A 72,089-nucleotide genomic window follows, 5' to 3' on the forward strand; every position below is an offset into this window, starting at 1 on the left:
ACAAAGAAATTTTGAAGTTTTGTAGTGATGTTGGCATTAAGGTTAAGCAATATCTTCCCAACCACAACACACAGGAAGATTGGAAAAACCATTTTGGTGGTAAATGGAAGAGTTTCTTAGAAAGAAAACTTCAGTTTGATCCTAGAATGATTCTATCGCCTGGACAAAAAATCTTCAACAACAATTATTACCAAGTGTTTTAAATATTATTAACCTTTGAGAAAAAAGAAAGTTTGCGTTGAAATATTATTGGAATTGATATTATTAATATAATATCAAATATAATCCAAGTTGTGTAAGCTAAAGTCCAATCAGAGTTGTATATAAATAGTCAGTTTGTATTATTATTTGTACAATTCAATAATATAATCCTTATTTTCTTTATTCTCTCTATTCTCTCCTCAATAAAACTGTCTCACACATTAGCAAATTGGTATCCAGAGTTTCCGATTATTATTCTTAAGAACTTCACGTCAGAGATCGTGTTTTCAAAGAACGTGAATCAATCGCTGCAAAGATGAACGGTACTAACGACATTCCGTTAGTGTTAAAACTCATTTTCAAAATAAAACTCGATTCATGCTTAATATTATTAAGTTGAAGCAAGAATGGGGTCACTACGCCGTACAAGGGCTACGACAGCGCTTTTTATAGCCTTTAAAAGCGCTTAAAAGCGCTGTGAAAGGTGGCGCTAGCGTAGCTAACAAAAGCGCTTCTTAAAGCGCTCTGGTAGGCCCCCCCTATAAGAGCGCTTTTCTGGAAAAAGCGCTCTTGTAGGCCCCCCTTTAAGAGCGCTTTTCTGGAAAAAGCGCTCTGGTAGGCCCCCCTTTAAGTGCGCTTTTTCCAGAAAAGCGCTGTGATAGGCCCCCCTGTGAGAGTAAAAAATAAAAAAAAAAAACGCAACTTTCCAAAAGCGCTTTTGGATGTTGCGTTTTTTTTATTTTTTTTGCTTTTTTATTAAACTTTGGCAGCGCTTTTACAAAGAAGCGCTTTAGTAGGTGGGCCTTTAAGAGCGCTTTTTAAAAGCGCTTTCGTTGCTAAATGAGGTATTTTAATGTGCAGCCTGTAATTTAATCCTCCCAGTCGACCTGTAATATTTTCGACCTGTAATATGTTTTCAACCTGTAATATTTTCGACCTGTAATTTATTTTCCACGATATTATTTCAGCCATCAGTAAGACAATATATATATATATATATACTAATATAATACCATTATAATATCCAAAATTATATATATACATCATTACAACATCAATAATATTATAGTTCAAATCGACACAAATCCTACATGAAAAAGCGCTTAATATAAAATTGACACAAATCTTCTTTGATTTCTTCCAACTTAAGCTTCGGGTACGCAGCAGCACGAAATTCGTCAAGGTACTACAAAACAAAAACATAATATGAATGATATATTTAGTTAAATGTAACAAATTATATGAAATTATCTTATAAGTTATAAATTCATACCGTGAGCGGAATCTCTAATTGATTCGCCTGAAGGATTTCTTTCATATACCTCAATACAAAGTATCCGCAATCGTAACTGTTTCGCTGTTGCGGACACTACATAGAAAAACAAATAAGATTCTATAGTTGTCTTGTTTTATCAAGTAGCATAAATATATTATAAGCAACATTGTGAAAAATAATGTACCTGCACTTGGATCCAAGTAATGTTGTTAGATTTAGTTCGGGATACCTGTGCGTCCCGTTGACTTCGGAACACTTGTATTGATCTAATTAACAAATATATAAAAGCATATGTTTAGATCAATCCCACAAATAAGTAAATATACAAATATACACGAATATATATTTAGAACGATCCCACTTACAAATCAACGATGTCCTTCATGGCCGGATAATTGGTCCATTCACCATTTACCGAATTCAGATAATACACGACTTCCCTTATAGGGTTGATAGCAAGCAGCAACCAGTGTGCTCTATAAATTAAAACAATAGGTTATATGAAAATTTTGCTATACACAAAAGAAACAGAGATTAGATGAACAAAGAATGAGAAACTAACCCTATTGGTCGGGTATTATACGCCCAAAGATGCAGACTTTCTGTATTGCCGGTGGACATGAATCTATCTACTAAGCGCTGTCTAACTGATTCCGGTTCCGAAGCAATTGCCATTCCGCTGCAGTGGGCAGAAGACACGAAACGGAATCTGTTAGACAACGGAGTCCCGCGCAACACTCTGTCATACAACAACCTTAAATAAAAACATAATAAACATTAGATTATTTTCATTGAAATGTGTAAATAAATTATATTGTGGGACTAATTAAATAATATATCGGATGAGTGAATATTACCGGATGTATGAGTGCATGTTAGTGACGCCTACACTACGCCGTACAAGGGCTTTCACAGCGCTTTTTTTGGCCTTTAACAGCGCTTTAAAGCGCTGCCAAAGCCAGCGCTGGCGTAGGCTACGAAAGCGCTTTTAAAAGCGCTCTGGTAGACCCCCCCTTTAAGAGCGCTTTCCTGGAAAAAGCGCTCTGGTAGGACCCCCTATAAGAGCGCTTTCCTGGAAAAAGCGCTATGGTAGACCCCCCTTTAAGAGCGCTTCTTAGTAAAAGCGCTGGCAAAGACCAGTAAAAAAGCAAAAAAAATTAAAAAATTACGCAGCATACAAAAGCGCTTTTGGAAAAGCGCTCTGGTAGGCCCCCCTATGAGAGCGCTTTTTCCAGACAAAGCGCTCTCATAGGGGGGCCTACCAGAGCGCTTTTCCAAAAGCGCTTTTGTATGCTGCGTAATTTTTTAATTTTTTTTGCTTTTTTACTGGTCTTTGCCAGCGCTTTTACTAAGAAGCGCTCTAGTATGTGGACATTTAAGAGCGCTTTTTAGAAGCGCTGTAGTTGCTAAATGAGGTATTTTTATGTGCAGCCTATAATTTAATCCTCCCAGTCGACCTGTAATGTTTTCGACCTGTAATATTTTCGACCTGTAATATATTTTCGACCTGTAATATATTTTCGACTATATTATTTCAGCCATCAGTAAGACAATATATATACTAATATATACCATTATAATATCCAAAATTATATATATACATCATTACAAAATTATATATATACATCATTACAAAATCAACAATATTATAGTTCAAATTTGCATGAAAAATTGCTTAATATAAAATTGACACAATTCCTCTTTGATTTCTTCTAACTTTAGCTTCGAGTACCCAGCAGCACGGAATTCGTCAAGGTACTATAAAACAAAAACATAATATGAATAATATATTTAGGTAAATGTAATAAATTATATGAAATTATCTTAAGTTATAACTTTATACCGTGGGAGGAATCTCTAATTGATTCGCCTGAATGATTTCTTTGATAAACCTCAATACAAAGTATCCGCAGTCTGAACTGTTACGCTGTAGCGGACACTACATAGAAAAACAAATAAGATTCTATATAAGTTGTCTTGTTTTACCAAGTAGCATAAATATTATAAGCAAATTTGTGAAAAGTAATGTACCTGCACTTCGATCCAGGTGATGTTGTTTGATTTAGTCCGGGATACCTGTGCGTCCCGTTGACTACGGAATACTTGTATTGATCTAATTAACAAATATATAAAAGCATATGTTTAGATCAATCCCACAAATAAGTAAATATATAAATATACACGAATATATATTTAGAACGATCCCACTTACAAATCAACGATTTCCTTCATGGCCGGATAATTGGTCCATTCACCCTTTACCGAATTCAGATAATACACGACTTCCCTTATCGGGTTGATAGCAAGCAGCAACCAGTGTGCTCTATAAATTAAAACAATAGGTTATATGAAAATATTGCTATACACTAAAGAAACAGAGATTAGATGAATAAAGAATGAGAAACTAACCCTACTGGTCGGGTATTATACGCCCAAAGATGCAGACATTCTGTATTGCCGGTGGACATGAATCTATCGACTAAGCGCTGTCTAACAGATTCCGGATCCGAAACAATTTCCATTCCGCTGCAATGGGCGGAAGACACGAACCGGAATCTGTTAGACAATGCAGTCCCGCGCAACACTCTGTCATACAACAACCTTAAATAAAAACATAATAAACATTAGATTCTTTTCATTGAAAAGTGTAAATAAATTATATTGTGGGACTAATTAAATAATATATCGGATGAGTGAATATTACCGGATGTATGATTGCATATTACTGACGCCTAGTTGATCCTGGTTAAAAATCTCTTGCAAGTCGTCAATTGTAATATGTGACTTGAACTCAATACCGAAGACACTTTCATCCATATCGATTTCCCGTAAAGCACCATCCTTCATATCGGACATATCAACCATTGTTGCGAGTGTCGCCCGGTATCGAGGCACAAAAGCACCGCCTTTTCTTGCCGCTTGCTTCGGAGGACCACTGGGTGGTACGCTACGAACCTGCTGCGTCACTTGTTGTGACTCCCGAGCGGATGCCTAAAAATCATATAAGTTAGGTAAAATATAAAATCATGCATATTTTGATTCAGATTATATATTAACACTTTAAATGTACCTCTTTTAGCGATGCAACAGACTCCTCCTCCTGTAAAATCCCTTTACCCTTAATTGCGGGTTTTATAGGAGCAGTCTAAAAATAAAATGTAAAACATAATTAATAAACGGTTTAGAATTGACATTCGAAAACTAAATGATTCATAATCGTTTTCAATTTACCTCATCACTAATGGTAATGAGCTCCGAGGGCCATGCAACAAACGATCCTATTGCATCTCGCAGCAATGTCGTCTCTGAGACCATGTCAGGTACCGGTAGAATCGCATCACGATCTAATACAACATCCACCGATACTTTCAGGTGTCCATCCGGGAGCGGTCTGTGGTGAAGTAAATCTCCCGAAGTGTTGTGCACTTTTCCCTTGCCAACTAGTCGATAATTCGGTTCCGATAAGTATAGTTGGCAAGATGAAATGCCCTAAACCAAAAGTAAATATAAAGTCATTATCATTAATAAAATAGAACAGTTTGTAAGGAAAAAAACTTATAATTACCTCGGGAAATTTCTTTTGATAGTTGATACTAGCCTTATCACTAGTTTCTCTCACCGATGAAGTGTTGCACTTTTCTCTCATATACATATCTTTATCTCTTTGCAATTCAGAGACCTGTGCTTGCAATTCCTGCAACTTTTGCAACACTTCTTCATTGGTAAGATTTGATCTTCTCCTAGAACTCTTATAAAAAGAGGTTGGAGTCACACCATGACCCTTACCCCTCACCCGACCGGGATACTCGGGAGCATCTAGTACTCTACTAAGTACGCTCTCCTCACCGGTGGATGCCGATTGCGACAAGGTCTCCTGTAATTCATTTACATTTAAATAATTATTAGTGGAGATAAAAAGTCATTTATATATTAAAAAACATTTGATTTAATTAAAGACACAGTATTATACTTACACATTCAGTATAAACTCTCTGAACATCGGGATCGACAGCGTGATTCTTGCCCACACGAGCTTCCTTCCACAACACATGTACAGGAAGTGAAGCTTCCTCACTTTTAGTCTCCTCCAACTATGCATTGACACAAACGATAAAATCGTCAATTAAAACATGCACATGTAGACAATTAATTAAATCGAATTTCTATTTACTTACAATTTTATCCTCTAAGCGTGCATATCCCAAACGCCCTTTTTTGTATGGATACGCGGGTTTGGATGCTCTCTCCCTATTCGTGGCACTCTTTTTCTGAAAAGCTTCATCTCTTTGCTTTACAAACTCAGCCCAATCTGCTTCATCAATGAAGGTCGCATACTTTGTTGGCCGTCCCGGTGCATCTTCAAGAAATTTTCCATCTTTATCCTTAAGATAGGTGTTTGTCAAAAAACTTTTCCACCCTCTATATCTCTTGCCGGCCAAACTAAGTATGTAGCTTTTACGTTCATCTGGTATCTCAAAAGTCCTCTGCAAAAAAACGTACGCATAGTGTGTTAGTATAAATAATTTAAACAATTTATCGTCAAGATAATAACAACAATTAACCATATATGATATATACCTGAAGCTCTTCCCAAATCGCTTGTTTTTTCTCCTCCAATTCTAAATTTTTCGTCTTCGATTTCCAGGTAGCTATGGAGACTGGAATATGCATACGGACAAGTGTACCAATATAACTTGTCAACTTTGCAGAATTAGGACCAATTGGTTGTTTATCAGAATTCCATTCCAATCGGTATACTAATCCTTGGTCTCTATGTCGTATGATATCCCTCATAATAGTGATGCCTCGTGCAACCTCTTTTGCTTCAGTATCAGGTGGAGCATTTGTATCCGAAGCAACTCTTTCTTGTGAGTTTTCTTGTAAGTTTTCAGGTGGGTTTTCAGGTGGAGCATCTCTATCTGAAGCCATTGAACCTGTATCAAACAAACTAAAGCACATTAGTACACTATTAATAAGCTAACAATCTATACAAGTCAAATGGAAGTCAAACCATGCATGTACAAGTAAATCGGAAACGAAATCGGTACAAATCAAAATAAGCGTAAAAAAAGAAAGTTATCGGAATTGAACGAAATTTACATGGCTATGGTAAAACGTCGCCACGGACTCAAAAACAAAGTCGGTTTTCCGAAATTCAGACCCTAAGCCCGACTTTTGATTACGGGCAGAAGCAAAACCGATAAAAAAATAGTCCCGAAATGTAAAGATAAGTGCATGAGCAGCTCCGGAATCGTCAAAATAGTATAGTTACATGTAAAGAAGTCAACAAGCGGATACATGGTTCAAAAGTTATGTACAAAACGAGAATATGCACCAAATTGAATAAAACAAATTAGTCGGACTATGTATACTATTACCTTTATCACTAACGTCTCTTTCTTTTCTTGGTAGGTTTGTGTACTACGCGTCTCTTAACAATGCGGACGGTTGGATTGATCCAAATACCCTCATTATGATCATTTCTAATACAAGATTCATTCTCATTTTGATCGTTTCTTGTACAAGATTCAATGCCAACACCAATATCACCTTGATCTTCAATTTTTTCATCAACTATTTTGTTAGATAAAAGCACTATAGACCATTTCGTACTTGTCGGATCATTGACATAGAACACTTGTTTAGCTTGAGAGGCTAGAATGAAAGGCTCATCTTTGTACCCTACCCTATTGAGATCCACTTGCAAAAATCCTGACTTATCCATTCGTACGCCACTATTATTTTCAACCCACTTGCAACCAAATACAGGAATCTGAAACTTCGCGTAATCAAACACCAAAATGCGCTCGATAACCCCAAAATATGACAAATTTGCAAATTTCGGATTTAAGTCATTCGCACTTGATATGTGCATAGCTTCAGCTACCAAGGTAACACCACTATTTTGCATAGTACTTTTATCATCCTGTTCTTTGGTATAAAATGTGTATCCATTAATTGCGTATGCGCTATAAGAAAGTACAATTACAGATGGACCATAGGCTAAACATCTCAACCTTTCTGTTACTGAAGCAGGATCTGAACGATACTTTGAATAAATATGATCTCTAAACCACGGTATGAAACTTCGATTGTGCTCTCGTACTATCCAGTTCTCATTTCTATTTGGATTTAAATCTCGGAGAACAACTTTGTGCATTTCAACAAACGGCTCAACCTCAATCTCATTGTGCAGAACATACAAGTGCACTTGATCCCGTTCGACCATTGATACTGTCACAACTTTATTTCCAATTAGCCTTTTTCCTTCTTTTTTTTCGACAATATGAGATTTGGGGAGTCCAATTGATTGAACATTTGACAGATATTCAGTACAAAACTCAACCGCTTCTTCAGCAACGTATCGCTCGGCAATACAACCCTCCGGTCGACTTCTGTTTTTCACGTACCCTTTTAATATTTTCATATAACGTTCAGCAGGGTACATCCATCTCATATAAGCTGGTCCGCACAGTTGTGTCTCTTTCACAAGATGAACGACTAGATGAACCATTATGTCAAAAAACGAGGGAGGAAAATACATTTCAAGATCACATAAAGTAACAACTATCTCATTTTGCAATGTTGGTAAGATCGCGGGATCGACCACCTTACTGCAAATAGACCTGAAGAAGAAACACAGCTTAGTTATTGCGCTTCTTACTTTTTCTGGCAGAATAGAACGTATACCTATTGGTAAAAAATGTTCCATTATAACATGGCAATCATGCGTCTTCAAACTCTTTAACTTGAGGTCTTTCATGGACACAAGTCTTCTAATATCTGAAGAGTAGCCTTCTGGAACTTTTACTTCACTGAGGAACTTACACAATGTTTTCTTCTCCTTTCTAGATAGAGTGTAAACAGCAGGTGGCAGATATGTTCGTCTTCCTTTCGTCACGGGCCCCAATTCAGTTCTCATCCCCATGTTTACCATGTCATTCCTTATGTTAACGCCATCCTTAGACTTTCCTTGTATATTGAGTAGCGTACCTATAACGCTGTCAAATACATTTTTTTCAATATGCATAACATCCAGGAAATGTCTTACGTACAACGACTTCAAATATGGAAGTTCAAAGAAAATTGACTTCTTCTTCCACCCACCCTTGACAATTGAATGTGCAAAAGGCTTGCCAAACTGAGTGCTCACATCTTTCACCTTTTCAAAAATTTGATCACCTGACAAAAAAGGCGGGGCTGTACGATGTTCGGCCTCTCCATTGAATGCTTTTCTCCACCCACGGTAGTGATGATTAGAATTTAAGAATCTACGATGGCCGAGAAAGACATTCTTCTGACAAAGCGCCAATCGTGTCGTATCGGTTTCATCTTCACAAACAGGACACGCCTTTTGACCCTTGTTGCTGTACCCGGATAGATTTCCGTATGCTGGAAAATCATTAATTGTTCCAAACAACATCGCCCTCAAGTTGAAACTTTCTTTCCTATACCCATCGTAAACCTCCACACCTCTCTCCCACAAAAACTTTAAATCTTCGATTAAGGGTGCCAAGTATACGTCTATGTCATTCCCTGGTTGTTTAGGCCCAGAAATTAGCATAGATAACATCATGTACTTACGCTTCATACATAGCCACGGAGGTAAGTTATAAATCATAAGAATCACAGGCCATGTGCTATGCGAGATACTTTGAATACCATGCGGGTTCATTCCATCAGTAGACAATGACAACCGAAGGTTTCTTGCTTCTTTTCCAAATTCAGGATATTCAGTATCAACTTTACTCCATTGTGGTGAGTCTGCCGGATGTCGCAACTTTCCATCAATAATTCTTTCATCTGCATGCCAAGTCAAGTGTCTTGAATCGGTCTCACTACGATACATGCGTCTAAATCTCGGAATTATAGGAAAATACCATAAGACTTTAGCAGGAGACAACTTTTTCTTATATCGAGGGGCACCACATTTAGGACACTCATTCAACGCTGCATACTCGTTTCGAAACAAAACGCAATCGTTTGGACATGCGTGTATCTTATCATAGCTCATTCCAATAGAAGACAACATCTTTTTGGCTTCATACGTTCGATTGGGAAGAACATTATCCTCTGGTAGCATATCTTTCATAAGGGCTAATAACTCTGTGAAACTTTTATCCGACCATCCATTGTCCGCCTTTAAGTTGTACAACTTTAACACCGCAGACAATCTTGTGAATTTTGAACAACCATCATACAACGGTTTCTCTGCATCGCTTACCAACCTCTCAAACATTTTGGGACAATCCGCTAGATCTTCTTCCAGCGCTTCTGCAATCTCTTCGACACGATCACAATCGTATGTGTCTGTGCAATCGTCGTTTGAAGCATACTTCCTATTACACCTCGACCCAGCATTCCCGGTACTTTTCTCACCATGCATTGTCCAACATGTATAACTTCTATCAATTCCAAACCGTAGTAAATGAGATCCCAACTGATTCCCGTTAACCTTACCCCCGGCATAACAGCAACCCAAGCAAGGACACGGCATTCGAAGCGGGTCTTTGGAGTTCGCAACCGCAAACTCAACAAATTCCCATACCCCTTTCTCGTACTCTTTCGACAATCGGTTTGAATTCATCCATGTCTTATCCATGTCTTAATTAAGCTAAACAACAACGGTCAAACTTCCACTCTTCACAAGTAACCCCTATGGCGAATTCAATTCACAAAGTTAGTAAGTACCTCCTATATTAACTCTCTAAACACATAAAACTAATGTGTTTCTGTCAAAACGCAAAGTATAAACGGAATGAATCCGAAGCAATAAAACGTAACATATATAATCACACAATTTCAGACAAATTCATCATAATACCAGTAATTTGAGAAAGAAATTTACCTCGGATGTTACCGAACTCAAGAAAACGCCAAACGTCGAACTAGGCTGGGAAACGATCAAACTTTCACTATACACAAGTTACCCCTATAGCAAATTCACAAAGTTAGTAACCACCAAGACAAAATCGATTGAACAAAGGAAATCAACAATAGTTTGATGTGTGTACATACTCCTAAATATGTAGTACCAGAGTCAATGATACGAGCTCCAAAGAGATCCAAAGTTATCAATCCAGTCAGACCTATACAAGAAATTCAATTCAATGTATGATTATAATAAGAATGGGTGAATAGCTCATGATGCAGTTAAATAAAAGTATATAATATATATTTTATCAAATTCCAAAATCTATATAGCTATGTATGTACTAGCTAGGGTTATTGTTGTTGTTATTATATATAAATAAAAGTATATAATATATAATATATATTATATATTATATAGTTTATATATATGCATAATACTGTTTGGTGCAGTATTGTCCATCTCAAACTTCCAGATATGTATTCATCAAATAGTTCGTAGTAACAGTTAGAAACTGCGCTATTTCTTAGAAACTTCGTAGTAACTACCTTTTCACTAAATTAAGAAATATTGTAGGATAACTTCATGTGAATTCTAATGAATGAAAAACTGTCTGTAATGTGAGTTTTATGGCATATGGAGGGAATGGTATGATTTTAGTGCTGGTCTCTGTTTCATGAGATGTTTCATTTTTAATTATGTTCATACTGATACTATTATATATTCATTTTTATATCATTTAATTTATATTCAGTTTTATGCCCAAATATATGATGGGCATCGGTTATGCCACTAGCTAGTTATATAACTTTACACGTATGTATATACCGACATGCCTCAAAATCCACTACATATATCATCATTGGTAGAGAAATATTGCACCTCCTCCACTATCTTATACAACAGTCAAGAAACTTTACTCACAATTTCAATTCTACTAAGATAACAAGAGACTCACAATTTCAATTGTACTAAGATAAGAAGAGGCTAAGGACATAAATGGAGACCACAAATTAAGAATAAGAGCCTCTCTATGGAACAGAACTCAAAAGATAAGAAGAGGTTAAATTTATATTTTGTGAAAACCATACAAGCAGACCCCAAACAATCCAACAGCCACCATTTCACAGTTCAACAGAACTCAAAACCCTATCACTTAGAAGTTTCTGGAACAAACCCTATCACCTAAAATCACACGTTTCTGGAACTAGGCAATTGCTAACAGAAATATTATGTATATATATATATATATCAAAGGCCTTAAGAAAAGAGCATTCCATCAAATTCAGAATCACAAGGATACATTGATACATCTAGGGTTTTGTTAAAAGCTATGAGAAGTGTGATACCTGGGTGGCGCAAAGCAAGTTGCTACCAGAGGAGAAGAGACGGAGACGAAACGATGGTGGTGGACGGAGGAGAAGAAGTTCGCGCGATGGTGGTGGACGGAGGACCGATAAGGTTGACGGAGGACCGATAAGGTTGACGGAGGACCGACGACGGTGAGGGGTGGGGTTTCTGGTTCGCGTGCAGAGAGAAAAAGAAAGAGAGAAAGTGAGAAACAGTAGAAGCGTGTTTTTGGTTTTAATTTTAGTAATAAGGCTACTAAAGCGCTTCTGGAAAGCGCTCTCATAGCCTGGGCTATACCAGCGCTTTTGACAAAAAGCGCTCTCATTAAACACCCCTACCAGAGCGCTTTTGAAAAGCGCTTTCGTTCCCCCCACGTTCCCCCCACCTACCAGAGCGCTTTTGTAAAGCGCTTTCGTACCCCCCCCTACCAGAGCGCTTTTGAAAAGCGCTCTCATAACCCCCCCTACCAGAGCGCTTCTTAAAAGCGCTTTCATACCCCCCCACTATTAGAGCGCTTTTTTAGCGTGTTTTTTAATTTTGTCTTTAGCGAAGCCTATGCCAGCGCTTTTCCTAAAAGCGCTTTCGTAGGGGTGCTGCTAAAAGCCAAATTTGGCGTAGTGCTAGTTGATCATGCCTAAAAATCTCCTCCAAGTCATCAATTGTAATAAGTGACTTGAATTCAACACCGAAGACATTTTCATCCATATCGATTTCACGTAATGCACCATCCTTCATATCGGACATATCAACCATTGTTGCGAGCGTCGCCCGGTACCGAGGCACAAAAGCACCGCCTTTTTTTCCCGCTGGCTTCGGAGGACCAGTGGGTGGTACGGTACGAACTTGCTGCGTCACTTGTTGTGACTCCCGAGCGGATGCCTAAAAATCATATAAGTTAGGTAAAATATAAAATCATGCAGATTTAGATTCAGATTAATTATTAACACATTAAATGTACCTCTTTTAGTGATGCAACGGACTCCTCCTCCTGTAAAATCCCTTTACCCTTAACTGTGGGTTTTATAGGAGCAGTTTAAAATTAAAATGTAAAAAATAATTAATAAACGGTTTAGAATTGACATTCGAAAACTAAATGATTCATAATCGTTTTCAATATACCTCATCACTAATGGTAATGAGCTCCGAGGGCCATGCGACAAATGATCCTATTGCATCTCGCAGCAATGTCGTCTCTGAGACCATGTCAGGTACCGGTAGCATCGCATCATGATCTACTACAACATCCACCGATACTTTCAGGTGTCCATCCGGGAGCGGTCTATGGTGAAGTAAATCTCCCAAAGTGTTGTGCACTTTTCCCTTGCCAACTAGTCGATAATTCGGTTCCGATAAGTATAGTTGGCAAGATGAAATGCCCTAAACCAATAGTAAATATAAAGTCATTATCATTAATAAAACAGAACAATTTAAAAGGAAAAAAAATTATAATTACCTCGGGAAATTTCCTTTGATAGTTGATACTAGCCTTATCACTAGTTTCTTTCACCGATGAAGTGTTGCACTTTTCTCTCATATACACTTCTTTATCTCTTTGCAATTCAGAGACTTGTGCTTGCAATTCCGCCAACTTTTGCAACACTTCTTCATTTGAAGGATTTCTTCTCTTAGGACTCTTGTAAAAAGAGGTCGGAGTCACACCATGACCCTTACCCCTCACCCGACCGGGATACTCAGGAGCATCTAGTGCTCTACTAAGTACGCTCCCCTCACCGGTGTCATACCCCAAATTTGTCCTACCCTTATTCATCTGGCTTATAATTCACATGCATACACCATTTAGGTCATAATACAACTCATGCATTCATATCATTGGTATTAATCAGAGACTAGCAAGGGATATCTCTTATGGCAGAGGATTTCCTACCAAATGTGTGGATCGGAGGTGTAATCATGTGGTTCTATGTTCATTGAAGTCCACCTGGATTAGGATTCTCTCATTCTCAACTCAACGCATTGGTTGAAAAGTACAAGCTTGATGTTCATCTGATTATCCGGAATTAGGGTTTCTTGACCAAAGTCAACGCAATTGACTTTTTGGTCAAATACATTGATCGAGAGTCGATTTTATGGAGAGAAGTGGCACGATGCTTGTGTGGAAGTGTTCAGTTGATTTCTATGGGTCAGAAGCGGGTTAATCGGGAATTTCATTAAAATCGGAGGAAAATCAGAACAGTTGACTTTTGGGTCAAAATCGGAAGAATTGTTCGAATATTGACTTGTGGTAAAAAATCGGTCAAGAAAAGTCGAAGAATGGATAAAATCAGGGGTTGACAAAAAGTTGCCAAAAATAGAAAAATGACAAAAATGGAACGTTTCAACACTTAGAAAATACTATGACATTTTAAAACTTGATGAGCAGCCCACTTCAGGTCCAGATTTTGCATGGTTCGAGGCATCATTTCAAGTCGAGTTCAAAAGCAAAAATACTCAGATCATGGCATACTACAATTCTCTAGTTGAAGGCTTTCTCATTCAAGGCTTGGTTAGGGAGATAAAAGGATGGAAAGTTTGAAGAAACATATTGAACTTATGTTCAATACTTAGAAATTTTTTTGAAGTTTTAAGATTGATTGATCAGCTGACTTTGGGACAATTTTACACGTGGCAAAAGTCTTTATTTCAAGACAAGGTCAACATCAATTTTGTTCATCTCATGGCCCTTTACAATTTTGAAGTTGGGAAGTTTTTCATTTGAATCATGGTTTGAAAATTATGGGAGGTCAAAGATGGAAAATTCTCACTTACTCAAGTCAGATTGTTGGGCATAAGTTTCTTGGCACACGCAAGCATTTTTACAAACATGTGATGTGCCATATCTCAAGCCAATTTTAGAGTTCTATAAAAATTCCATGGAAGCAAACTTGGTATGCTCTCATTCTTTGCCATGTCCTCTATGTAACAAAACCAAAATTGAGTCAATCGAGCGAATATTGAATCAAGTGTAAGTGCTCAAAGTCACACTCTCATAATAGGCAAAATTGAGCATCCGGCTGGGCAAGATGTTAAGTCATGCGTGGGCATTTTGCCAAACACTTGGCGTGCCATCTCTAATGTCAATTTTAAGGCCCTATGAGTCTCCATATGGATCTAGCTTGATGTTAAATCATTCTTTACCATGTCCTCTATCAGGTGAACCCAGGATTACCAAGTTTGAACATGTATGGACCACGACGGAGACACCTAAAGTCGTGCTCTAGCTAAGTCATGTCTTTGCCATGAACGTGAGACTGGGCATGTCACGTACGCAGGGGGATGCAGTGTTGACATAACATGTTCATGATCATTTTTATTGCACTTATAGGCATTTGCTCAAGACAATTCCAACACCACTCTTGCCCCATTACATGTCATCTTTATGACGAAATCAAGAACTTATCATTGGGACAAGTGGTTGGCATTTTAAAGAGGTACAAAATTGGCCACTCGGATATACTAGCTAGAGCATGTATGTGTTCTTGGTGTAAGCAGCATGCATGAGTGAATGTGAGCCTCCATGTGAAAACGTGAACAAGACATACCATAGAACCACCAACTGCTTTTGGTAAGTTTGAAATGAGGGATGATCCAATGCTTTGCACTATACCATACACCATACATCCCCATATATAAGGTCCAACGCTTTCACAAAGAGGGAGGACACGCTTTCACAATGACACTTTTCTTTTTTCAGTTTCACACACTCTCAGTCTCTCTTTTTTTCTGAAAATCTCTCTCCTCTCAATCTCTTCTTCTCTCTCTCGGTTCCTTCTCACTCTTCATACACTCTTCAAGAGTTTGTTACAAGTTGTAACAAACTCTTCCACCTTCAACAAGCATCATCACCACAGCTTTCAATCCTCACCTACCATAACAACCTCCCTCCGCCACCACTACCAAGACCTGCAACCTCTAGTCTTCTTCCCCACCGTTGCACCACCGTCACCTACCTTTAATCAACACCACGCTTCGAAGTCAATTACACCGTCCATTTTCAACGCCGTGGATAGGAAGCTCAAGGAAGATTCGCCGCATACACGTCTCGCCTCTGAGTTTATTTCTCAGAGGCTCTGAATTGCGCCATCACGAGCCATTATCACGTCCAAGGAACAAGAGGAGGATTGCACCGTTCGTGAAGCTCTCTCTCTTCGCTTTTCTCCAAGACTCTTCAGGTAAGCCTCAAATCCATCTAACTTCCAGAAAGCATGAATCATTAGCACCTGTTTATGGAACTTGCGTGTTACGGTGTATGTGCATATGAATGATTCTTGTAGACCTTCGCCTTGCTCCATATACGTGATGTTAATCTAGATTTGCTTGCGTTTTGTTACGATATTCTTGCTCCGCGTTTGAAAATGGTCTGATTCGTGTGTATGGCGTGCGTTTTGGTGGATATCGCTTATGTGTGGACTTGCGTTTTACCTCAGTTCATGTGATAGGGTTAGTTTTAGAGAAAATCATTGCTAGATCCGCGTTCAGGAGTGGAAAACGAGTTGATTGGTATAATTCTTGTAAATTTCTGGAAAAAATGATGAATCTCCGCCGTACTCCTCACCGGAGAAGACGGCCGGAGCGGTGCTCCGGCGTCTGAGACCCCTTTGCATGTTCCTCCCTCAGGTGCATACGTGGCAGGCTGGCATTGGCTGTGATTCCCACTTCCTTGCGTTTTTGTTTTATTTAAATGATTAGCATGTGACCTGGTGTATTTTGATTGGCTGGCACGTCCGCTTTTGTCTTATATGACTTAGACTTTACTTGTCCAATTGATAAATGTATGAGGGAAATATGTTACCACTCAGTATCACGTTTTGATTAAAAAGGAAACTATATAGCATGTATAATAAAATGAAACAAATAAAAAGTGAAATAAAGTGGGAAAGAGAGTGAGCCATGGACCTGATGTGCGTTTGGGCCTGAGAGAACCGTTTCTGGAACTATACCCCTTTGTTGCTAATACACCACCACGCAATGATATTGGGCCTGGGCGCCCATGCTATCCCCACCTCCTATTTCAGGCCCTGTTTTGCTTGTAACTAGTTTTAATTCATTATCTTTCTGCTGATGCACCCCCTTGCAGTTGGATTTTAGTTTTCATTTTAATTTTTGTTTTCTTTTACTTTTAGCTTCATAAATCTTTTTTAACTCAAATAAAAAAATGCATAAAAATTGTTCATAGATATTCTAGGGTATGTAAATAATTGTCATGATTTTTGTTAATTTTTCTTAATCGTTTTTAGTCCTTTTAATGGAACTTTTTCTTTGCACTTCCTTGTAAATAATTCTTTAATAAACTTAGGAATTAATTTTAGTCCCGATTTTTTTTATAGACTTAATTGATGTATGTGTGATTGTGAATATCATTTACTTGTTGTAGTTCTCAACTTTATTCGCCGTAGATTGATTTTCTTTCACCTATTTCATGCATAGTTTTTTCTTTAATGAAGTGTATAGTTCTTTTATTTTGATTCCCTTGTATAGACAACTTAGATTAGAATTTAGGATTAGTTCCCTATTTCATTCTTTTTCTTTTTAGCCTTTAAAACATTAACAAATAAAGATGCGAATCACATTAAGAAAGTGATAGAGAAATGAGTGGGATTCATTCCCTAATCTGTTTCTCAATCACTTAGTGGCATAGAAATGAGTGGGATTTATTCCCTAATCTGTTTCTCGGCCACTACTTAATGGGAGAGAAATGAGTGGGATTCATTCCCTAATCTGTTTCTCAAACATTAATTAATGGGAGAGAAATGAGTGAGATTCATTCTCTAATCTGTTTCTCAAACATTACATAATGGGATGGAAGTGAGTGGGATTCATTCCCTAATCTGCTTCTCGATCATTATACACTTTTATGTGATTCGAATCGCAAACAAATTCCCCTTAAAAAATACACAACCAAAAACACTTAAAACATCTAACAATGGTTCAGACTAAAGCAAAGTAGAGAAAGTGGTGAGTGGCCCGGTATTGGGAACTGTTCATCACTCATCTATCCTAAAAGACACAAACCAATCTTTTTCTTTTCTTAAGGGCAAGTTATCTCCGCTCCATTGCATCCTAGGCGATCCCTTATGCAAGAGCGTGAGCGTTAACGCCGCCCAACTAAAAAACACAAAAACAAACAGAAAATCTTTAGCCGAGCTACGGTAACTCTGATTCCTGAAAAGGATACGTAGGCAGCGGGGTAGGGCCCGTGCGAGTACAATTCTTTATTTTCCCTACATTTTGCATTCATTCGCATATAGACATAGACATAGATACACCCTTTAGATAGAAACAAACATAGGTGGATACCATCGAGTACGATGGGCGCGAGGGGTGCTAATACCTTCCCCTTGCGCAACCGACTCCCGTACCTTGATTCTCTGGTCGCGAGACCTTGTTCTTACCCTTTGTCAGGTTCTCTGATATTCCTTTCCCTTATGGGATAAATATATTGGTGGCGACTCTGTTCATTTTTCGCGAGCGTGCGACAACCGGTGGATGCCGATTGGGACAAGGTCTCCTGTAATTCATTTACATTAAAAAATCATTTATATATTAAAAAACATTTTATTTAATTATGTATACTATTACCTTCATCACTAACGTCTCTTTCTTTTCTTGGTAGGATTGTGTTCTACGCGTCTCTTAACAACGCGGACGGTTGGATTGATCCAAATACCCTCATCATGATCATTTCTAGTACAAGATTCATTCTCATTTTGATCGTTTCTTGTACAAGATTCAATGCCAACACCAATATCACATTGATCTTCAATCTTTTCATCAACTATTTTGTTAGATAAAAGCACTATAGACCATTTCGTACTTGTCGGATCATTGACATAGAACACTTGTTTAGCTTGAGAGGCTAGAATGAAAGGCTCATCTTTGTACCCTACCCTATTGAGATCCACTTGCAAAAATCCTGACTTATCCATTCGTATGCCACTATTATTTTCAACCCACTTGCAACCAAATACAGGAATCTGAAACTTCGCGTAATCAAACACCAAAATGCGCTCGATAACCCTAAAATAAGACAATTTTGCAAATTTCGGATTTAAGTCATTCGCACTTGATATGTGCATTGCTTCAGCTACCAAGGTAACACCACTATTTTGCATAGTACTTTTATCATCTTGTTCTTTGGTATAAAATGTGTATCCATTAATAGCGTATGCGCTATAAGAAAGCACAATTACAGTTGGACCATAGGCTAAACATCTCAACCTTTCTGTTACTGAAGCAGGATCTGAACGATACTTTGAATAAATATGATCCCTAAACCACGGTATGAAACTTCGATTGTGCTCTCGTACTATCCAGTTCTCATTTCTATTTGGATTTAAATCTCGGAGAATAACCTTGTGCATTTCAACATACGGCTCAACCTCAATCTCATTGTGCAGAACATACAAGTGTGCTTGATCCCGTTCGACCATTGATACTGTCACAACTTTATTTCCAATTAGCCTTTTTCCTTCCTTTTTTTCGACAATATGAGATTTGGGGAGTCCAATTGATTGAACATTTGACAGATATTCAGTACAAAACTCAACCGCTTCTTCAACAACGTATCGTTCGGCAATACAACCCTCCGGTCGACTTCTGTTTTTCACGTACCCTTTTAATATTTTCATATAACGTTCAGAAGGGTACATCCATCTCATATAAGCTGGTCCGCACAGTTGTGTCTCTTTCACAAGATGAACGACTAGATGAACCATTATGTCAAAAAACGAGGGAGGAAAATACATTTCAAGATCACATAAAGTAACAACTATCTCTTTTTGCAATGTTGGTAAGATCGCGGGATTGACCACCTTACTGCAAATTGACCTGAAGAAGAAACACAGCTTAGTTATTGCGCTTCTTACTTTTTCTGGCAGAATAGAACGTATACCTATTGGTAAAAAATGTTCCATTATAACATGGCAATCATGCGTCTTCAAACTCTTTAACTTGAGGTCTTTCATGGACACAAGTCTTCTAATATCTGAAGAGTAGCCTTCTGGAACTTTAACTTCACTGAGGAACTTACACAATGTTTTCTTCTCCTTTCTAGATAGAGTGTAAACAGCAGGTGGCAGATATATTCGTCTTCCTTTCGTCACGGGTCCCAATTCAGTTCTCATCCCCATGTTTACCATGTCCTTCCTTATGTTAAGGTCATCCTTAGACTTTCCTTGTATATTGAGTAACGTACCTATGACGCTGTCAAATACATTTTTTTCAATATGCATAACATCCAAGAAATGTCTTACGTACAACGACTTCCAATATGGAAGTTCAAAAAAAATGGACTTCTTCTTCCACCCACCCTTGACAAGTGAATGTGCAAAAGGCTTGCCAAACTGAGTGCTCACATCTTTCACCTTTTCAAAAATTTGATCACCTGACAAAAAAGGCGGGGCTGTACCATGTTCGGCCTTTCCGTTGAATGCTTTTCTCCACCCACGGTAGTGATGATTAGGATTTAAGAATCTACGATGGCCGAGAAAGACATTCTTCTGACAAAGCTCCAATCGTGTCGTATCGGTTTCGTCTTCACAAACAGGACACGCCTTTTGACCGTTATTGCTGTACCCGGATAGATTTCCGTATGCTGGAAAATCATTAATTGTTCCAAACAACATCGCCCTCAAGTTGAAACTTTCCTTCCTATACCCATCGTAAACCTCCACACCGTTGCCCACAAAAACTTTAAATCTTCGATTAACGGTGCCAAGTATACGTCTATGTCATTCCCTGGTTGTTTAGGCCCAGAAATTAGCATAGATAACATCATGTACTTACGCTTCATACATAGCCACGGAGGTAGGTTATAGATCATAAGAATCACAAGCCATGTGCTATGCGAGATGCTTTGAATACCATGCGGGTTCATTCCATCAGTAGACAATGACAACCGAAGGTTTCTTGCTTCTTTTCCAAATTCAGGATAATCAGTATCAACTTTCATCCATTGTGGTGAGTCTGCCGGATGTCGCAACTTTCCATCAATAATTCTTTCATCTGCATGCCAAGTCAAGTGTCTTGAATCGGTCTCACTACGATACATGCGTCTAAATCTCGGAATTATAGGAAAATACCATAAGACTTTAGCAGGAGACAACTTTTTCTTATATCGAGGGGCACCACATTTAGGACACTCATTCAACGCTGCATACTCGTTTCGAAACAAAACGCAATCGTTTGGACATGCATGTATCTTATCATAGCTCATGCCAATAGAGGACAACATCTTTTTGGCTTCATACGTTCGATTGGGAAGAACATTATCCTCTGGTAGCATATCTTTCATAAGGGCTAATAACTCTGTGAAACTTTTATCCGACCATCCGTTGTCCGCCTTTAGGTTGTACAACTTTAACACCGCAGACAATCTTGTGAATTTTGAACAACCATCATACAACGGTTTCTCTGCATCGCTTACCAACCTCTCAAACATTTTGGGACAATCCGCAAGATCTTCTTCAAGCGCTTCTGCAATCACTTCGACTCGATCGCAATCGTATGTGTCTGTGCAATCGTCGTTTGAAGCATACTTCCTATTACACCTCGACTCAGCATTTCCGTTACTTTTCTCACCATGCATTGTCCAACATGTATAACTTCTATCAATTCCAAACCGTAGTAGATGAGATCCCAACTGATTCCCGTCAACCTTACCCCCATAACAGCAACCCAAGCAAGGACACGGCATTCGAAGCGGGTCTTTGGAGTGCGCAACCGCAAACTCAACAAATTCCCATACCCCTTTCTCGTACTCTTTCGACAATCGGTTTGAATTCATCCATGTCTTATCCATGTCTTAATTAAGCTAAACAAGTGCTTCTTCGTTTCTATAAGGAATTCTGTCAAGATAATAAATAGCTATCATCATAATAGAATACCTAATTAGAATACCTAATCAGAATACCCGATTTCTTAAAGAAGACATTACCTTATTTCAAGGTAATATAAGTCCACAAACCAAAAAACTGGTTGAGAGACACTAAATTGATATTAAATAGAACCATAAACAATAAACTATAAGCAGAATATAACAAACTATAAGCAAGAAGAAAGGGTTAGTAACCTGAGTTATAGACTTGATGTGGGAGATGGGTAGGTTTGAATCGGCGTTGTACAAGTAGAAACCAGAGACTTCAAAGTACGTAACTGTGAAATTAAACACACACACACGATGCAGTTAAATACAAATATCATAAAAGTGAAGGAAGTAGATTCTTGTAACTAACTATTCATTGAATCAAAGAAATAGAAAATGAAGAGTTCAAACTTAGCATAGCTTTCTAACAGTTACTAACCTAAATTATCTTTATAGGCCTATTCTAATCTTTTGCCATTTTCTATTAAGAGCTCGCAGACTAATACATACTGAAGATTTGAAAATATTTTTCAAGTTAAAATGAAACAAATATATAAACCTTGGTACGAGCCCCACAAAATGACACAATTAATGGTTGAAATGAAACATCAGGATCTGTTTACATAGAGGAAAAAGTGATTTGTTTTTATTTCACGTTTTCATTTTTAATTATAAAACGGATGCTAATTTCCAACGATTTGTACAAGAAACACTTGATAAACTTCTTTTTTGTTTTCAAAATTTCCTGTACAAATCTTGGAAAACAGAAACAAAATGAAAACAATGTGGCAGTCTTATATTAAAAAGAGAAAATAGGAAAAGAAAACAAAAGATACTTTTTCAAAGAAAAGGGCCCCAATATTTCAGAGAACAAATCGATGACTTTGCAAAAAGGCAGTACCTTCAAGAACAGATTCTTTCAATGCAATTTTTTGTCTGAGTTCTGCTACTTCTTTGGCCTGAAACGCATAATAATTTAATACGCTTTCCCAGATATGATGATGGCACAAAGATTTGGTTAACTCAATTCTAATATAAAAGTCTCATTCTAATACATTAATAAGCTACACTTGTGATACTATTGTTTGATGAAATGCCAAAATTTTGTGATACTCATGGTGCAAGTTTAGCCGTACTATGTTACTATTGTTTGATGAAATGCCAAAATTTTGTGATAAACAGTGGCAAGTCTATTTTGTATTCAGTAACTTCAGAATTTTATCAACACTACAGCCAAAAAACCATGGATTTTTGAATCATGAAAAGCGGAAGTAAATCAACTTAGAATTTAAAAATACCTACTAAGGATTGTGGCATTTCATCAATTATCAACTCAAATCATTTCTTTCAGGCATTTCATCAAACAAGTTGCAGGCAGAAGTTCAATCTTTGATACCAAATAAAATTTTCACTGAAAATTAAACCTAAAACTCACCGGCGGTGGATAAAACGAGTGACGGAGGAGAAGCCGACGGAGGGACGCCGACGGTGGTTGCCGATGGTGGTGGACGGAAGGGTTTCGCGTGCAGTGAGGGTTTGTGGATGAAGAACAGTGGTGGACGGAAGGGTTCTGCAGAAAACGAAAGAGAGAAATGAGAAACAGTAACGCGTGTTTTGGTTTTTAATTTTTAGTAATAAAGGCTACTAAAGCGCTTCTGAAAAGCGCTCTCATAGCCTGGTCTATACCAGCGCTTTTGACTAAAAAGCGCTCTCATTAAACCCCCCCTACAGCAGCGCTTTGAAAAGCGCTCTCATACCCCCCTTACCAAAGCGCTTTTGAAAAGCGCTGTCATACCCCCCCTTACCAAAGCGCTTTTTAAAAGCGCTCTCATACACCCCCCCTACCAGAGCGCTTTTCAGAAGCGCTCTCATACCCCCCCCCCCCCCCCCCCCCCCCCCCCCTACCAGAGCGCTTTTTTCATCATTTTCCCTTTGTTTATTAATTTTTTTTTTATGCGAAACCTACGAGAGCGCTTTTATGTAAAAGCGCTTTAGTAGCTGCGCTTTAGGAAGATTGGAAAAACCATTTTGGTGGTAAATGGAAGAGTTTCTTAGAAAGAAAACTTCAGTTTGATCCTAGAATGATTCTATCGCCTGGACAAAAAATCTTCAACAACAATTATTACCAAGTGTTTTAAATATTATTAACCTTTGAGAAAAAAGAAAGTTTGCGTTGAAATATTATTGGAATTGATATTATTAATATAATATCAAATATAATCCAAGTTGTGTAAGCTAAAGTCCAATCAGAGTTGTATATAAATAGTCAGTTTGTATTATTATTTGTACAATTCAATAATATAATCCTTATTTTCTTTATTCTCTCTATTCTCTCCTCAATAAAACTGTCTCACACATTAACAAATTGGTATCCAGAGTTTCCGATTATTATTTTTAAGAACTTCACGTCAGAGATCGTGTTTTCAAAGAACGTGAATCAATCGCTGCAAAGATGAACGGTACTAACGACATTCCGATAGTGTTAAAACTCATTTTCAAAATAAAACTCGATTCATGCTTAATATTATTAAGTTGAAGTAAGAATGGGGTGTCTCAATTATGAATTTAAAAGAATGACCAAATCAATGCGCATGCTAAGTGTTGGAGGTGATAAACTTATTGATATGTAAAGTAACGACATAACTCCAAAGCATACAAAATTGACATAGATATAAATTGACATAGATATACTGGAGGATCATCATCCTTAAATATTGTATTAATTCTTCCTACACGTAAAACAGAAACCAAGATGTGTGGTATGATGTCACAACAACCTAACATTAATATCAGCACACCTCAACTAGACCTCCATGGGCATGTCATTATTGAAATCGGGTATGATCATTATTGACATGCATCCTCAACAACAATGGTGTTCCAAGACTAAGAGCATCCACATCCATGTCACTCAATTTGGTAGTATAAATGGGGCCCATTTAATATAATATATTATTTCACACTTTCTAAATATCCATACCACTCATCTAAAATTCTACAATGGGTCCTACTAATCTCAATATATTTCAAATTTTACATTAATATATAAATATTTATATTAAACAAATAAATTCGATTAAATAAAAACATATTCAATAAACACTAATAAATTATATGAAGATACATTAAAAAATTCATAAACGCCAAAATAAACTACTAGTAGAAAATATAGTAAACATTTAAAATAATTTTTAGTTTTGATTATTCTCATGCCCAAAACGTTCCCATATATGTTCTATCAAGTCTTGTTGAAGATGTCGATGAATTTCTTTGTCGCGAACATGGTGTCTTCTACGTAGGAACTCCTGAAAATCATTATTAGAATCATTTGGTGGTGCAGTCGGGTCATTGCCTAAATGCTCATAAGAATAATCAAAATTGCCACCATATGTGTCGCGTTCATCTTCAACAATCATGTTGTGCAATATGATGCATGTATCCATTATACGCTTTAGTGCATCCAAGTGCCAAGATCGAGCTGGGTTACGTATGATCGCAAATCGGGATTGGAGAACTCCAAATGCTCGTTCGATGTCCTTTCTTGCGCCTTCTTGATGTTGAGCAAACAATTTTCTCTTATCCCCTTGTGGCATTGGGATGCTTTTCACAAATGTGGCCCATTCAGGATAAATTCCATCTGATAGATAATAACCAATGTTGTATTCAGTGCGATTGATTGTATAATGTACCTCAGGAGCTCGCCCATGCATAACACCATTGAAGACATCAGATTGGTTCAACACATTGATATCGTTGTTTGAACCCGCTACTCCGAAGAATGCATGCCAAATCCATAAGTCTTGTGAAGCAACTGCTTCAAGCATAACAGTGGGTTTACCATGATCACCTCAAACATATTGCCCTTTCAATGCAACGGGGCAATATTTCCATTCCCAATGCATACAATCAATGCTCCCTAATATACCTGGAAAACCACGAGACTCTCCCATCTGTAGCAAGCGTTCGATGTCCTCGGCGGTTGGCTTTCGCAGATATTGTGGCCCAAATACACTGATCACACCCCTTGTAAACTTATCAACACATTTTAGTGTTGTTGTTTCACCAATTCTCAAATAGTCATCCACACTATCAGCAGATGCTCCATAAGCTAACATACGAATAACTGCAATACACTTTTGTAGCGGTGAAAGACTTGATCTTCCTGTTGCATCAACTCTAAGCCGAAAATACTCATCATGTTGACTAAGAGCTTCAATGATACGAAGGAATAAATGTTTATGCATTCGATATCTTCGACGAAACTGTTCATCTGTGTATACTGGTGCTTCTGAAAAATAATCATTGAATAAACGCTCATGTCCTTCTTCACGTTTCCTTTCTATATTCCTTCTTTGGCGTCTAGGCCTACTAGAGCTTGCAGTTTCTTCTTGCGCTTTATTTTCAAAATAAAGTCTCACAAGTTCTTCATCCATGTCATCATTCATATAATCCATGAACATTTTTGCAATGTGAGAAGGGTTGGAAGGATCCATGTTAAGTGAAGTTTGATAATGAATGAAAAAAATAAAGAAGTTAGGAATGATTGTGAAATTTAGTTTGCATCTTATTATATTCAGTTTGATTAATGGCTAGTTTGAATAACGGCTAGTTTGAATAACGGCTAGTTTGATTAACGGCTAGTTTGAATAACGGCTAGTTTGAATAACGGCTAGTTTGAATAATATCTAGTTTGAATAACGGCTAGTTTGAATAATATGCCAACATACATAATAATCTCAATTAAGTCCAACATAAATAATAGCTAAGTTAAAAAATACATAAAACGATAATCTAAAGTAATCTAAAAATGATATATAATACATGTTATCAATTAAGTCCATATTTTTTGCTAATCAATTCGCACAATAATTCATGAGCTTGCAGTTGTCTTGGATTCATATTTGATGTATCCTTTGAGAGTATTTGCAAATCATTAATCTTCAATCTATCCTTTTCATTCTCGGCCCTTTGCATTTCTCCTTCGACCTTTTTTTTCTCTATCTCAACCCTTTCACTCTCTATACGTGCATAATCACGTGCAAACCCTGACATTAATTCCAATTTTTTATCGAAACCAATTTTCAATGTGTTAAATTCGACTTTGGGGTTAGAACTTTCTACAAACTTTTCTTTCTCCTTCCTTTTGGCCGCTTTTTGGCCAATTGAACGATGTAAAAAAGTAGGTGATGATGGATTATACTCACTGCTTGTTGGTGTAGGTGGATTAGAAGAAGATGAATATGCCCCTGAAATTGAATTCTTTGTTCTTTTTGCAGAAGGTTCCGATGAACCTGCGAGCCATTTGGGTTCATCCTTCAGTAATCTCCATGCCTCCTCTAATGTGAATTTTTCATGCTCATCTTGGTAATAGATATTATGTGCTGCTGAAATGATGTTTATCTCAGAGCTCCCACTTTTCTTTGTAGCCAAAGCTTGTTTGTAGCACCCAACAAATTTTTGAACAGATGGATTAATCTTTTTGTGCCAACGACCTTTTAGTGCCAACAAATTCCTCTCTTGATAATTCTTGTCGCGGTGCTTGTTGTAAGCTTCACAAATCCTCTTCCAAAAACAATCTCCTTTTTTATCAACTCCAACAATTGAATCCTTTGAAATATTGAGCCAAGATTGAATAAGAACTTCATCCTCCTTTGGTTGGAATCTTGTTTTTGGTGTATTCGTAATAGGAACAGAGCCAATTTCTTCACCAAGGTTAATAGTTTCTGACCCACCTTGAGTGAGAACTTGTGGTGATTCAAGCTCTTTATCATTAGATTGCATGTCACTACCAACTATTTGAACTCGATGAGATATGGTGGGATTGGTTGAGTGAGATGAAAATTGTTGATATTGATATGGGTAAGGTGGTGTATGATATGGATAATTTCCAAAATGTGGGTTATTTTGTGGATTTGGAATACAAATAGAATTTTGGAAATTTTGATTATGAAGTTGATTTGGGTTATGGGATGCATTTTCAAAATATGAGTTGTTTTGTGGAATTGGAATAGAAGGAGGATTGCTATTATTTTGCATAAAATTAGACCAAAAATTATTGTGGTTGGGGTTCATTGAAAACTAAAATGGATAGAAATATAATCTAATTTAGAGTAAATATGAACTAAAATTTTGATTAATGAATGAGTTGATTCATTCATATTTATACTAAAAATAAATAAATAAATTTTAAAAAAAAATGAGACGTTGAACGGTAATATTTATTACCGTTGAAGTGAGATATGCATTTCAAATAAACATGAATAGTTAATAAAAATTGAACAAATTAAATATGCATTGTTTGATACCCCACCAACACATAAATATTAATATTTTATTCCTAAACCACAGTGGTAAAACAATGCAACGGTTCCATTTATTACTACCCTTTAAATTTGAAAATATCCATACTACTCTGACATTGTTGCATTGGTAAATGTGTTACTACATTCAAAAAGCACTGATGTGGGTGCTCTAAGGGTCTGTTTGTTTAAGGAGAAAGTGAGGCGAGAGAAGTTGGAAAGAGAGAGGAAGAAGAGAAGTGTCTTTTCAAAGTTGTTTGGTGAGAAGAGAAGTAGCAAAGAGAGATTAAAAAGAGTTGGGTCCCACATGAAATCTCTTTCTCTCCACTTATGCGAAGAAATGAGAAAAAACATTAGGATTTTCATTCTTTTCCTAATATAACCTTACCAATAAATGAATAACATCATGTCATTTTATTTTTTATTAACTATGACTTTAATCTGATTACATTTTATAGTCTTGTATAAATATTATCATAATTAATTATCCTATAAAATTAAGTTACTATAATTAATTTAAAATTATAGTAATGTTTAATTTGACTAAATTAAAATATTTTAAGAATTTATTAAACAATTAATTTTAATTTTTATATAGAAATAAGTAATTTAATTTATGAATTTAAAATAAAAAGAATTAAAATTAAAAAAATTATTATAATAATAAAATTGCATGATTTTAGTATAGGGATATTTTAGTCTTTTCAAAAATTAAACACACTTCTTTCTCTTCTTTTTCTGTGTGTTAATGACTACTCCAAATACACTTGTGTGTAGTTTATTCGTAAAAAGTCTGACACCTTCGATGTTTTTAAACCTATTTATCATAGCAGAGTCATTTGTGTTTGAAGCGATCATGGCTGATAATTTTAGAACTCCAACTTCTCTTCTTTCTACACTAATAAATCAATTTCCCATGAGTTATTTTCCCCCATGAAACCTCAATATAATAGGATTGTCTAAAGGAATAACCATACCTTGCAAGAAATGGCTAGAGTTATGATTCATGTCAAACATATTCTATATATGAAGCTAATGATCTAAATATTTTTGACTATCTTAGTGTTTTGATGATGAAAACGCTGATTTTTGTTAAAGTGGGTAGTGGTATTATCAAACTCTTTGGTGATGGTGATTAACTTGAATACATATCAAGACTCATTAATGAGAATATTCAAGGTTTCAGTGAAGTGCTTATATGATCGATGAATCTGGAAAAGAAACTTAAAAGCTTCATAATTGTGAAAGAGAGAAAGTGTGAAAGCTTGTCTAGTTGTGTTTGTTTTGGTGATCAGAGTCTTGTAAAAGTAAGAGAGTAACTCCTAAGATAATAAAGGAACTGAGAAACACACCAAAAATGTTTTTAAGGCCTATCCTTATTTGATAAAATCACCAAAAAAATTGAAGCCTACTCAACTGATTAGGGGAATGTATAATTGATTAAAATACATGTTTCCACTAAATAATCGGTTATTTTTTCTTTATTGAGTTTAAAATTGATTGGGACAGTATATATCTTAGTGATTGATAACATTTGATATCAAAACCATCCATTTGTAACTTGAACAATGAATTATTAGGGATCAATAATCGATTAGCCTAATCGATTATTTATTTGGTTCAGACCATGGACTATTTCCTTTTTTAGCCTAATTTTTCTATATAAAGGAAGTCTCTCCTCATTCAAAATTATAACAGAATTTAGAGTTTTTCTATTTCTTAACACTATCACTCTTTTCCTTTCTCTTTAAGATTGTTTCACCAAAGTGCCTTGTGAGTGAATACTACTTGTAAGGAAAATGTTGTACTAGTGTTGTTCCATTTTTTATTTCAAGAGTGTGATCCTCTTGAAGGTTCGTGTTTGGTTTTCAAGAACAACGATTGAAAATCTCTAATCACATGCGTTGAATGAAAAACGACACATCTACTCAATCCACGCAAACAGAGTGCCTTCAATCTTAGTGCTAGCTTCTACGAGAAAATGCCTTTAGAGAGAGAATATAGTTAGGGTTCAAAATTGAATTTCATCAACTGTATGAGATTTTAACAATGGTTATATTTTATATAACCACTTGTGTGGGGTGCAAGGTGAAAAATCCCACTTAAATGCATCATACCCTACGGTGTACTGTATTTCACTTAAGTGCATATTCTCTTATGGTATTTCGTATTCTACCCAAGTACACCCTACCTTACGGTGTTCTATAATTCAATTAAGTGCACCTTACCTTACGGTGTTTCGTGATTCTCATAAGTACATTGTACCTTACAATGTTCCATGTTTCACTTATTCATTCTATCTCTCATAAATATATCCTTATGTGTGTGACATGTAAGTTCTCGTGACGTTGACAATTATACTAAATTACACATTTAATAAAATAAACAGTAAGCGGTATCTAACAACATATCATTTCTACCCAAGTCACGAAAATGTCAAGTGATATGACAAAATATTTTCGTGATAATATTTTTATGTACAATTACCCTATTGTTCTCATGTATATATCGAATACAAGGCATAGATCATATCACCCTTGGACCCTAAGACATATATCCTATTACGCCGGAAGGGCGAATTCCATCTGGGTAACTCACGCCCCCCATCATGATTCCCATCAACTATATTTTTGGTTATCCACTCACGAATAACATTTGATTAACAATAAAGTACTCGACGCTACATCCAGGGCCCATAGTGGTTTAAAGTCAAAAAGTGGTGGTATACACCACTATCACCACGAGAATAACTTATGACACTTGTATAACATTCTATGTAGTATTTTCATAACGAGTCAATCCATTATAAATATTATTCCTAATATTCATACTTATATGAAGACTTGATAGCTCTTTATCCATGACCCATGAGATGAGATCACCAGCCTATCCACATAATAATCTCAATGCGTTAATTTTATCCCACTTCACAATAAATCTTGACTACATATGATTTTAGAATAATGTCCTTATGTTTAATGGGATCTCATGATTAAGTCACACTTAATATTTTATTAAATAAATTAGATATTTTAATGACTTTATCATACTGGAAAAACAAATACAACAAAGAAAGTCCTTTTATTATTAATAAATAATTTGATACAAGTACCAAGTTCTAATAAACTATTGACCTCTATGGCTTACACCAACATTTTGCGGTCGCCTCTTCCTTCTGAAGAAACTATCACCTTCTTCTAAGGGACATGTATTAGACAATGGGATCAATGTTCAACTGGTGACATGCCACCATAAGATTTATGACTGATATCTTGTGGGGAGAGACAACAAAGAGATCAATGTTTTCTCCTAATAATTTATTTGTCTCTTCTTTACTTTGCATGGTAGGTCGGCTCATATCTTCACTGATCTCATTGGATTATCCTCCATCTAGATGACTTCACACTCTCCATTCGGGATTGGCCTTAAGACTTTCATCTTGACCATATCGAGGGACCTAGTTCTTCTCTTGTGAAGGTTTGTCTCTGTGCACTTCGAGATTGTCCATATTTGGAGCTTCACTAACTTATTCTCTTTTTTCTTCTGGGATGACGAACGACAATATGGGATTCTCTAGTACTGCTTCATGTATTCTGGGTGCTTTATGCAGATTGGCTTTGACTATAACTGGTTTTCCACAATCGTTATGATACTTCATTTTAGGGTAAATTGGAAGTCATAAATTATCCTTCGTACATACATATATTTATATGCATGCTCTCCATTCTTTATTATGAAATGATGCGATGTGGGACTAAGTCTTTGCACTATTTTTGCAGCAAAAACTTTTATTTGTTTGTTTATCATTCCTAAAATCAATTGTTTCTCTTAATCAAACAAAAGTCACAAACACAACATGATAAGGAGATCAGAGGAGTATTGGCAAACTTGATGCAGCAACATCATTAATCCAATGTTTTAAGGAAAGAACTATTACTCGAATTTTAATATCTATAACCAATTCTAAAGCGTAGATAAATTGTTTCTGACTCCAATTACTCCAATCACGCTTTTTCTCATTTGGAACATACAAGATATCAGTGTGATTTGGAATAGCTTTTTCTTACTTAGAACTTTCAAGATATCATTGCAATTCGGAATAAAGAATTAAGAAGTTAGTGCAATATCATATTTTTTCAACTCTATGAAGCTATATGTTATGAATATATTTTTGAGACTAAGAGAAATAGAGAGAAACTACAATAAAAGAAGCTAACAAATCCAAATTAACTTTTCCATTCATTTCATTGATATCTATTATATTCACAAACACCTATTTATAACATTACAATCTATTAATTAATCACTATCTAGATCCTTCTAAATACTAATAACTCGTCACTATTAATTCTCATGGGCTTATGGAACTCGGGCCTAAATCATTCATTACATTCCACCCATCTTAAAAATCACCTTGTCCTCAAGGTGTAGTCTAAAAAATAGTAACCATAATATGTTCTGACTTATAATTAAATATAACACCTAAAATTGCGGTAAAATAAAAACATCATCACATGGGAGAGAGAAAGTGGTGCGACGCGTGGTATGCCAAAATTGGACAAAAAATTGAGTTGGATGGTGGTGGCAGATTTATAACGTGATGATGATTTTCTTTTTTTTTCCTTCTTTCTCCCTTCTCCTTCTTCATTTTCTTCTTTCAACGTTTTTTTTTCAATACTAAATAAAAAATTAATATTATGATTGAAATAAAATATGGTGGTGGTTCCGGTGGTGGCCGTTGCAAATTTGATGATGTTTTTGGCAATAGAGAAAAATAGGAATCTATTCTTGTTGGTTTCAAGGATGGTGACTCCGGTGTTTTCGGCGGCGGCGGTAGTGTCGATGATGACGGTACTCTCTTCGGTGACACACGGGATGATGGTTGTAGTAAAGAAGCTTTGAATGGTGGTTTCAATGGTAGATCTGGAGGCTTCGGTGGTGGGAAAGGTCCCAGAGGTTGATGAGAACTTGTTGTCGGCGGTGGCAATTGCATATCTGGTTCTTTGGGAGACAGTGACAACATAACTATTTTTGCTGGAAGCGACTGCAGAGGCATCAAAGGTTGAGGAGGTATCAATGTTGGTGGTGGTAAACTAGAAATTGATGACTTCAAAACCAGATCTGTATCTTTTTTTGGGATGTTACTTGTATGTTTGAACACGCAAGAATCAAATGGTTTTAAAGTTAGATCTGCAAAAGAAGTTTCTTCTACATTTGGCTCTTGTTCATCTAAATGAATTTTTGGATGGAAAGCAATTTCTTCTTCTTTTTCTTGTAATTGATGTTTAGGTTCTGTTTTGTGCAGATCAGATAATTGATGCTTTTGGTGAGGTTGAAGAGTGGAAATCTCATGAGATTGAAGGAGATGGAAATGGTGGTGGTTTAAAGATGATAGGTCACCATTAAGGGAGAAAAGTGTGCTAACACAATTGGACATTGTTTGGAGGCAAATTTGTTGAGAATCCAAGATTTGTTGAATAATGTATTTAGCGTAAGAACATGGGTTTTGATGTGATTCCATGGAGGTTATGGGTTTTAATAAAGTATGGGTGTTGATAGTTGTAGGATTGTGGTAATAGTAATTGTAGGGAGGAGATATCATGGCAATGAGACCACAATTTGTTTTGAATATATTTTTGAGACTAAGAGAAATAGAGAGAAACTACACTAAAAGAAGCTAACAAACCTAAAATTAACTTTTCCATTTATTTCATTGATAATCTATTACATTCACAAAACACTTATTTATAACATTGCAATTTATTAATTAATCACTATCTAGATTCTTCTAAATACTAATGACTCATCACTATTAATCTTAATGAACTTATGGAACTCAGACCTAAATCATTCATTACACTATATCTATTGTTTGGTTGAACAAAAAGTAAAAGGAAAGATAATTATAGAGTGGAAAGATTTTTTGAAAACAACACCTTCCATTCTTTGGTTGTATCTCTAAAAGAAAAGGAAACCAATATGCCAAAAAAGACCTACGAAAGCGCTTTTTTGGGCTTTAAAGAGCTTCCGTAGGTGGCGATGCTATAGGTTTTAGCAGCGCTTTTTGTTTAGACAAAGCGTTGTCGTAGGTAGGCCTAAGGCAGCGCTTTTTCATTAAAAGAGCTTTCATATATAGGCCTAAGGCAGCGCTTTCCCTTGAAAAGCGCTTTCGTAGGTGGGTTTTTAGCAGCGTTTTTTCTAGAAAAAACGCTTTCTAAAGTAGCCTTTATCAGCGCTTTTTTTCAGCTTTTATGCTTTCTTTTATCATCTTAGGCAGCGCTTTTTATTAAAGAGCGTTTACATAGGTAGGCCTTTAAGAGCGTTTTTTAAAAGCGCTTTCGTTTCTAAACGCAATATTTTAAAGTGCAACCTGTAATTTAAGCCTCCAAGTTCGACCTGTAATTTATTTTTGTTTTCAACCTGTAATATTTTTGGAAATAATCCCTAAACCTGTAATTCAAGCCTTACCCCCACACACACACACACACACACACACACACACACACACACACACACACACACACACACACACACACACACACACACACACACACACACACACACACACACACACACACACACACACACACACACACACACACACACACACACACACACACACACACACACACACACACACACACACACACACACACACACACACACACACACACACACACACACACACACACACACACACACACACACACACACACACACACACACACACACACACACACACACACACACACACACACACACACACACACACACACACACACACACACACACACACACACACACACACACACACACACACACACACACACACACACACACACACACACACACACACACACACACACACACACACACACACACACACACACACACACACACACACACACACACACACACACACACACACACACACACACACACACACACACACACACACACACACACACACACACACACACACACACACACACACACACACACACACACACACACACACACACACACACACACACACACACATATATATATATATATATACCATTATTTCAACAAAAACACGTATGTAGAACATTATATACCATTATATACCACTATATACCAATATAATACCATTATAATCCAAAATAAAATATATACACCATTATAGTTCAATTCACATATGTTTGCAACAGATACATATAACTAAATCATCTCTAACATAACTAAATCAGAATAAGCCCGAAATTCTCAAAATCCGACGAGCGGACGGTTCTGGTCCTGCAAAGTATGAACAGAACAACACGGTCAATTAAACTATCTTTGCTCAAACACAATTAAAGGCTCCAACACAAAGTCATTATCAAAATATGTCACACAATAATGTATTAATAACACTTTTCACACTATAATGTAATCATACTTATACAATTCTTTGGTGAATATAAAATTGACACAATTCCTCTTTGATTTCTTCCAACTTAAGCCTCGTGTAAGAAGCATAATGGAATTCATCAAAGTACTACATAACAAAAACATAATATGCATGATTTAGTTAAATGTAATAAATTATAAGAAATTATCCTAAGTTATAAATCTATACCGTGATTGGAATCTCTAATTGATTTATTTGAAGGATTTCTTTCAAGAACCTCAAAACAAAGTATCTGTAATCTGGCGCTGGACTTGGTAGGGAGAACCAAGGTTCGATCCCCCGCAACTGCGATCGGGAGGGGGATGAAACCACTTGATGCCATAACTCTCCCCCGAACCAGACTAAACCGGTGGTATAAAGCCAAAAAAAAAGTTATCCGCAATCTGTACTGTTTTGCTGTTGTGGACACTACTTAGAAAAACAAACAAGATTTTATAGTTGTCTTGTTTTATCAAGTAGCATAACTATTATAAGCAAAATTGTGAAAATTAATGTACCTGCAATTTGATCCAAGTAGTGTTGTTTGATTTAGTCCGTGATACCTGTGTGTCTCTTTGACTTTGGAATATTTGTATTGATCTAACAAGATAACATATATTTAGATCAATCTCATAGAAATAATTAAATATATAAATATACACGAATATTTAAAACAATCTCACTTACCTATCAATCATTGACTTCATATCCGGATAATTGGTCCACACACCATCTACCGAATTCAGATAATAGACCACTTCTTTTATAGGATCGATAGTAAGCAACAACCAGTGTGCTCTATAAATTAAAACAAGAATGAAAAATTTTGTATGAAAATTTTGCTACGCAAAAGAAACAACGATTAGATGAACCAAGAATGAAAAACTAACCCTACTGGTTGAGTCTTATACGCCCAAAGATACAAGCTTTCTGTATTGTCGGTGGACATGAATCTCTCGACTAAGCGTTGTCTAACTGAATTCGGTTCCGTATCAATTGTCGCTCCGCTGACATGGGAGGAAGACACGAAATGGAATCTGTTTGACAGTTCAGTCCCGCGCATCATTTTTCATACAAACACCTTAAATAAAAACATAATAAACATTAGACTATTTTCATTGAAATGTGTAAATAAATTGTTCAACTAATTAAATAATATATTGATCGGATTACCGGATGTATGAGTGAATATTACTGACGCCTAATTGTTCATGCTTAAGAATCTCTTCCATGTCCTCTAGTGCAACTTGTTCGTTGAATTTAAAACCAAAGATAGCTTCATCCATATTAATTTCACGAATAGCACCTGTCATCAAATTTGACATATCCACAAGTGTTCGAAGCGTCTGCCGGTATCGAGGCACAAAAGCACCTCTTTTTGCCACGGCCTTCGCAAGACCTTTTTCCTTTTCCTTGGGTGGTACGCTACGAATTTGCTGCATCACTTGTTGTGACCCTTGAGCAGATACCGAAAAATCATATAACTTAGGTAAATTATAAAATCATGCAGTTTTAGATTCAGATCATATAATCAACTCTTTAAATGTACCTCTTTTAGTGATGCAACAGACTCGTCGTGCAGCAAAATCCCTTTACCCTTAATTGCGGGTTTTGTAGGTGTCTAAAATTATCATGAAAAATTAATAACGTAACGGTTCAGAATTGACATTTGAAAACTAAATGATTCATAATGGTTTTCAACATACGTCATCATCAATGAAAATGAGTTCCGAGGGCCATGAAACAAATGACCCTATTGCATCTCGCAACAATGTTGTCTCTGAGACCATGTCAGGTACCGGTAGCAACGCATCGTGATCTAATACAACATCAGCTAAATCATGGAAGGAAAGCTATGTTTATATTATTTATTAAATTATGTTATATTTTTATTACACTTTAATTAAATTAAATCTTCTTTCCTCTTACTTTCTCTTCAACCAAACGACTAAAAATTTATTTCACTTTTCAATTACTTTCTACCTATTTTCATTCTTTTAACAATTTTTTTTATTTTCTTTTCTTTCATTTTGCCTTGTCGTCCCAACAAAGCAATAATGTCAAACAAAAAAAACAAACAATATCAAAATATAGCTCATATTCAACACTAGAACAATAGCTATAACATTGAACAATTTATGGAATTTCAAGAGATGTATAATATTATTAACACAAATTCACCACCAATAGAATTTGGGTGGGCAATAATTTAGAGTTAAATCAATCAATAACTATACTTATTTATCATTAGAGACTAAAAACAATTAGCAACCTTAGTTATTTGGTGCTCTGATACTATTTGTTTAGTTATTTGGTGCTCTGTTGTTGGGTTGTCTTTTTCAACCACACTTACTCACACATTCTAATAATCTCTCAAGTGTGAATCCACAATGCTCCTTCTTATACTTATATTGCCGTTGATACCTTGTAACGGGATTAAGGGTGTTCAAATCCAAATCGATCCAAATAAAAATCGCAAACCGATCTAAAAGAACTGAAAACCGCAAAAAACTGAATATTATTATATGTGTTTGGATGTTATTTTGTTAAAATCCCACGGTTCGGATCGAATTTCAGATTTATTTTTTAAAACTGATACAAACCGAACCAAACAGCAAATATATATTTTTAAACATAATTATTTATTATTAATATAGTATGTTGTGTTAATTTATTATTCGATGATATTTATTTTTTAATACTATTTTTTTAGTATAGTTAAATTTATTTATTTTTTTTATTTTATTTGTTTCAATCACTCGATCATTTTTATTTTATAATTTTAATTTTTAATATTTTATACGTTATATATTATATCAAATTTATTATTTATTAGCATTTTTACTATCTTAATATAAAATATAATTTGTAATTTCGATATCCAAAAATCTATCCAAAATAATCCGTGAACCGCGAGTAAATTTATTTTTGAATCGAATGAATTTTTACCTCAAAACCGCCAAACCATGAAACGGGACACCACTTTCATCTGTGAGACACCACATTCTTATCCACTGTGAGACTATTTCCACTTACACATACTTGCATTATTATTTTAACCGATTTTAATCAAACTTTTAAACCTAACTCTCTACTTTTATCGATTTTATGTTCAATTCGATTTTAATTATCATGACTATAACTTCTCATTTTCTCGTGAAAAACTAGTAGTATTTTCCTCCTAAAAATCCGAATAGAATCCACGGTTGCCACCCAAGGAATTAGTGACTTGCGGTTCTGTACAATTAAGTACTTTATCCCCCATTTTTTGTTCATTTTGGTTTAACACGTGCAAAGTCTTTATTAATAATTCTTCAAATACAACTATTCAACTACTATTATATTAACGTTTACCAAACATATACGTGATGGATTGTAAAGCCTAACTTTAGAGTGGACTCACCCTATTTAATTACTTACTTCACGCCGCAGGACCAATAAAAAAGAAGCAAAATATTAAAAGATGACTTCAACTTCAAAATAGATATCCATATAAATGTAACTATAGTTTATATATTCATAGTCAATGAACCACAAATATATAGTTCAAACTGTTTATGGAGGCACACTCACAGAATCGGTAGGTATCCATATAAATGTTACATAAATGCTTATATAATTGAACATGTGTTTCTATACAAGAATTTTTCAGTCTCAATAATATATTCAATTTATTAAGTCCTATTCGTATATATGTCATAAAAAGATTTCTATACAGTGATCAAATTGTTGAGCATCACTCTGATTGCATGCGTATCCCTTATATATATATATATATATATATATATATATATATATATATATATATATATATATATATATATATATATATATATATATATATATATATATATATATATATATATATATATATATATATATATATATATATATATAGTCAACGATATTAGAAATTATTTGTTGACTTTGAAAAATCATCACACGTAGTTATACAGTTTCATTTTAATCGATCTAATTAATGTGAAGTCTTCCCATTATACAATAAACCAAATAATCTTCAAGTAATTAAAATGAAGTCTCCCCATTATATAAGCAGCCAAATAATGTGGAATCTTCAAACTATAATTTTGACTATAATTTTTAATCTTCTCCCAATGACTAACTACTAATACTCTTAAGGGCGAGAAAGACAACATAACTAATAAGATTCTTAGGGATTAATATTATATTTTGATAATTTCATACATAATAAAAAATATAATAAAATAAAAAATAATATTTTCCTTATATTTTTTATTAAAAAAATATTAATATTACTATTAATGGAAAACATTATTGAGTTCAAATATTGTCTATTTTGGTTATAACTAATAACAAACCCGTGCATACGCACGGGTTCTGGTTTGGTACGCACATTTGTTTACATAATATATTTAATTTAAATCAAAATCAAAATTTTTGGATCATAAATATCATTTTTCGTATATAAAAATATTTAGATCAATAATAGATTTTTTCCCGTAAACAAATATTATTTACATTTACGTATAATTTAGAGAAAAATCTGGATAATAATAAATTTTCGTATATAAAAATATATTTTTTCTCATAAACTAGTTTTTAATCAAAATTTTTTGGATCACAAATACCAATTTTCATATATAAAAATATTTAGATCATTAATAGAATTTTTCCATATACAGATATTATTTATGTTTAGGTATCATTTACAAAAATATCCGAATCAATTGTAAATTTTCATATATAAAAATATTTAGATCAATAATAATTTTTTCCCGTAAACCTTTTTTGAATAAATATTTTTGGGATAATAAATACCATTTTTCACATATAAAAATATTTAGATCATCAATAGATTTTTCCTATATACAAATATTATTTATGTTTAGGTATGGTTTACAAAAATATTTGAATCAATTGTAAATTTTTCGTATATAAAAATATTTAGATCAATAATAGTTTTTTTTCCGTATACGTTTTTTGAATAAAAATTTATCATAAATATCATTTTCATATATAAAAATATTTAGATCAATAATAGTTTTTTCCCCGTATACCTTTTTTGAATATATTTTTTTATCATAAATACCACTTTTCATATATAAAAATATTAAATTATTAATATATTTTTCCCATGTACAAATATTATTTATGTTTAGAATTGTTAACATAAAAATATTTAGATCAATAATAGTTTTTTTCCCGTATAGTTTTTTGAATAATTTTTTTATCATAAATACAATTTTTCGTATATAAAAATATTTAGATCAATAACGGATTTTTTTTCCATATACAAATATTATTTTTGTTTATTTATAATTTACAATAATATCTGAATAAATAGAATTTGACTATAAATAATGGTAGTATGCTACAATTGAATAAGTAATACACTTTTATAATTTTTATACTCATATTTACATTGATTACATATATTTGTGAAATGTAATTAATAACAAATAATTTTTATAATATTTAATTGTGCAAACATTATTTTATTTTATACACTTCATTAATGACATATTAATATAATAATATTTTGAAACATATATAAACTAAACTTAATGATAAGTGACACACATTTTTGTATTTTATCCAATAGCACACATTTTCAAGTATATTTTTAAATTTCTTTTAGTTGAAATAAATTTTTTTAAATTAAAATTATTATTGTTTTCTTAAAATAAGAATTATTTCAAATTATATTTCTTCGTTATTAATATTCAATTATTAAAATTAATTTTTAAAAATTAAATATTATTTTAAATGTAAATTAATAATCATTTAAAATGATCATAGTAGTCTTTATTAAAAAATAATTTATTATAATAATTTTATTAATTATTTTTAAAAAATAATAATAATAAATTTATAAAAAGTAAAAAGTGAGTTGGAAAATGAAAAATGAAAAAGTGAAAAGTGAAAAGTGAAAAATGTAAAAAATGGATTGAAAAGTATAAAATGAATTGGAAAAAATCAAAAAAAGACATTTTTTGCCTCTAAATTATTAATTTAGACTAAGATAACAAAAGGTATTTTGGTGATTTTCAGAACAACAACTTTTCTTATATTATTATAGATTAAGGCCATAGTAAAAGTTTATATTGATTTGTCATTAAATTATTTGGTCGATTTCAAAATCACGATACAATGTAATTTATTTGGTCGATTTCAAAATTATTTGGTTGAAAAATTAATTAATTTTTTACAATTGCTGTATTAATTTAAATTTACCTTAGTAGTATCGAAAAATTCTCTTATATTTATTTAGTGGACCAACAATCTTGTCTTATGTATGAAATCACATAGACTCAAAAGTTTCAAATAATTACTTCATCTTTTTTGTTTTATTTTGTTGCATTGGGAATGGTCTTAACAAGATTTTGTGCATTCAATGATCATCAATTTGATTAAAATAGCGTTAAAATCAAGTTAACTCAAATTTCAAATAATTACCTCATCTTTTTTCTTCTTATTGTAGGAATGGTCTTAACAAGATTTTGTGTATCTTTGAACGATTACCAATTTCATCAAAGTTGCTTAAAATCACATCATCTTTTTTTTCGTTTTATTGCATTATTGGTAATCTAATTTTTCATCGTTTTACTTTTTTGGACGGTGGAAGTAAAAGAAATTCAATATTTTTGTGTCTACTAGTCTAAAGCGTGCAAATGAAAAAGCTAGTAATTTAATTTACATATCCAAGGTTTACAACTTACACAAGACTTATAAATCAAAACAACACAAAATATTATAAAAAATTCTCAAACTCTTCCTAAAGTTTCCTATAAATACCTAACTACACAATTTCAGAAACACAAACCATAACTCTCATTCTCATAAACCAATTATTCTACTATGGCAAGTAATTCAACACTTTCAAAAGCCTTGATTATTCTACTATGTCTAAATAGTATAATTCACACCATACAAGCTCAATCAAAACCATGGTCACCGCTAGATGCACCAAAAGAGCTTCTCCAACTTCTTATTCGTGACCCTTTAACCCTTTCATTAGCCTCAACAGATTATGGTCACATAATTCACCAAAAATCATTTGCAATCTTTGAACCATCCTCCATTCATGACATATCAAAATTGATAAAATTTTCAAACTCACTTCTAATCCCTTTCACTATAGCTGCAAGAGGGCAAGGACATTCGGTTAATGGACAATCCATGACAAATGATGGTGTTGTGGTGAACATGACTGAATTGAATAATAATATTAATAATAATAGAATTGTTGTGTTTGATGATTATGTTGATGTTGGTGGTCAACAAATTTGGATTGATGTTTTGCATGCATGTCTTGAAAAAGGATTAACACCACTTTCTTGGACTGATTATTTGTATTTATCTGTTGGTGGAACACTCTCTAATGCTGGGATTAGTGGACAAACTTTCAGATTTGGTCCTCAGATTTCTAATGTTCATGAGTTAGATGTTGTTACAGGTATGTACCAAACATTCTTTTCATATTTATAGGATTATATATATTTTTAGTAAATTTATATGAGGATAAATAGATATAAAAATTTATATATGAATGGATGTAATAAAAGGTGAGAATTATTTTTCATTCATGTATGATAATTAGGGGTGAAAATATTTTTGTTAAATCTATGTAGGATCTCTGTAAAAAAAGATTAAGATTTAGGTGTGATTTGTAGTTTTCCATATACTTATTTTTAACTTAAGTCTCAGCTTTTCTAAAGTCTTTGTTGACTTGTTAATCTACTAATAACTTATTTAATTTAAATAAACTTACATATTAGTAAGCAATAACTTGTTTATAATAATAATATATTATGAAAAAATTATGTTGATAGAAGTTGAACCATGGACCGACTATTTAAGTCAATTCAACTCAACTAACACATATCAAATTTATTAATTGAGTTATCTTATTCAACTCTGAAATTATTTCATTGAAAAACATTCTATGTTATTATTTAGGGTTAAATACGTTTTTAGTTCCTATAAATTATATGATCCTGCATTTTTAGTATCTATAAAAAATTTCTTTAATGAATGGTCCTTTTAAAAATTTTATGCATGTAATTCCGGTCTCTGTTGTCAAATCAATGTGTATTTTAGAGTGATTATTTTGCAGACATGTTCATAATGTTTTAAAAAGTTTCTGGAAAAAAAAGAACTCAAAATTTAATTTCTAAGTTGAGATTTTCATTACTTTTATCATTAATTTTTGAAATTTAAAAAATTCATATTTAATTCTTCTTGTTTTAAAAAATTCTAAAACTTGGTAAATAAATATTTTACGGTATTCTAAACATATATAAAAAAAAATTATTCAAAAATTTAAAAATTAAAGGATAATTAATCAGTTTTTAAAATTTTAGAAAATAGTAGGGACTGAAATTACATGCATAAAAATTTTAGAAACTTGCAGACATGTTCATAATGTTTTAAAAAGTTTCTGGAAAAAAAAGGAACTCAAAATTTAATTTCTAAGTTGAGATTTTCATTACTTTTATCATTATTTTTTGAAATTTAAAAAATTCATATTTAATTCTTCTTGTTTTAAAAAATTCTAAAACTTGGTAAATAAATATTTTACGGTATTCTAAACATATATAAAAAAAAATTATTCAAAAATTTAAAAATTAAAGGATAATTAATCAGTTTTTAAAATTTTAGAAAATAGTAGGGACTGAAATTACATGCATAAAAATTTTAGAAGGACCATTCATTGAAGAAAAATTTTATAAGGACTAAAAATGCAGGGTCGCATATTTATAGGGACTAAAAAAAATATTTAACCCTATTATTTATATACTATTTTTAATTTATTTTTCACAAGCTCCCTAAAAAAATAAAGTTTTATTTTGATATTTTAATGTGATATTATATATATTGAGTTCTAGTCAATGATAATATATTTAAATATGCAAAAAACTTAATGTAGATTAATAAATTTAAATTATTAAAAAAATAATAAATTCATAATTTATAATAATAATAATAATAATAATAATAATAATAATAATAATAATAATAAAATATTATTTATATTTATTTATATAAGTTGATCCATAAGAATTAAGAAATTATTTTATGTTATCCAACCTTACTTTTTTAACTAAATAAATTTATAAAAAGAAGTTTAGTTAAATTTTTTTCCTAAATAAGTAAAATTTTATTTTAGTATGTGTAGATTAAATCATAAATCTCTGATGATGCATTTGACATATTTTCAACCCTAGTAATACTCGAAAAGTTATAAAATTTTTAAATTAGCTTATATAAATTTATTTATTAGTATAAATTTTGCAACAGTGTTCCAAAAAATTAATCAAAATATCGTATACATAGGATTGGTCTTCTTAGATTAGTCGGTCATAAGGTCGGATATCAAAGTTTAAAAAAAATCGTATACTCCTACTATTTTTCATAAATTTTATTGAGTTTGTATTTAGAAATTTTAGATGATTTATAAAAATAACTTATAAATATATAAAATTAACAAAATCTTTTTTTTTTTACTAAAAAAGCAATTTATATAAATTTATTCATAAAACACTTATCATAGTAAATGTATTTGCTATAAATTTATCTATCCCTCAGATTCATAATACCTCAAATTTGAAAACAAAGAAAACAAGATGAGTTGGTTTTATTCAACCAAATCAAATGCCAGAAATTGATGAATATATCTTGTAAGTCACATCATATCTCTATAGAAGATTTTAAATTTGTCTCTATTTGAAGTGAAAATTGACCATGTCTATTTAATTATCCAAAGAAAACGTCTAACTTATGACTACTAGCTTAGTTGGGGATTATCTCTTGATATTCATTGAACCTAATATCCATCGCAATATTCATATAGTGGCCTATGTTTCATTATAGATTCCGTCAAAATAATGTTTTATTATAGATATGAACAAAATTAGCCCTTGGCCTAGAGGAAAAAGAACAAAATTTGTACTTAGAAATGGGAGAGGAGACTTATGTGCTTTAAAGTTTAAACTAAAGACTTTTTAGTTTTGAGGAGTATTTGCTAATTCTATATATTGATATTTATGGAATTAGATAAGAATGTTATTGTCACGTGACTTCATCGTATATTTACTTAGATTCCATATATCCATCATGTAATCAAACTAAGATACGCAGCAATTTTTTTGACTCAAAATCAAGATATGCAAAATGAATGCTACACAACTTAATTAATTTAAATCAGTTGAATTAAGGGTTGAAAGAGTCAAAAATCTAAAATTTAATCTTTATTTAAAGTGATAATACTAATAATTAATTATCGTTAATTTAACAATTAAAAAATTATTTCACCTGCTTCGAATGTATTTTTAAATTATAAAAAATTTCTTTAAAAAAATATTTCCAAATACAAATCACTTTATAATATTAATGAATGAATAACATTTTTTAAATTATTAAAATATTTATTATTTAATTAATTATTTAATTATATAATATTCAAACTATCTTCTTTAATAGTAAGAACCAAATTAAAAAATATATATAATAATTAACTTATAAAATTTTAAAAATTAATGAGACTTAATTTAACACTCACATTTTATAAATAAACAAAAAGTTTCAAATTCTTTATTTTTAAAAATTATTTAAAATTTTGTAAATTTAATTTAGAAAAAATATTTGATAAATTCCCTTCATTTTAAATATTCTATAAATGTTTCATCAAAACAAAAATAAAACTATATTACTTTTATTTTACTTTTATAAAAATTGCATTAACAACATTGTTTAATTACCCAAGACTTGGATGAGATAGTAAGAAGCTTAACCAAATTTTTTTAATATATTTCTCCTTCAACTATTACAGGGAAAGGAGAGTTGGTGACTTGTTCTACAAAAAATAATTCAGAAATATTTTATGCTGTTCTTGGAGGTTTGGGCCAATTTGGAATTATAACCAGAGCCAGAATAGCTCTAGGACCTGCACCCAAAAGAGTAAGTAACATGTTTTTTAATTGTATATTGTATCATAAAATCTCAAATAATTTCATAAAATAATTTCATAAAGTAGTTTAAAAGGATTAAATCTTACTCCTAAAATGATTATATAAAATTGCAATTTAAAGTAAATTATCATACTATTTAAATATAAATAAAGTAGGTTAAATGTTTTGATTAATTTCTTGTAGGTGAAGTGGATCCGTTTACTTTACACCAACTTCTCTACATTTTCTGAAGATCAAGAACAATTGATCTCTTTCAATGGAATAAATGAAACTAATGCACCCAATTATGTAGAAGGCATGTTGCTACTAAATCAACAACCCCTAGACCTATCATTTTATCCCGAAATCGATCGATCTCGCATAACTTCCCTCGTAACCGAACATAATATCATCTACGTCATTGAACTTGTCAAATATTACGACGATAACTCTCAAGATCATATTGATCAGGTAATTAGTAACTAAATTAATTTTGATTTATATGATTTATATATTTTTTCACTAACTTGAGTATATTATTATTTCTTGATTAGGAAATTGAAACTTTGGTTCAAGGACTAAACTTTGTCCCTACTTTTATATTTGAAAAAGATGTGTTGTATGAAGAATTTTTAAATAGGGTTCATTCTGATGAACTTGCATTAAGGGCACAAGGACTTTGGGATGTTCCACATCCTTGGTTAAACATGTTTGTTCCAAAATCTAGAATCTCTGATTTTGATGAAGGTGTGTTCAAGGGTATTATTCTTAAACAAAATATTACAGCAGGGCTTGCAATAGTCTATCCAGTGAACAAAACAAAGTAAGTTTTATGATAAGATGAAATTAAAATATTAATTTGTAATTAATTAATTACAATTATGAAAACATAATTCATAATTATATTTATATTTGGATTGGAATATTAATTCACAGGTGGGATGATAATATGTCAGCAGTTACACCTAATGAAGAAATTTTCTACGTTGTGAGTCTTCTGCGTACAACAAAGTTTGATAAGTTAGAGGAATTTCAGATTCAAAACCAACAAATAATACAATTTTGTAAGGATGCTGGTATAGGGATGAAACAATATCTTCCACAAAAGGAAACACATGAAGAATGGGTTGAACATTTTGGTCAGAAATGGGAAGTTTTTGAGAAAAGAAAGGCTCGGTTTGATCCAAATAAAATATTGTCACCAGGGCAAGGGATTTTCAATTAAATAAAAATTAAAGTATATGTGTATAATGTTCTATTTTGTATAATTTTTTATTTTAATTTGATGTACATAATCAATAAAGAAATTTACATGTTTTATATCTTAATTAAATATTTGTACAATAGTATAATATGTAACAGATGTCAAATAAGTAGATTCAACAATAATAAAAAATTACAAATTAATTAGGTTAAATAAACTTTGTATTAAACATATTTTTTTTATAAGCCAAATCAGTTGTTGAGCAAAGGGTTGTAAATGGAGCTGAAGAATCAAAATCTACCCAGGAACCGGTCCAATGTGTCATACCCCAAAATTTACCCGATACAATTCCCGTTTTAATTTATTAAGGGTGTTAAAAATTAAGAGCCATAGGGTTTAATATATCTATTGTTAAACTCGATCTCTTATAAAATGCCCTTATAAATTGGTTAAAATAAAATAGGGTTTGAATAGCAAGTATTTTTTGGGATCCAAACAATGGGCCCAATTACTACAAAGTCTTATGATTTTGGAGATATTATTTGTGTTTTACTAACCTCTAGTTTTGTTGATTATTATTATTAATTTTTATTATCACTAATTATTAGTACTAATATTTTTATGTTACTAATTAATTATTATTGTTATTGATATTACTATCGGGTAATTATTTATTGTTATAACTTTTAGTGTTAATTATTGGTATGTTAATATTATCACTAGGAGTTTATCTTTATTAGGGGGTATTATTAAAAATATTAATTGATTAGTTGTATTATTAATTAATTTAATCAAGTGTTAAATGAATCATTGGGTTGAGGTGTAACTGTAAGTGGACCGGACTTGGGGCATTGGTGTAATGGGTCAAGGGATTTGGGCCAAGCCGGATCAGGGTTTGGACCGGGTCAAAACTGACCCAATCCTGTTCACCCTCCATCAACCTCACGCAAACCCTAGCCCCACCTCTGCGCCGCCGCAGCCTCAGCAGAAACCCTAGGCGCTACTCTTCCTTCCTTCAACGAAATCTCCAAACCCAGGCCCATGGATTAAGTCATTAAACAAAATCGAATCGAATCATTAAACAAAGTTGAATCAAATCATAACACAATCTAATTTTAACAAAATAAAATCAAATCATATAATCTTTATTGAATCAATAACATGATTACAAAGATTCCGTTACAATCAATATAACTTAAATCTAATCTAACATTCCCTAAAACAAATGGAAACCCTAGCCTATAAATTAAAAATAAGAAAAAGAAGTGATCGGAAAAATAGAAAGTGTACTATTTTCACCGATGTAGTAATAATGGGTTTTACCCCAAGTATCGATCACGAGGATTGCGTAGAAAATACAAGTGGTTGCACTCAGTCAATCAAACAAAAGATCATAAGGGTGTTGTTTCAAATGATTAGTAAAAGCGATTAAAATGCTAAGAAATATTGGAAATTAAAACTGAACTTTGATTATGAGAAAATAATGCTAAGGTAGGGTGTGTGATTCTCTCTCTAATTCCTCTGGCTGAAGATTCCTTTAATCCGTTCATATGGTTCAATTATTCATTCTCAAGTATGATTATCCTAAGTCCTTAGTGAAAATCTTATTTGGCTTAAAATCCGATTACTTAAGTCCTTAGAGAAATAAGACAAAACCAAATCGTTAATTTATCAAGAATTTCTGAATAACCTGATTATATCCCTAGTCCTAGGTGATAATTATAAGGTTCAATTGTATACAAACCCTAACAATTGTAGTCCTACGAATTGTTAACCACAGAACAATCCTTATTGGTCCGATAAAGAAAGCATTATAAACATTATACAATTGAATTGAATAACACGAACGTTAAATTAACAAAATACCAAATCCAGAGTTATCACAGATCGAATCAGGGACACCCCCTAGCATTGGGGGGTTTAGCCTATCATAGTATTCAAGAAACACAAGTGAAAAAGTTTAGACATTACAATTAATTGGGAGAACTAGGATCTTCAATGGTGTCCACCGTTGAATCTCTTCGCCTTCCAAAACCTTGCTTCTGTCTCTTTTCTTCTCTGCAATTCTCTATTACGATCTATCCAAAAGTGTCCTTCTCTTTGCCCTAAGGTTGTTCTTATAACTCACTTCCATTCAGGTTGAAACTGAAGTACCAAAAATTCCCTTACTGGGCTCCTTCAGGTGAGAAAAATAATGAAAATAAAATCAGCACGCCTCAACAACACGGGCCGTGTTGCTGCACACGGGCGCCCGTGTTGTTCCTCTGCTCCTGGGCCAAAAACACATGTTCCCTGCATATTTCCACACGGACCGTGTGCATGCACACGGGTGCCCGTGTGAAACCTCTGTTTTTTGCTTCAAACTTGCTTTTCTGGCCACTTTTTGACACGGATCGTGTGCATGCACACGGGTGCCCGTGTTAGCCTCAGACTTGGCTTTTTTGGCTTCTTTTCTTTCCACTCGTGCGCGCCATACGTTCCTATCTCTCCCGTGCATCAACCTGGTCAACAACAAACTAACAACCAGCGCATAAAACGACACTTTTATAATACTCAAAACGCATTAAGATGCAACAAAGTCACACAACCAAAAAACAAGAAACTTACTTTAAAAGCATATGCCAATGCCACTTAGTATTACCAAGATTACGGATTTTGGTCGGAAAAAGGTGCGGAAACTTACTAGAAATGGTGACCGATCACAACCCCACACTTATCTCATTGCTTGTCCTCAAGTGATGTATCGAGGCAAAACAAAGGTCACCGACGAGATTCTTTCCTCCACAACACAATCAGGTTCTTCGCAAAGTTCCTTCACTTAGCAATCGAGTTTCTAGTTTCCTTCTTCAAACTATCAACTGCATTATCACTTTCGAGCACTTTTTCACCTGCAAGCTTTTCACAATCTCACAAAATCTCTCCGGGTTAAAGTGTCTACACTCACAGTACCAAGGTATGCATATTACTTTTAACTTTGAATATATTCTCTAATCACTACACACACAGATTACACACACTTCATGAGGTCTTAGGGCTGTAGCGTGGCTTGGGTTTGGTGGGGTAAACAAGGAATGGGATAACAAATGGTTTTGGTGCTCGGCATTTATGCTGGGTTCACATTTCTAACCTTGGTGGCTTGAATCGTAAGAATGGGGTTAAGACCTTACATGGTCTTTCACATAAGTGGGCAAGGGCTAAGATTTTTCTTTGCTTTGATTTTCAAACTTTCTCTTTGGATTTTCACAAGTTCCACATTCATCTTTTCTCTTTTATTTTTCTTTTCTTTCTCTATTTTTTTTCTTTCCCTTTTCTCAATGGTTCACAACCCCACACTTAGAGACTTTCGTGTCCTTCAAGGAACTAACATTAATGCCGAGCGATAGCATGAACAGTGAATATGCGGGTGGTAACAAGAATAACACAATGAACAAAACAAACATTACGGCTCAAAGGGGGTTAACGATGGATATCATGCATACGGGATGGCTAGAAAGGCTCGGGGTTATGAAAAAAAAACTTGCCTCAGTGTGCGCTTTCGTAGTGTGCTTGTGTTATGAGAACATACGCAAAATCAAAGTGAATAGTGCCATACCTGACTGGACTCTCATGTGGAGTTATGAATTTGGCTCTGAAATCTCACCGGGTCGGTTAAGCTTGCATGCTTCAAGGTGCTCTTAGTGTCCTGGAGTTTCCTTTCATCTAAAGTTCACCATACTCCTCTCTTGGTTCAGTGTTGACTTTTTGCGTCCTACCTTCTTCCCTTTGATTGTGTCAGCTTCCGTGGTGCCTGCAGAGATCAAGTGTGGAATGTGTTGTTCAACCACTAACTATTAATTCACTCCCTTCCGACTTGTATCCATTATCTGGTAACACCATGATGGCACTGCACCATACAAACTTGAAAGAAACACACTTAAAAATAAAAGTAAGAGAAATAAACCTAATCAAATCAAACAAACTAAACTATGAATTCAAAACGGAAAGCAAAGCAATAAAATAACAAAAGAACCTCCCCCACACCTGAACGAAACATTGTCCTCAATGTTTTAATTCCAGTGTGACGGAGATTACCTGGCTTACTGAAACGGTGGTGGAGGAGGAGGATCCTGTGGAAATTGCAACATAAGGCGTCGCATCATCTCTTGGACATCATCCACGACAGCTCCTTGTCGGAACAACTCAACACCTTGTCGTGTTTGCTCGGTACGGAGAGCGCCAATCTCTGCTTGTACCCACCCCCATTGATCCAGAGTCATGGAGGATGACCCAGCAGTGTGTTGGAAGAACTGCTGAGGAGGCGGGACAGGGTGATCTTGGGTTGGAATGTCATCCTCCCTGTCGTCACCTGCAAAATTATGATCATGTGGAGGGCTTTCACCCATATATTCACCTGTAGCTACATACAACCAGTTAGCACGATTTGCAATAGAAATACTATCGGGTGCAGGCAGTGCCATAATATGTTGCCCATGAAAAGTTAGGGAGAAGTACCCGGGCTTTACCACAATCATCATTTGATTGACAAGAGTTTGCAAGTCAATATTCTTACCCGGTATCGAGGGTTCCTCAATCAAGAGCTGGCTATAGTTCAAGTGTTCAGCCAGTTGGGAGATCATCCCACCGACTGAAATCTCTCCAGCAGAGGCATACCCAACTTGTTTTAGGTGGTTAGCAGCAAAGGCCGCTATATTCACTCGACTTACCTCAATCATATTATGCAAAAGAAACAGCTCTCTCTTCGCACATACCCCTGTACTATCTCCTCTCCCAAATAAGATAAAGGCCAAACCTTTCTGAGCATACCTGAAGCAAGGGTTATGAATCCCTGAGGCCTTAGTCTTACTAGGATTGTACCCAGCTGCACCTGTGATGGCTTCCCAAAATTCACAAGCAGGAAATGTTTCGGGTGGGGCTCCCGGTCCAGCGGAGGGTAATTTAAGGGTCGCCCCAACCTCTTCCACAGATAAAGTATGCTTATTTCCAAACATATAAAATTCCAGATCACCAAAATACTCAAATTCGGAACCATTCCATTTGTGTCTCAATTTAAATTCTACAGTGCTCAGAAATTCAAGAGTTAGGCCTTCATAAGTCGGTGCCTCAAATAGCATAAAGGGCAACATCCCGATGTTGTGAAACATACGGTAAACTTCATCTTTAAGGCCTAACTTGACAAGAGTGTCATCACAGATATATCTGGTCGGGAGTAACTTACGCTGAACTAAAACATCATACCTTGCTTTGTGTTTAGGAAGGGCAAATGTAATGCCATGGGCATTCTCTTCTTGGTTCCCACTACGACCGGTTGCGCGACTAGGGGCGCGACGGACCCGCTGCCTTGGTTGGGAGGATTCGGCGAAATCATCCCTGACGTTGCGGCGCTGGGTTGTCTTTCGGGGAGGCATGATAAGTGCTCTGCAAGAAAATTGAAACAAGAGACAAACAACACAACAAGGAAAAATTCGAAAAATTAAAAATGCACAAAATAAAAATCTAAACCGATAGAAGTGTAGAGGATGGAGAGTAGAGCAACTTTTGTGAAGGCACTATAGTGTTTAAGTGAGTGGTTGATGGTGGTAGAGTGAGGTTTATGAAGGTGGAGGCTAGGTTTTCATGGAGGAAGAGAGTAAGAAGTGGGAGAATGAGTGGAATGAAGAAGAAGAATGTTATAATGCAGATGGGGCCCACAAGGGTGGCCCAAAAAATTTTCAAATTTCTGCCCCCGCATAGCCCACACGGTCCGTGTGGCTGCACACAGGTGGCCGTGTGAATTTTCTGCCATTTCAAAAAGGAGCGTGCTGAGGGGAAACACGGGCCGTGTTGCTGCACACGGGCGCCCGTGTTGTTAATGCTGTAGCCTCACTTTCACACATTTTTTTCTTAAAATGGAACAATCTTCGTGCTTTGTTACTCGAGTTGCGCCTACCGGTCCAACATTACCACCTACAATAAAACAAAATAGAACAAAGAAAAATGTCAAAGAAAACAAGCGTGGGTTGCCTCCCACGAAGCGCTTCGTTTAACGTCGCATGGCTCGACGGTCTACACCTCATCCGGTGAGACGCAAATGATCGATCACTCCTGCTCCTACTCCAGTGTAGTAGGGCTTCAGCCGTTGTCCATTCACCTTGAAAACATCTCCATTGTTTGGATTTTTAATTTCCACCGCACCATGTGGGAATACCGTTTGTACCACAAACGGACCAGACCACCGGGATTTTAATTTTCCAGGAAAACGTTTAAGCCTGGAGTTGAATAGAAGCACTAACTGGCCTTCCCAGAATACTTTCTGTTTTATTCTCTGATCATGCCATTTCCGGGTCTGCTCTTTATAGACCTTAGCATTCTCATAGGCTTGATCACAAAATTCTTCTAGCTCATGGAGTTGAAGAATTCGTAATTCACCTGCTTTTGCCAGATCATAGTTCAAGTATTTGGTAGCCCAAAATGCTCTGTGCTCAAGCTCAAGAGGGAGATGGCACGTCTTACCATAAACTAGTTGATACGGGGACATACCAATGGGGATTTTGAATGCTGTTTTGTACGCCCATAGTGCGTCTTCAAGCTTCATAGACCAATCTTTTCTCGAAGCATTAACAGTCTTTTCGAGAATCTGCTTGATTTGCCTGTTCGAAACCTCTACCTGACCACTGGTTTGAGGATGATATGCAGTGGCAATCTTATGTTTCACATTGTACTTTTTCAACAGATTTTCCATCAACTTGTTTAAGAAGTGGGTGCTGTTAGGTGCCAAATTGTGTTTATATTTAGTTTAATTAATGGCACCTTTCGACCGTTTTTATCGGATATTCGTACAATTCCCTGAAGTTTTAGATAATTATTTATAGTTTATAATATTAAGCTTTCATTTTATGTTAATATGTGTTTTAGTTATGATTTTGTAGGTTTTAGCCAATTTTGGGGAAGTTTGGAGCTTGTTTTGAGCTTTGCAAGAGAGTGCCTGGCAGAAGTAAGCGCGCGTCGCGCGGAGATGTGGGCGCGTCGCGCCCTGGGCAAGATATTTTGGAGCTTCAAAGCAGAGAGTTGCGCGCGTCACGCGCATGGGCGGTTTAAATTTCTTAAGTGTATTGGCGCGAAGCGCGCTGGAGGGCGCGACGCGCCCTGGACAGAAAATGTTTTTTCTATATAAAGAGTAATTCTGATTTTTTGGGTGTGGACCTTTTTCTTAAGAGCTAAAAAAACCATATTCACTGTAGCAAACTAAGAATTGAAGATTGGAAGTCTTGATCATCGATTATTCGCCTTTGATGCTTATTGATCTTCATCCTTTACTTCTTGAGCAAGCTACCATTTTCATGGATAGCTAAACCCCTTTTGTATCAAGATAAGATGTAATCTTCCTAGCTTTTTGTATGTTTTTCTTGTGAATATATTATGTATGAACAGGTGATGATCAATATAGATGGTTTAGTTTGTTTATTAAAGCTTTTTCTTTGGTATAAGTGTTTGAGACATCAATATTTGTATCTAGATCTAACTTTATCATCTATCAAACTATAAATTGCAGACATGGATTTAGCGTTTGATGTTTACTTAGTATCGGTTTTAAAACGTTATTTGTATTGTTTAAACGGTGGAGAAATCGTCGGTTAAACAATACGGTAAATCTAACTATATCGTTGCGGACACGGACGATATAGGCGTCGATACGTAATTATGTTGATCGTTACCATGTTCATATACGTATATTTATAAGGAGACATACAAATTTAGGTCGATGAAATTGAATCTTGATACATTTTCTTTAACTTAGAACTCTCATTAATTTACTCTTTGCTACTAAAAGAATTGAATGATCTTTTGCAAACCTAAAACTAAAGTAACATTAACTCAAGACAAAATAGGCTATAGAACGGCGGTGATATCGCAATAATCCCTGTGGATACGATAATAACGAAAAGTACACCACAATACTCTTTCAACAAAATGGCGCCGTTGCCGGGGAATGTTGTTTAGATATTGCAAGCATTGCAATAGTTTGTTTTGAATTGAGTCTTATAATTAATATCTTGTTTCTAAATTTATTTTCCTTGTGTTTGTTAATTTGCTTGGTTAGTTTTTCAGATAACAGTTTATGCGAGGACGTGTACCTGCAGATCAACTCCTTTTTGATCCTGAGATTGAGAGGACTGCTCGTAGAGAGAATAGCAAAACTCGTAGGAGGAGACAACTAGCTAGGGAAAGAAGACAACAACAAGAGGCATCTTCTTCTTCAACTCCGGTTGAAAACTTAGTTGAGGGAGAAATGGCAGGAGAGATCCCTAATGTTCCAGTTCGAGGGCCTTGTGTTAATAGCCCTCGACTCAATGCACAATTTGCTCGTGATCAGGCCAATGGAAGAAACTCCGAGATGAAGACGGGGTTACTTCAATTATTATACCAAAATCCGTTCACAGGGGCAGATCACGAGGATCCATTTACTCATCTAACAAAGTTCTACGAGATCGCCGGAACAATTGGTGCTCCGGAAGACCAAGAAGAACAGGTGTTCAGGAGACTTTTTCCTCATTCCTTAATTGGAAAAGCTAAGGAATGGTACCTTGATCAACCAAATAATGTCATGACAAATTGGAACGAGTTAGAAGAGAAGTTCTTGGATCGGTTCTTTCCTCACAATAGGTTCATGGAAGCGAAAACTTCTATTGCGGTGTTCTCTCAAGGTTCGAATGAATCTCTCAATGAAGCATGGGAGAGGTTCAAGTCCATGGTTAGAAAGTGCAAAGGTCATGGGTTTGATGAATTGTCTCAAATCCATATCTTTAGGAATGGACTCCAACCTCAACCAAAAACTCTTTTAGATGCTACCGCGGGTGGTTCGTTGATGTCAAAAACAGCTGCTGAAGCAATTGCTATCATTGATAGGATGGCTTTGAATGATCATCAAGGGCAACACAACCGTAGTGCATTGCAAAGAAAACCGGGAGTTCTTGAATTGAATACTAGTGATGCAATACTTGCTCAAAACAAGTTATTGACACAACAAGTAGAATTGCTCACTCAACAAATGTCAAAACTCCCTCAACAAATCAAAGAGATAAATGGGAGCCCTTCTAAAAATCAACATGTGATGTGTTGTGAGTTGTGTAGGGGTGACCATCAAACAGGTTTTTGTCCTCCACCGGGTGAAGAGGTGAATTATGTGTCTAATCCTAATCAAGTTTATGGTGGGAGACAACAACAACAACCTTACAACAATAACCAAGGTTACCAACAAAGAGGTAATCAAGGTTATCAACAAGGATGGAGGCCGGAAGCGGGCCCATCGAATCGTCAAAATCCTTATCAAGGCGGTTACAATCAACAACCTCAACAAACAAAGCTTTCAATCGAGGACACTCTTAGCCAATTCATGCAATTGCAAACTGCAAGCCAAAAGAGTACGGATGCCGCAATAAAGAACCTTGAAACTCAAGTCGGGCAATTGTCAAAGCAACTTGCCGATCAAAACAAAGGTCCTTTTCCGGCTACTACACAAGAAAATCCTCGTGAGCATTGTAAGTCAATTCTAACTCGTAGCGGTAGAAATATTGATATGGGTGTAGGAGAAATAGTTGAGGAAGAAATTGTTGAGAGTGAAAAAGATAGGGTGATTGAAGTAGAAAAAAATGTTGAGGGTGATTTAGTTGAAAATGAGAAAGAGAAAGAATTAGTGGAAAAAGAAACTCTTGAGAAAGTTGTAGAAAAAGAGAGAAAAAAATTGAGTGTGAGTGAAAAGGGAAAGAAGAAGGTGGATGATTCTATACAAGTGAAGAAATTACCTTACCCTCCAGGTCCGTCAAAGAAAGAAGATGCAAAGCACTATGCTCGGTTCTTGGATATTTTTAGCAAGTTGCAAATTAATGTTCCTTTTTCCGAGGCATTAGAGCAAATGCCGATGTATGCAAAATTCATCAAAGACATCATCACTAAGAAGAGAAGATTCTTGGATCCGGAGGTAGTAACGGTGAGCTCTTGTTGTAATGCGTTAATTCAACGCACTACTCCGATAAAATCAAATGATCCTGGGCGGGTAACCTTACCGGTGTCTATTGGAAATGTTCACATAGGCAAAGGTTTGGTAGATACCGGTTCTAGCATTAATTTGATCCCATTGTCTATGGTGAGAAGATTAGGAATCAACGATTTGAAGCCGACAAGGATGACGTTATCATTAGCGGATAAATCCACAGCTCATCCTCATGGAGTTGCGGAAGACTTGCTTGTAAAGGTTGACAAATTTTGGTATCCTGTTGATTTTATTGTCATAGACATGGAAGAAGATCCTGAGATTCCATTGATCTTAGGAAGTCCTTTTATGAAGACGGCCCGAATGATGATAGATATTGATGATGGCTTAATGAAATTAAGGTACCAAGATGAAGAATTATGTCTTGATCTCTTTGAAGCCATCAAGCATCCTAGTGATGAGGATGATTGTTTTAGAATCGATGCTACCGAAAGGGCTATTATGAAAGTGGAGAATCAAATGCACTTGTCGAATCCTCTTGAGAAGACTTTAATGGAAGCTCTCGAAGTTCTCACCAAAGATCAAGAGAAGGAAATTGAAGATTGCTTGATAAATTTAGAGGCTTGTGAGGAGATGAATCCATTTGAAACTCAAATTGAAGAGTTGAAGGATGAACCTAAAGTTGAAGAGCAAAAGGTGGAGTTGAATGTGTTACCGTCTCACTTGAAATACGTGTTTCTCGGTGACAATTCTACTAAGCCGGTTATCATTAATAGTGGTTTGTCTAACAAGGAAGAGCATCGATTGAAGGAAGTGTTGACAAAGAATCAAGAAGCAATAGGATGGGTTTTATCCGACTTGAAGGGTATTAGTCCGGCCTATTGTATGCATAAGATTATGTTAGAAGATGATTTTCGGCCCGTGGCACAACCTCAAAGGCGATTGAATCCAACCATGAAAGAAGTTGTTAGAAAAGAGGTTGTGAAGTTATTAGAGGCGGAGATGATTTATCCCATCTCCGATAGCGAATGGGTGAGCCCGGTGCATGTGGTTCCTAAGAAGGGTGGATTGACGGTAGTGAGAAATGAGAAGAACGAGTTGATTCCTTCGAGAGCGGTGACCGGGTGGCGTATGTGTATTGATTATAGGAGGTTGAACCAAGCAACAAGAAAAGATCACTTTCCATTACCTTTTATGGATCAAATGTTAGAGAGGTTAGCCGGAAGAAATTTCTATTGTTTCTTGGATGGTTATTCGGGATACAATCAAATATCAGTGAATCCGGCGGACCACGAGAAAACTGCTTTTACTTGTCCTTTTGGCGTTTTCGCATACCGAAGAATGCCATTTGGACTATGTAATGCTCCTGCAACATTTCAAAGGTGCATGCAAGCTATCTTCTCAGATTTGATCGAGAAAAGCATTGAGGTTTTCATGGATGATTTTTCTGTGTACGGGTCGTCATTTGACTTGTGCTTAAAGAACCTTGATGTGGTAATGGAGAGATGCATTGAAACAAATTTGGTTCTCAACTGGGAGAAATGCACTTTCATGGTGACGGATGGGATTGTTCTTGGCCACAAGGTTTCTTCAAAGGGGCTTGAGGTCGATCCGGCAAAAATTGAAGTTATTGAAAAGCTTCCCCCTCCGGTGAATGTGAAAGGCATAAGGAGCTTCTTGGGACATGCTGGGTTCTATAGAAGATTCATCAAGGATTTCTCCAAGGTCGCAAAGCCTTTGAGTAATTTGCTCAACAAAGGTATGGAATTTAATTTTGATGAATCATGTCTAAAAGCTTTCCTAGAACTTAAAGCAAATTTGACCACCACACCCATAATTGTCGCTCCTAATTGGTCGCTTGAGTTTGAACTCATGTGCGATGCGAGTGACTATGCGGTTGGTGCGGTCTTAGGCCAAAGGAAGAACAAACAATTCCATGCTATACATTATGCGAGCAAAGTTTTAAATGAGGCACAGGTTAACTATGCCACTACCGAAAAAGAATTGCTCGCAATTGTATTTGCATTGGAAAAGTTTCGCTCTTACCTCATTGGTTCTAAAGTTGTGTGTTATACTGATCATGCCGCAATCAAATATCTTCTTACCAAGCCTGATTCAAAACAAAGGCTTATTCGGTGGATTCTTTTGCTTCAAGAATTTGATCTTGAAGTGAAAGATAAGAAAGGTACAGAAAATTTGATTGCGGATCATTTGTCTCGGTTAGTGAATACCGAGGTGACAAACAATGAAAAAGAGGTAAGGGAAGAATTCCCAGATGAAGAACTGTACATGGTACAAGAAGTTAGACCCTGGTTCGCAGATATGGCTAATCATAAAGCATCTGGCTGGATACCGGAGGATCTAACTTGGAATCAAAGAAAAAAGTTTTTAAACGATACTAATTTTTATGTTTGGGATGATCCTCACTTGTTTAAGTTGAGTAGTGACAATCTTTTGAGAAGATGTGTCGCGGATGAGGAGGCAAAAAGCATTTTGTGGCATTGCCACAATTCGCCTTATGGTGGTCATTTTAATGGTTTGCGTACGGCCACAAAAGTCCTTCAATCGGGATTTTGGTGGCCTACTTTGTTCAAAGATGCTTACCACCATGTTGCCTCATGCGACAGTTGTCAAAGAACTGGTGGAATAGGGAAAAGAGAGGAAATGCCCCTCCAAAGTATTGTAGAAGTTGAGGTATTCGATTGTTGGGGCATTGATTTTGTTGGACCATTCCCTTCCTCAATGTCAAATGAATACATCTTGGTAGCTGTTGATTACGTGTCTAAGTGGGTGGAAGCGATTGCTTCACCCAAAGCGGATGGTAAGACCGTGATAAAGTTTTTGAAGAAAAATATATTTTCGCGGTTTGGCTCGCCAAGAGTGATAATTAGTGATGGTGGATCTCATTTTTGTAATGCTCCGCTTGAAAAAGTGTTGGAGCAATATGGAGTAAAGCACAAGGTAGCTACTCCATATCATCCACAAACTAATGGGCAAGTTGAGAGGACCAATAGAGAGATTAAGAGAATTCTTGAGAAAACTGTGTCTAGCTCTAGGAAGGATTGGTCAATGAAGTTAGATGAAACCTTGTGGGCGTATCGGACCGCTTTCAAAGCACCGATCGGTCTTACACCATTCCAAATGGTGTATGGTAAAAGTTGCCACCTTCCCGTAGAACTAGAGCATAAGGCATATTGGGCCTTGAAGCTTTTGAATTTTGACCACAAGTTGTGTGGAGAGAGAAGAAAAATCCAACTTAATGAGTTGGAAGAGATGAGATTGCATGCCTATAAGTCCAATTCGATTTACAAGGAAAAGACCAAATTCTATCATGATAGTAAGGTTAGAATGAAGGACTTTAAGGTAGGGCAATTAGTTTTACTCTTCAATTCCCGGTTAAGACTTTTCCCGGGAAAGTTGAAGTCTAAATGGTCCGGACCGTTTTTGGTCAAAGAAGTGAGAAGCCAAGGGGCTATTGTGATAGAGGACCAAAAATCAAACCAAGAGTGGGTAGTAAATGGTCAGAGGTTGAAGGTGTATCGAGGAAGCGATTTTAATCGTGAAACTTGCGTTTTATCGTTTGGCGATCCTTGATTGCCTTTGACCGTCGAGCTGACCGACGTTAAACAAAGCGCTCTTGGGAGGCACCCCAAGTTGTATATATTCACTTGTATTTGTGTTCTTTTTGCAGGTGGGATTTTTGAGTTGTCGTCGAGCCAGAAACGATATACCGGTATTTTTGGGCGTGCTGAAACAATGCAGTTTTTCTGCTGTTTCTGGTGTAGCGCGCGTCGCACCCATATGCGCGCGTCGCGCGCTATGTGAACTCAAGGACCCCTTCCAGGCAGAGATGAGGGCGCGTCGCGCCGAGTCTGCGCGCGTCGCGCGCTGTACATATTTTTGAAAAAAAATAATAATTTTGATTTGGGCCCACCCATGCTGGGCCCGACCCGGTTTCGTGGGCAGAGTGTGTTAGCTAGGGTTTTGGAGGTCTTTGCCTCCATTCCACCCTTTCTCCTCTTTGTTCCAAGAAAAGAAAGAAACACAACACACACTTGTTGCATTTCCTCACTAATTTCGTCACTCCATTGTCATCAATCATCAAAGGTTTGTCTATCTTCTTCTCTATTTCCATTAATTTAAGTTTTAGTTGTTAGGTTTTTAGATTTAGGAATATTTTGAATAATTTTGAAAAACTAGGGTAGAAAACAATCGTTTGCTGTATCTTATGCTTTCTGGAACCTTTGGAAGGGAGGAGAAGCTTGTCTCCTCTTCTGTTTTGCAGATTTCTGAAGAATTTTTCTGGGTTTCGCAGAGCCCGCGTCGCGCCCTGTTCAGCGCACGTCGCGCCCTGGGTTCATCTTTGAAATTTTTTTTTATGTTGTTTAGGGTGTAGATAGGGTCTGTTTTGTGATTGATGATGACTGTGGATTGATATAGGCTATTAAAATAGAGGTTATGCTAACTTTGTTTCAATTTGTGTGTTTTGTTTGATTTAATTTGTGCAGGAATGGCACCCTTTTTAAAGAGAAAGAAGACTGGTTCTGGTGAGGGATCTTCCTCACAAGCTGGCAGGTTTGATCGGACGAAGTTTCTAGGTCCGGAGCAAGAGGCGAGGTACCATGAGCTTGAAAGCCGCGTTGTGTGGAGTGAACGAACTGTGGTTCCTATTGACCACGGCCTCTTCCAAAGGGCGTGGACTGCTTTGTCTGAAACATGCTGGGACAAGTTGTTCACTCCACCAAAATTCTATCAGGTGGAAATTGTCAGAGAATTCTACGCAAACGCCTTGCCTCCGAGCGGTTGGTCAGGTACTGAAGCTTACCCGTTTAAAACATGGGTGAGAGGTAAGGCCATTGATTTTAGCAAAGAGGCTATTTTTGATTTTCTGGATAACCCTCTTGCTTTGGTAGAAGAATGCCAGTACCATCCCAGGTTGAACAGAGGAAACTGGGACGTGGAGAGTATTAGGGAGAGGATTTGCAGGACTGGTTTCACCTATACTCTGACTAAAGCTGGGCTGCCAAAGACTTTTACTCGTAGTCAGTTGACGGAGGAGGCTCAGTTGGTGACTTCGGTGGTCCTTTACAACATTAGGCCACGGAGTCACACTTCCTCCCTCACCATTGATACGGCAGGTTTGGTTCAGGGTATTTTGAATGGTGATAACATTGATGTGTCCAGGATTGTGGCGAACGAGCTGAAAAGAGTCGCCCTGAATGGGACTCTTCATGGAGATGGGGTGAAATGTAGGTTGATTTTTCCTGGTTTAATAATGGGTTTGTGCAGGAAGGCTGATGTCCGGTTTCCACCTGGTGGTAGGATTCCCATGGATGGTGTTATAGATGATATTTTTGCTAACAGGTACTGTTTGCCTGGAGGTCGTCCTTTTGGTGTTGCTGCTGGTGCATCTGACCTTCCCAATGCTTCTCAAGCTGTTCCGGTTGCTGCTGCACCGCCTGCTGGTCCACAGTATGGTGATGCAAGTGATTGGAACTATCAGATGCATATGGCGCATCAGAGAGCGTTTATGTTTTTGCAGGATTCTATCCGGCAGCTTTCTCTGCAGCAGCCTGTTGGTACCCGGGATGATCTATCTGCTTATGCTTCATGGCCTGAGGGCAGGCCAGATCCTGAGGAGGGGATGGCTGATGCTGATGAGGATACTTCTGATGAGGAGTAGTTTTGTTTTACTGTTTTATTTTTATTGTTTTTAGTTTTATGTTAGAACAATTTTTAGTTACTTTGTTTTTAATGTTTATAGTTTTGTTCCATCCTTTTGGATGAGGTACTTTGAAAGGCTAAGTTTACGCCTTTGGATACTTAACACCTGTTTGGTGTGGTTTTTATTTTATATAAGTTCAGTTTATTTTATTTTTGCATTTATTTATTTTTAAGTAGTTTATTTTAGTTTAGTGTTTATATTTTAGAAATAATGGTTTGATAAGTTGTCCTGATGATTAATTAGCTGGAACACGAATTTTTGTTGCCACGATGAATTTGGATGATGCAACACAATTTGAGTGGTGATGATATAAGTTGAAAACTGTACGCGCAAGGTACATCCTTTATCGTTTTATTTATCAAGTACCTTTGATTCTGATGCTTTTAATTGTACAAATTAGTTGTCATTAATTTCTGTGGATAAAATTAGTTCAATTGTGAATCACTTTAGCCTAGCTGTAGTTGTGAGGAGACTTTCCATTGTGTATATATATAAATTGTGCTGGATACCAGCAATGTGCGTTTTAACTCGTTTTTATTATGATTAATCTTGCATTATTATTAAATTGTGTTAAGCATGAAAGTGATCAAGGCGTTTTGTTCTGCACTATGAGAAAAACTTCCAATCCAAATGTAACCTACCCGGTGAGTGTGTGAGTTTTTGCTAACCACTTTGAGCCGTTTGCCAAGATTCTTATCGGTTAAGCTTATGTTGTATATAGATCTCTATACCGATTTTTGATAGAATCTTGATGACTTTCTTTTCTTTCTACCTAGAACTGTTTCCATTTGATATGATAAGGATTGATTCCTTTTTGCCTTAGAATAGGGAGCATTCTTAGTAATGTCTTGGTAATATACAAGTTGGGGAGAATAAAATAAAGGTGTACATTGGTGAGGATAAATCAAAAGATAGTGCTCAAGGGGTATATATATTTATGTATATAATAAAGAAAAAAATAATAATAATAATAATATAAAAAAAAAAAAAAAAGAAAAGAATTCTGTGATCCTTGAGCAAGTAATGAAGAATGTGGTGAACTTGGTTGTTTAGGCTGTGATAATTGAATTTGAATGCTCTCTTAGGTTTTGACACTTTCGTTTCAATGGCCGTGAGATATGACACTTCCTTGTTAACCAAGCCAAGCTACAACCCGAAAGTCCTTAGTGATTCATGCTTATACACTTTTTATATGTCTTATGCTTAGATGAGTTTATAATTAATTCGGTATGTTTGCGTCATTGTCTGGTGAGTGTTAGGATCCTCCATTTTTGTTCTCTCAGTAGAGAAATACGTAGGTGTGATTCATTCTTGAACTTCTTTTGCTTTGTGGAATTTCTGACATAGAATTTGTATATAGGATTAGCATTGTTATCATGGTACTTTGATGAAAACTGGTAAGGATTGATCTTTGTGTACTTTTGGAATTTGAACCATTCAATTGTTCTTGTTTCTACCTTGTTGTTTCATTTGTGATATTTTGTGTTCCCGGTAATTTATCATTGTTTTGTTTGAGGACAAACAAGAGTTTAAGTTGGGGAGAGTTGTTAGGTGCCAAATTGTGTTTATATTTAGTTTAATTAATGGCACCTTTCGACCGTTTTTATCGGATATTCGTACAATTCCCTGAAGTTTTAGATAATTATTTATAGTTTATAATATTAAGCTTTCATTTTATGTTAATATGTGTTTTAGTTATGATTTTGTAGGTTTTAGCCAATTTTGGGGAAGTTTGGAGCTTGTTTTGAGCTTTGCAAGAGAGTGCCTGGCAGAAGTAAGCGCGCGTCGCGCGGAGATGTGGGCGCGTCGCGCCCAGGGCAAGATATTTTGGAGCTTCAAAGCAGAGAGTTGCGCGCGTCACGCGCATGGGCGGTTTAAATTTCTTAAGTGTATTGGCGCGAAGCGCGCTGGAGGGCGCGACGCGCCCTTGACAGAAAATGTTTTTTCTATATAAAGAGTAATTCTGATTTTTTGGGTGTGGACCTTTTTCTTAAGAGCTAAAAAACCCTAATCACTGTAGCAAACTAAGAATTGAAGATTGGAAGCCTTGATCGTCGATTATTCGCCTTTGATGCTTGTTGATCTTCATCCTTTACTTCTTGAGCAAGCTACCATTTTCATGGATAGCTAAACCCCTTTTGTATCAAGATAAGATGTAATCTTCCTAGCTTTTCGTATGTTTTTCTTGTGAATATATTATGTATGAACAGGTGATGATCAATATAGATGGTTTAGTTTGTTTATTAAAGCTTTTTCTTTGGTATAAGTGTTTGAGACATCAATATTTGTATCTAGATCTAACTTTATCATCTATCAAACTATAAATTGCAGACATGGATTTAGCGTTTGATGTTTACTTAGTATCGGTTTTAAAACGTTATTTGTATTGTTTAAACGGTGGAGAAATCGTCGGTTAAACAATACGGTAAATCTAACTATATCGTTGCGGACACTGACGATATAGGCGTCGATACGTAATTATGTTGATCGTTACCATGTTCATATACGTATATTTATAAGGAGACATACAAATTTAGGTCGATGAAATCGAATCTTGATACATTTTCTTTAACTTAGAACTCTCATTAATTTACTCTTTGCTACTAAAAGAATTGAATGATCTTTTGCAAACCTAAAACTAAAGTAACATTAACTCAAGACAAAATAGGCTATAGAACGGCGGTGATATCGCAATAATCCCTGTGGATACGATAATAACGAAAAGTACACCACAATACTCTTTCAACAGGTGCCTTCATCACTTATGAGTGCTCTGGGAACCCCAAACCTTGAGAAAATATTGGTTTTGAGAAAGTTTACTACCACCCTTGCATCATTTGTGGGTAGAGCGACTGCTTCAACCCACTTGGAGACGTAATCAACAGCTACAACGATGTAGTTCTTTCCAAAAGATGGTGGGAAATATCCCATGAAATCGATTCCCCACACATCGAACAATTCCACTTCAAGTATACCCTTCTGCGGCATCTGGTTTCTTTTGGAAATATTCCCTGTTCTTTGACACCTATCACATTCTTTCACAATGCCTTGAGCGTCTTTGAATAGTGTGGGCCAATACAAACCAGATTGTAGGACCTTTGCAGCCGTTCTATCACCACTGAAATGTCCTCCATATTCGGAGTCATGACATGCTTTTAGCACATCCCTTTGTTCCTCCTCGGGTACACATCTTCTGATCAAGCCATCGAGTCCCTTCTTGTATAAGAATGGATCATCCCACAAGTAGAACCTGCAATCATGTAAAAACTTTTTCTTTCGGTTAGAGTCAAAATCTTCAGGTATAATACCACCTACCAAATAGTTCGCATAATTGGCGAACCAAGGCACACCAATAACAGCGAGGATATGTTCATCAGTGAACTCGTCCTTTATCGGGCGCGTATCTTCTGTTTCTGCAATAGGTGACATTCGAGACAAGTGGTCGGCCATAGTGTTTTCAGACCCTTTCTTGTCACGAATCTCCACATCAAACTCCTGAAGGAGCAAGATCCATCTTAGCAACCTTGGTTTAGAGTCCTGTTTAGCAAAAAGATACTTCAAGGCAGCATGGTCAGTATAAACAATGACTCTAGAACCTAATAGATATGCCTGAACTTATCAAAGGCATAAACAACCGCTAGCAACTCCTTCTCAGTAGTTGCATAGTTCATCTGTGCAGGGTTCAGCACATGACTTGCGTAGTAAATAACATGTAGTAACTTTTCTCTACGCTGTCCTAGAACCGCCCCTACTGCAATATCACTGGCATCACACATGATCTCAAAAGGTAGAGACCAATCCGGGGCTACAACAATTGGTGCCGACACTAATTTTTGTTTTATAGTATCAAATGCTATGGCACACTCTTTATCGAAAATGAAGGGTTTGTCTTTAACCAACAGTGTAGTTAAAGGTTTTGCAATTCTTGAGATATCTCTTATGAACCTACGGTAAAAACCCGCATGTCCTAAGAAACTTCGAATACCTTTTTCGTTCATGGGAGGAGGCAGTTTTGCTATTACCTCTATCTTCGCTTGGTCAACTTCTATTCCTTTGTGAGAAATTTTGTGACCCAACACTATACCTTCACGCACCATGAAATGGCACTTCTCCCAGTTGAGGATTAAGTTGGTCTGTTGGCATCTTTCTAGAACAAGAGCAAGGTTAGTCAAACAATTATCAAAAGACTTACCAAAAACCGAGAAATCATCCATGAATACTTCCATATGTTTCTCAAGCATATCTGCAAAGATAGATTGCATGTATCTCTGAAATGTGGCTGGGGCATTACATAACCCGAATGGCATTCTTCTGTAGGCGAAAATACCAAAAGGGCATGTAAATGCGGTCTTCTCTTGGTCTTCTGGTGCAACAGCTATCTGATTATACCCCGAGTATCCATCGAGGAAACAATAATAGTCATGACCCGCTAACCTTTCTAACATCTGGTCAATGAAAGGTAATGGGAAGTGATCTTTTCTAGTTGCTAGATTCAATCTTCGGTAATCTATACAGACTCTCCACCCTGTAACTGTTCTTATGGGAATCAACTCATTCTTTTCATTCTTGATTACCGTAGTTCCACCTTTCTTAGGCACCACATGTACTGGACTCACCCATGAATTGTCAGATATTGGATAGATTATCCCTGCGTCCAAAAGTTTTACCACCTCCTTTCTAACCACCTTCTTCATTGCTGGATTTAGTCGTCGTTGAGGTTGGACAACCAGTTTGTGATCATCTTCCATTAAGATTTTGTGCATGCAAAGCGTTGGACTTATCCCTTTTAAGTCTTCAATTGACCATCCAAGAGCACTTTTATGCTTTTTAAGGACTTTGACAAGTTTATCCTCTTGAAAGAATTCAAGGTGAGAACTTATGATAGTCGGGCACTTACTTTCAGTGTCCAAAAAGACGTATTTGAGGTTCTCCGGTAATTGCTTTAGTTCAGCCCCCTTCTTTGGTTCGTCTTTACTTCCTTCCACTAATGGTTGCCTTAGATCCTCCCATCGGTTGTGGCGAGAATTTTTGACAAATGATGTTTCCATCATGGCTAAAACTTCACTGTCTTTTTCATCAATTATTTCCTCCTCTTCGAAGATTGATAGACTCAGAACTCTTTCCAAAGGTAGCTTCTGTGTTGTCAAAGAGGTTTCTTCATCACAAATTTGCTCAATTACCTCAATGTGTTGACTTGTGGCAACATCATCCTTGTACTTCATAGTGTTTCACACATCAATCTTCAATTATTCATCATAAACATTCAAAGTCATTGTACCTTCTTCTATGTCGATCAAGCATCTCCCGGTTTCTAGAAAAGGTCTTCCCAAAATGATTGGTATCTCTTCATCTTCGGGCATCTCTAGAATAACAAAATCTACCGGAAACACGAACTTGTCGATTTTCACCAACACATCTTCTACCACTCCGTAGGGTCTTTTAACGGATTGGTCAGCAAACTGAAGTGTCATTCGAGTATCTTGTACTTTACCTATTCCCAATCTTTTGTAAATAGATAATGGCATAAGACTCACACTTGCCCCTAAATCGATCAAAGCTTTCTTGAAAGATCTATCACCAATTGTGCATGGAATCGTTACTGAACCTCGATCTCTCTTTTTAACTGGGATCTTCATTCCCTGCAAAATAGCACTACAAGTTTCAGTTAGAATAATCGGGTCACTATCGATTGTTCGCTTCTTTGAAATGATATCCTTCATGAACTTCGCATAGGTAGGCATTTGCTCCAGTGCCTCTAAGAATGGAATATTTAGCTCAAGTTTATTGAACATCTCTAAAAACTTCTCGAAGTTTTTCTCATGTTGTTCTTTCTTCTTATTCCTTGTGGGGAAAGGAAGTCTAACAACTGGTTTAGGTGTAGCAACTTTTTCTTTGACTACTCCTTCCTCGCCGGTGACCTCTTTTCTTACTACCTCATTTTCTTTAATCTCCACATCTACTTCAATCAACATATCCTCTTCATCAGAGTTTTTCTCATGTGATTCCTTCGATTTATTGCTCCTTGTTATCACAGCGTTCACATGATTGTTGTCTCTCGGATTAGTAACCGTGGTGTCACGGGGAAAAATCATCGTTTGTGGGATTAGACACCTGATGCCTTCTTTGGGCTCGAGTGCTCAAGAAAAAGATTTTTCTTTGTTTTTTGTCACGACCAAACTTTTTATTGTTTCCAAAGTAGGAAAAGGAAAAAAGCTGCAATAACCTTAAAAGTGGGGGAGAGATCTTGGGTAAGAGGGTTGGTTATACGAAGGGAAGGTATTAGCACCCAACGTATCTATAGTACTCTATAGGCTTCTTTGTTATGTTTTTCATTCTATGCTATTGTGGAGGTTCTTTTGTGAAATAGGTGGGAAACTAAGGTGTTTGTTTGATTATGCTCGCAAAGATCATCGCGATCTTCTGCATACATATCCCTTAGAGGGAATCAGAGCATCTGTAGCTCGAGGTCTACGGGTGCTAAGGTTTGAGTGGTTTGAGGGAGAAGTTTTGCTCGCCAAGGATACGACCTTGTGCCTACGTATTCTCAAAGGGATGTTGAGAAAGTCAGAGCAATCGTAGTTCCCACTTATGCTAGTGGAAGCAAAGGAAAAGAGACAAATGTCATCTAAATGTTCGATGTATCTAATCTATATCATCACATACATCTGTTTGTTTTTTGTTTGAAATCTTTTCATTATAAGCCCTAGGCTGTGCCACTTATGGCGCTTAGAATGATAAAGATGTTTTTTTGTTTAGCCAGCCTTGTGGCAAAAACAAGTTGATTAGCCAGCCTTGTGGCAAAAACTTTCAATGAAGTCAGCCTTGTGACAAAAAGTTTTAATTAATCAGCCAGCCTTGTGGCAAAAGTTTCGACGAAGCCAGCCTTGTGGCAACAACTTTGATTAATCAGCCAGCCTGGTGGCAATAAGGTTTGATTGATTAGTCAGCCTTGTGGCAAAAAGAAGTTTGATTGATTGATTGTTTGTGATGATATAGATGAGATAATCCTATCATAGAGATGATAAATGTCTAATCTCCTAGGTTTTGATTTGGATATTGGGTTGCTTATAAGAAGCCCGTGGGTCCTTGTACGAAGCCCAAGAGGAGGCTATCCGAGGGTCTTGCATTGTAAGCCCAAGAGGAGGCTATGAGAGGGACAATCGAGGGTCCTTGCATTGTAAGCCCAAGAGGAGGCTATGGGAGGGACAAGTCGTTTGTACAAAGCCCAAGAGGAGGCATGGTATAGTTGGTTTGAGCTCTTAGAGCGATTTCACCGGGAAACCATACTCTATGTCCTAACCTAAACTAAGGGAGATTCTTTGCACGAAGCCCAATAGGAGGCTATGGGGAACCTAGTGTTGTACTAAGTTGAACAAGTATATATAACACGATCACAAATATGAACAAGTACGAACAAATACTGACAAGTACATGAACAAATATGAACAAGTATGAACAGTTATGAACAATTATATATGACAAGGTGTGTGTATACAATGGAGTTTATGAAGGAAATATACCTGTAAGGATGATTCATTTGTATACACGGGGCTCGGGACTTATACTCGGGGAGAGGCCCATTGAGTTTATTCAAAAGCTATGTAAACAAATATTTACAAAGGGGCTTGGGACTTATACCTACATGGAGGCCCATGGTATTTTTGGGAAGATTTAAAGAAAACCTTCATTTTTGATTTGTTATTCGAGGTTAAAAATCAAATTGATCGAGGTATGTACAAAAAGGTGTATGTACAATGAAATACCTAATTTCATGTAAGGGAATGGGACTTATACCTATGTGGAGGCCCATGTTTTATTTTATAAAACATGGTTGATTGTTTTATTAACAGCGCGAGGTTTCGTCGTTTGAAAAGCAGTTTGAAAGTTTTGAAAGAAGTTTTTAAAGAAAAACTGTACAAAGAAAAAGGAATGGGACTTATACTCTCTAATATTCGAGAGGCCCAGTTGTTTTAAAAATCAATTGATCAATCCAAAAAGATTTGATCAAGAGTTTTTTGAAAAGAAAACCAAAAAGAAATGGTTTATTGTTTTGAAAAACTTTGATCGTTTGTTTTAAAACAGTTTGAATTCTGACAAAAGTGAACTTAATTAAGATAAAAACAAATTTTATGCTTAATTAAGACCTAAGTGATTAGGGTTTGATCACAAAATATTTACAAGTGATTAAGTTTTGAAAATTAAGTGAAAAGAAACTGTTTTTAAAGTATTAAAACATTTAAAAACAAGTCACTTTAAACTTAATAAAAACACATTAAATAAATTTTTTTTTGTGATTTTTTTGGATATTCATAAAATATATATATTAAATAAAGAGTGTAAAAAAAATGAAGTAAAAATGATTAATTTTGATTGGTCAATTAATTAGATGAAGTTGTAAAGAAAATGAAGAAAATAAGTGGTAAAAAAGAGGTTTTGGTCCTTATGAGTGTTGAACTCGTGACCTGGAGGTTACTACTCAAAAGCTTAGCCAACTGGACCACGCGCGTGGTCTGTTTAACACTTGCAACGAATTAAATATATTTTGAATCAATTTCCAAACTTCAGTTTCAAAAATATGGCGCCAAGAACACAAACCCCAATTTGAATTTGAATTTTCTTAAAACTGAATTGTTTTGATCACGTGAATAGCCTATCTTGCTCGATTTTTCATAAGGAACATGATGGTGATCTTTAATTTCATTTATTTTCACTCTAAGATCATTAATTTTCTGGAAATCGTGAAGAACCCTAATCCTATGATTCAATCTGAAATTGTGTAAGATCATGATATGATGCAATTGATTGAGGGTTATTATTCAGTGATGGTGCAGAAACAAGATGGCAAAGCAATATTTCATTTATGATGCATGTATGATAGAGTTTGAAGTTCAAGTGCACCTACCTTAAAAACGGCCAAACTGAGAATTGAATTATGAGCTGGAGGTGTTACAGATGCTTTGTAATGATCTGGATAGCTTCAATGATGATTATGGA

At 35.5% G+C, this 72,089-nt stretch overlaps 4 protein-coding genes, 1 long non-coding RNA gene and 1 pseudogene across 5 annotated transcripts in view; 2 read left to right on the forward strand and 4 right to left on the reverse strand.

Annotated features, from left to right (window-relative positions):
• Positions 1-311, forward strand: part of LOC131639186 (cytokinin dehydrogenase 3-like) — a 3,845-nt gene extending 3,534 nt beyond the window's left edge. Inside the window, exon 5 of the mRNA XM_058909690.1 lies at positions 1-311. This exon is cut by the window's left edge and continues 107 nt beyond it. Within this exon, the coding sequence (XP_058765673.1) occupies positions 1-203 (203 nt within the window). The 3' untranslated portion in view covers positions 204-311.
• Positions 312-1,474: 1,163 nt separating this feature from the next.
• On the reverse strand, positions 1,475-1,949 carry LOC131639185 (uncharacterized). The gene is made up of 3 exons (XR_009294897.1): positions 1,843-1,949; positions 1,662-1,743; positions 1,475-1,570 (listed from the first exon to the last, which is right to left on the reverse strand). It is a non-coding gene; the product is annotated as an uncharacterized LOC131639185 (long non-coding RNA).
• Positions 1,950-24,749: 22,800 nt separating this feature from the next.
• Positions 24,750-26,051, reverse strand: LOC131639192 (uncharacterized; annotated as a pseudogene).
• A 334-nt stretch (positions 26,052-26,385) lies between these two features.
• Positions 26,386-27,630, reverse strand: LOC131639193 (uncharacterized). Its single transcript, XM_058909697.1, has one exon. It carries the CDS (start codon positions 27,628-27,630, stop codon positions 26,386-26,388), a length of 1,245 nt encoding a protein of 414 aa, XP_058765680.1.
• A 4,884-nt stretch (positions 27,631-32,514) lies between these two features.
• On the reverse strand, positions 32,515-33,294 carry LOC131639187 (proline-rich receptor-like protein kinase PERK2). Its single transcript, XM_058909691.1, has one exon. It carries the CDS (start codon positions 33,292-33,294, stop codon positions 32,515-32,517), a length of 780 nt encoding a protein of 259 aa, XP_058765674.1.
• Positions 33,295-42,042: 8,748 nt separating this feature from the next.
• On the forward strand, positions 42,043-47,519 carry LOC131639183 (cytokinin dehydrogenase 3-like). Its single transcript, XM_058909688.1, has 5 exons — positions 42,043-42,706; positions 46,082-46,209; positions 46,404-46,670; positions 46,754-47,022; positions 47,136-47,519. Exons 1-5 carry the CDS (start codon positions 42,109-42,111, stop codon positions 47,422-47,424), a joined length of 1,551 nt encoding a protein of 516 aa, XP_058765671.1. The 5' UTR covers positions 42,043-42,108; the 3' UTR covers positions 47,425-47,519.
• Positions 47,520-72,089: the final 24,570 nt, after the last annotated feature.

This window comes from Vicia villosa, unplaced genomic scaffold (assembly GCF_029867415.1).
Source record: "Vicia villosa cultivar HV-30 ecotype Madison, WI unplaced genomic scaffold, Vvil1.0 ctg.002551F_1_1, whole genome shotgun sequence".
Classification (NCBI taxonomy): domain Eukaryota; kingdom Viridiplantae; phylum Streptophyta; class Magnoliopsida; order Fabales; family Fabaceae; genus Vicia; species Vicia villosa.

What these genes read in the sequence shown, in the direction of transcription:
- LOC131639187 (XM_058909691.1), bottom strand. Translation starts at nt 33,294, where the DNA reads ATGTCCAATTGTGTTAGCACACTTTTCTCCCTTAATGGTGACCTATCA.
- LOC131639193 (XM_058909697.1), bottom strand. Translation starts at nt 27,630, where the DNA reads ATGAACCCCAACCACAATAATTTTTGGTCTAATTTTATGCAAAATAAT.
- LOC131639183 (XM_058909688.1), top strand. Translation starts at nt 42,109, where the DNA reads ATGGCAAGTAATTCAACACTTTCAAAAGCCTTGATTATTCTACTATGT. An exon ending in TAGGACCTGCACCCAAAAGA is followed by an intron (nt 46,210 to 46,403) that starts GTAAGTAACATG and finishes AATTTCTTGTAG; the next exon opens with GTGAAGTGGATCCGTTTACT. An exon ending in CTCAAGATCATATTGATCAG is followed by an intron (nt 46,671 to 46,753) that starts GTAATTAGTAAC and finishes TTTCTTGATTAG; the next exon opens with GAAATTGAAACTTTGGTTCA.